Source organism: Acomys minous, assembly GCF_964271855.1.
Source record: "Acomys minous genome assembly, chromosome: 7".
Lineage (NCBI taxonomy): Eukaryota > Metazoa > Chordata > Mammalia > Rodentia > Muridae > Acomys > Acomys minous.
Genome location: NC_140488.1, coordinates 25,247,586 through 25,319,674, shown reverse-complemented (window position 1 = coordinate 25,319,674; position 72,089 = coordinate 25,247,586). Strand labels below are relative to the sequence as shown.

The 72,089-nt window shown below is 40.1% G+C and overlaps 2 protein-coding genes across 4 annotated transcripts in view; one reads left to right on the top strand and one right to left on the bottom strand.

The window, feature by feature from the left end:
- RAB33A (RAB33A, member RAS oncogene family) overlaps positions 1-6,857 on the top strand; it is a 14,895-nt gene extending 8,038 nt beyond the window's left edge. The window contains exon 2 of one of the 2 annotated variants that reach the window (XM_084790895.1): positions 6,266-6,857. In XM_084790895.1, coding sequence (XP_084647021.1) covers positions 6,266-6,721 — 456 coding nt within the window. In that variant the 3' untranslated portion in view covers positions 6,722-6,857. The remainder of the gene's footprint in view (positions 1-6,265) is intronic. The other variant, XM_084790896.1, reaches the window with a different exon arrangement.
- A 9,831-nt stretch (positions 6,858-16,688) lies between these two features.
- Positions 16,689-69,885, bottom strand: ZNF280C (zinc finger protein 280C). Of its 2 annotated transcripts, XM_084790127.1 has the most exons (20): positions 69,641-69,885; positions 68,007-68,070; positions 65,874-65,920; positions 58,692-58,841; positions 55,986-56,051; positions 55,505-55,638; positions 51,682-51,787; positions 47,841-48,008; positions 47,607-47,710; positions 42,626-42,846; positions 38,232-38,389; positions 37,381-37,481; positions 36,414-36,560; positions 34,035-34,166; positions 30,976-31,283; positions 29,604-29,741; positions 27,113-27,175; positions 19,370-19,488; positions 19,185-19,226; positions 16,689-19,062 (listed from the first exon to the last, which is right to left on the bottom strand). In XM_084790127.1, exons 3-19 carry the CDS (start codon positions 65,902-65,904, stop codon positions 19,186-19,188), a joined length of 2,187 nt encoding a protein of 728 aa, XP_084646253.1. In that variant the 5' UTR covers positions 65,905-65,920; positions 68,007-68,070; positions 69,641-69,885; the 3' UTR covers positions 16,689-19,062; position 19,185. The 2 variants fall into 2 exon arrangements, with proteins under 2 accessions (XP_084646253.1, XP_084646254.1); XM_084790128.1 differs by lacking the exon at positions 47,841-48,008.
- Between the last annotated feature and the right edge of the window lie 2,204 nt (positions 69,886-72,089).

The following is a 72,089-nucleotide window of genomic DNA, read 5'->3' as shown; positions in this document are numbered from 1 at the left end:
TGGGCAGAGATTTGCATTCCAGTTGATTTGACTCCATTGTACCCTACTGGTTTTCCGAGAGTGATGAGGACCTTGGGCATGTAGCTAAGGGGCAGGCCTCTACCATGTCCCCTGGGAAGGAAGAAAAGAGGAGAGGAAGCATCTACTTTCACTCCCTAGCAAGGATGAAAGGGCTGTGAGGATATTGAGGACAGGAAAACTGAATTCTCTGACACAGAGACCCCATTCCGTGTGCCCATTGAGCCTAACTGATATACTTTCCTTTCAGAGGCATTGAAGCCATACAAGCTAATTCTTCCATTTTTTTTCTGCTGGGTGTAGCCTGCTTCCAGGCTCATGTCTCATCACAGGCAGGGACAGAAAAACTTTGGCTGTGGTTTACAGAGAGCGGGGATGGGAGCAGTAACTACCCCTGAATGGCCAATGCTTTGTGTGAAAGCTTCAAAGATTTCTTTGTAGCTTCAGGAAGGCAGAGGAGGGCAGCGGCAGAGGGGTTCTCCCTACAGCTCTGGCAGCTTGGGTGCTGTACACAATTAGGAAGCCAAGGAGAAGCCAAACAGCCAACCTACCTCAGCCTCAAACGCCTCACACATTCCCACCCGTGTTCCTTGCAGGTATTTTTAGAATCCTGAGCTCATGGTGTTAAAGCATCTGCCACATGCCCGAGGGCCGATAGGGATTCGGCTTCACACAGAGGCAAGAGTTAAGACTACTGGAGAGTGGGGGTGGGACATGGAGATCAGGAACCAAGTGGAAGCGATATTCTTGGACTAGGCCTGTTCGCTTCTGCCTGACCTCCATCCCTCTCCCCATCTGCCTCTCTTTCTTTCTGTTCAGAGCACCAGAGAGGCAGAAGGAATTTTAAAAAATCTTTTTTTTTTTTTTGGTCTCTCCTTACAGAAACAAATAAGTCTTTGAGGATTTTTGGTTTTGTGTGCAACCAATGGATGCTTTCTCTGAAATGGCTTTGGCAGATACCTGAACTGCACGACTGCTGGTAGTCCTGGCGCCTCAGGTCCATACTGTTTTTGATCACCACTACCTCAATGATGTGCAATCCAGCGCAGAAAAAGACTGCCTCCACTTTAGTCAGCAAGGGACTAGCAGCACTGATGGAACAGAGAGCACACGCATACATTCTAAGTGGTCTGACGTAGACCCAAAGTGCAATTGAAATTCCTAAGAGAATTGCAGAGAAGTAAGACCAGATTTGCCGATGGGGTGGGGCTGAAGAGCTAGACGGGGTAGTGGTTAAGAGCGCTGGCTGCTTTAGCAGAGGACCTAGGCTTTCATTCCCATCATCCACATGGTGGCTGATAAGCATCTGTAACTCCAGCTCCCGGAAACCCACCATTCTCAGTTTTTTTTGGCCTCTGCAGGCGCTGCATGCACATGGTGCACAGACAACACACTCGTACACAGAAAATATACATAAATCAATAAACACGGTGAATATTTTAGAAATCAAGATTTGAACAAGTTATGGCGGTGCACGCCTTTAATGGCAACACTCAGGAGGTAGAGGCAGGTGAATCTTGGAGTTCAAGGCCAGCCTGGTCTATAGGGTGAGTTTCAGGATAGTCAAAGCTTCACAGAGAAACTCTGGCTACAAAAAAAAAAAAAAAAGAAAAAAGAAAAGAAAAGAAAAAAAAGTCAAACCAGCCAAACAAACAAACACAAACAAAAACAAACAACAACAACAAAAAAAACAATGCCCTTTCTCTAGAAAATTTGAGGTGAAAGTGGAGGCACAAGCTGAGTCTTCAAGAACTGGTGAGATTGAGCTGGGTGCGGTGGCGCACACTTTTAATCCCAGCACTCGGGAAGAGGCAGAGGCTGGTGCATCTCTGAGTGAGTTCGAGGCCAGCCTGGTCTACAAACTGACTCCAGGATGGGTGGGGTTGAGGTCAGGAAGAGGAGACAGACAGATCTACCGTAGAAGAGGCCCAAAGTCACAGAGAAAGATGCAGCCACATAGCTTGAACATAGGTTGGAATGGGTCAAATTAACACTGACTGAAATATTTTCACTTGACACCACACGCAGTAAAGGGCTACATACTTTCCTGAAGAGGAAAACACAAGCAGGGATTTAGGTGACTAGTGTGACAGCAGCATTCAGGGGGCAATGGAATAGAGACATCCAGAAACCAAATGACTGCTGTAGTCCAGAAATAGGGAGACCAGGGTTCTTGAAAATCCAAATGGGAGCTGAGGGTGGTGACAAATGTCAGCAATCCAACACTTAGCCGGCTGAGACAGAAGGACTGAGGCCAGGCCAGGCTATCAGAGAGCTTCTGTCAAAGAGAAATCCAAATAGAAGGTGTAATTCCAAAAGCATCACTAAAAGATGCTAGGGGATGATGAAGGAGAGCCAGGACCATGAAACTGATGTTCAGAATGATGGTCTTTTAAAAATCTTCATTCAGCAATGAGATTCAGTTATATTCCAAAAATTATACTCACTGACTGCTAATTCCAAATAAACACTATATACTTCATTTGAAAAGTCACAGTAATCAAATCAGTAGCCACAACAAAATTTTGTTTTTATAACTGAGAATTTTATAGGGTCTTGAGATCATCATTCTGGGCATGAATATCTGTTGGTCCAGACCCTGAATATATAACAGAAAATAAAATTGGGCTTGAATATATGTTGACTCCCTGGGAATTATGCCTCTGCATATGCTACTGATACCAGATTTTTCTCTTCATAAGTTGGCCTTTATCCCAAAAGCCAAGATGCAGAAGAAAAATAGAGCGAGCGAGTTAAATTATCTTTTACATAACAAAGAAGTGAATTTAAAAATAAATTGAAAAACAAGCATGGTGCCTCAAGCATGTAATTCCAGCACTAGGGTGGCTGAGACAGGAGGATTATGCATTTGAAGTCAGCCTGGCCTACATAATGAGATCTCATATAAATAAACAGATAAATAAAGCTAAATGTTAAGAATGTTAGCACTAGTTTTGCTTTCGTCATGGGAGTAAGGCAGGCTCTATATAGCCCAGGCTGGCCTCCAATTTGCTATGTAGCTTAAACTGACTGGATTCATCTTTTCTAATCTTGTAATGCAAAGTTAGAAAAGAAGATGCATGTCTATAATCCAAGAGCTCAGGAGGGTGAGGCAGGAGAATCACTAGTTTGAGGCTATCTTGGGCTATGTAGCAAGCTTGAAGCCAGCTTGAGCTATATGTATATACATTAAGACCCTGTCTCAAAACAACAATGAGGACAAAGAAAACCTTACAAACTAACACATTGTAAACCAGAAAATTTGGGAAAGGAAAAAAAAAAAAACAAGGAGAATAAATATTTCTTGTATTCAAATAGCCATTATTGTTCTGAGACATGCAATTCTAGACTTTCCTACAAATATGTTTATGTTTAATATTTTTGAAAATTGCAACTATATCATATGAAGCATTATTTGGTTAGAAAGTGAGCACACCAGCCCTGAATTTTTTTTTTTTTATATGTTTTCTCTCTTTCTCATTTCTTCTCTTTTGTCTTTTTTTTTTTCTTTCTGTTTTCTGGGGATTTTTTTCTTTTTGTTTTCTGGGGTTTTTTTTTCTTTTTGTTTTCTGGGTTTTTTTTTTAATCTTTTTGTTTTCTCTATTTAGCTCTGGCTGTCTTGGACTCACTTTGTAGACCAGGCTGGCTTCGAACTCACAGAGATCCTACTACCTCTCTGCCTCTCAAGTGTTGGGATTAAAGGTGTGTGCCACCATGCCCTGCTCTCTTCTGTCTTTTAAGACAGGTTTGGTCATGTATCCCAGGCTGATCTTGAACTCTCAACAATCCTTTTGTCTTACTCTTGGGTGCTGGAATTGCAGGTGTGAATTGGTACAAATGTTACTTTGTGTGTGTGTGTATGTTTGTGTATGTGTGTCTGTGCTATTTCTCTCATATTGAACATTTTCCCCCTCAGGAAAAATAACACTGTGATCAAGATATTTTCACAGAGGGCTGGAGAGATGGCTCAGAGGTTAAGAGCACGGCTTGCTCTTCTAAAGGTCATGAGTTCAATTCCCAGCAACTACATGATGGCTCACAACCATCTATAATGAGATCTGGTGCTCTCTTCTGTTGTGCAGGTGTTACATGCAGGCAGAACACTTTATACATAATAAATAAATAAATCTTTTTTTAAAAAAGATATTTTCAGCCGGGTGTGGTGGCACCCGTCTTTAATCCCAGCACTCGGGAGGCAGAGGCAAATGGATCCCTGTGAGTGTGAGGCCAGCCTGGTATACAATGCGAGTCTAGGACAGCCAAGGCTACACAGAGAAACCCTGTCTCGAAAAACAAAAACAAAACAAAACAAAACAAAACCAAAAAGCTATTTTCACAGAATTTGAGAGCATCTTTGCAATGTGTTTTATATAGATTCCTGTAAGTACAATTATAGTTTTAAGCATTGTGAACATTGCATGCCTTTGATTCCAGCACCTGGGAGGCAGAGTCAGGTGGATCTCTGTGAGTTCAAAGCTAGCCTGGTGTACAAAGTGAGTCCAGGACAGTCAGGGCTGAACAGAGAAACTCTGTCTCAAAAAACCAAACAAACAAACAAAAAGGAGTTGTGAACATTTTAAGGTTATTGATAAACTTGTCACATTGCCCTCCAGAAAATTTGACTGATCTGTGCACTATTCTTTTTAGTTTTTAAGATTTATTGTTTTATGTGTGTGTGTGTGTGTATGAATGTTTTGTTTGCATGTATGTAAAGCACACTATGTGCACGTCTGGTGCTAGCCAAAGTCAGAAGAGGGCATCTAATCCCCTGGGACTGTAGTTACAGAAAGTTGTGAGTTACCTTATGGGTGCTGAGAATCAAACCTTGGGTCCTCTGCAACACTGAGCCAACTCTCCAACCCTCTTGTACTTTTTTTTTCTGTTCTGGAGCTCACGCTGTAGACCACGCTGGCCTTGAACTCACAGAGATCCACCTGCCTCTACCTCCCTAGAGCTGGGATTAAAGGTGTGTGCCACCATCACCTGGCTCCTCCTTGTGTACTTTTTCTTATTATTATTATTATTGGTTTTTCGAGACAGGGTCTCTCTGTGTAGCCTTGGCTGTCCTGGACTCACTTTGTAAACCAAGCTGACCTCAACCTAACAGAGATCTGCCTGACTCTGCTTCCCGGAGTGTGGGGATTAAAGGTGGGCACCACCATGCCCCGCTCTTGTGTACTGTTTTAAAATTACAATCCTTTAAACATTTTACCTCAGTATTTTCATCCAACAGCTAAAAAAATACTTAGTAAACTCTAAAACTCTGAGTTTCATTAGGTCCATTCTGCAAGTCTGTCAGGAGCAACTTGTTAGTTCAAGACTTGTAACTCATTTTTTTTCTTTTTCTTTTCTTTTCCTTTTTTTGGGGTGGTTTCGAGACAGGGTTTGTCTGTGTATCAGCCCTGGCTGTTCTGGACTCATTTTGTAGACCAGGCTGGCCTCAAACTCACAGAGATCTGAGATCCAACAGCCTCTGTCTCCCTGAGGGCTGGGATTACAGGTGTATGTCACCACACCCAGCACAAAAGCACAGTCTTAAAGCATTAGGAAATTTGGTTATAGCCAGGCATGGTGGCGCACACCTGTAATCCCAGCCCTCGGACAGACAGAAGCAGGTGGATCAATGTGAGTTCGAATACAGCCTGGTCTACAAAGCAAGTCCAGGACAGTCAAGCCTATACAGAGAAACCCTGTGTCAGGGAAAAAGAAAGAAAGAAAGAAAGAGAAAGAGAGAGAGAGAGAGAGAAAGAGAGACAGAGAAAAAGAAAGAGAGAGAGAGAGAGAGAGAGAGAGAGAGAGAGAGAGAGAGAAAGGGAGAGAGAAAGAAAAGAAAGAAAGAAAGAGGCTATGCTTTGGAGCTGGGCATGGTGGTGCACGCCTGTAATCCCAGCACTGGGTGAGCACAGGCAGAGACAGGTGGATCCCTGTGAGTTTGGGGCCAGCCTGGTCTACAGAGTGAGTCCAGAACAGCCAGGACTGATACACAGAGGAACCCTGCCTCGACAAAACAAACAAACAAAACAAAAGACTATGCTTTTGTTTTGTGAGACAGGGCTTCTCCATGTAACAGCTCTGGTTATCCTGCAATTTACTCTGTAGACCAGGCTGGCCTTGAACTCACAGAGATCCGCCTGTCTCTGCCTCCTAGGTTGCTGGTGAAAGCCACTGCTGCCTGCCTAAGACTATGCTTTTTTCCCCTCTGCTCTTGTTTCCCTTTCTGACTTTACATGTGGGCCTTTTGTTGCAGGTTCAGGTGTGGGACACAGCAGGACAAGAACGCTTCCGAAAAAGCATGGTCGAGCATTACTACCGCAATGTGCATGCGGTGGTCTTTGTCTATGACGTCACCAAGATGACCTCCTTCACCAACTTAAAAATGTGGATCCAAGAATGCAATGGGCATGCTGTGCCCCCCCTCGTCCCAAAGGTGCTTGTGGGTAACAAGTGTGACTTGAGGGAACAGATCCAGGTACCCTCCAACTTGGCCCTAAAATTTGCTGATGCCCACAACATGCTCTTGTTTGAGACATCAGCCAAGGACCCCAAAGAAAGCCAGAATGTGGAGTCAATTTTCATGTGCCTGGCCTGCCGATTGAAGGCCCAGAAGTCCCTGTTGTATCGTGATGTTGAGAGGCAGCAAGGCAAGGTGCAGAAACTGGAGTTCCCACAGGAAGCTAACAGTAAAGCTTCCTGTCCTTGTTGAAACCAAATGATGTAAATACATGAGAATTAGCACTGGAAGTTTTTTTTTTCCTCCTTTTTTCCCCCTGTGCCTGCATAATGCTGACACCTGCTTGTTTCCACATAAACTGAGATCAAAATAAAATTTGTATAGATTATTGCATGGCTTTATGTCTTGCTTTCTTCCAGGAAGACCTTTTGTTGGTTTGGAGTGCTGGGGCTAGAAGCCAGGGCCTTGCAGCTGATAATAAAGAGTTCTATCACTGAGCTACATCCCCAGCCATGAGAAGGTTTTTTTCTTTTCTTTTTTTTTAAGTCATAAGTCTTTTGTTTGTTTGTCTGTTTGCTGCTTGTGTGTGTGTGTGTGTGTGTGTGTGTGTGTGTGTGTGTGTGTGTGTTTGTGGTTTTTTTTCTCAAGACAGGGCTTCTCTGTCTAATAGCCCTGGCTGTCCTGGAATTCGCTCTGTAGACCTCGAACTCAGAGATCTGATGTTTGTTCCCTGCCAATCCAATAAATACATATTATACAAAGAATGCCATGCAATGTGTTTCAGGAAGACACATTCCCAGGTTCAAAGACCTCAGGACCCAGTTACACAATAATGCAATTACTTAGAAGCAAGAATTCAACAACCAGGGTTGGAGAGATGGCTCAGTGATTAAGAGCACTTGCTGTTTTTGCAGAGGCCCCAGGTTCAATTGCCAGCATCCCAGGTGCCCGTATCTCCAGATTTAGGGGACTCAACATGCTATACTGAGCTCCTCAGGCATGTGGTGTGCATGCATACATACATTCAGGCAAAACACTAACACACATAGATCTTTAAAAAAATAAAAGAATTAGGATAGAGGCCAGCCCGGTTTACAGAGTGAGTTCTAGGACAGCTAGAGTTAAAACAGAAACCCTGTCTAGAAAACAACTACAATGACAGCAAGAAAATAAAAGAATTAATCCAGGCAGCAGTGGTGCACACCTTTAATCCCAGCACTCAGGAGGCAGAGGCAGGCACATTTCTGTGAGTTCGAGGCCAACCTGGTCTACAAAGAGAGTCCAGGATAGCCTGGACTACAGAGAGAAACCCCGTCTCAGAAAAAAAACAAACAAACCTATTTTCTTTGTGTGTGAGGAGTGCAAAAGCATGCTCGTGTATGTGTGGAAGTCACAAGACAGCCTGCAGGAACTGGTTCTTTCCTTCCACCATGTGGATTCCAGGAATTGAACTCAAGTCATCAGACTTGGCAGCCTAGGAATTTATGTTTATGTTAAATAAAGTGGAATGTAACAAGGAGGGGGATGGATAAGGGTAGAGAATGAGGCAGGACCTTGGGAGTTGACCAAGAAGACAACTGAGAGTCTGTCCTAAGCAGTGTTGATGTGGAGGATGGATTTACTGTCAGGCACAATACTTTGCATTTGGTTTTGGGGGATTTCTCCAGCAAGAGAGTCCGATAGTTGTTTCCTATACATCTGGCGTTTTGTCTAACTATAAACTAAAAGTGTCTGCTGCAGGTATTATATTCCCAGACAGATGTCCTTGTTTGTTTGAGGATGCTCTCTTAATGGTCTTACTGGAATTCTGCTATGAGGGTGTCCTAAGTTCTTTCCTCTGTTAGGTCTATGTATCTGTACCCCCAGACAGCAAAACATAACACATTTCAGAGGGCTTCTCATCCAAAGAAAGGTCCAGCTCACCTATTCAGTCCTTTGCCAGGACCACCCACTGAGCCTCATCACAGCCACCAGTATGCTTCTTCTTTGTTGGCCTGGATCCCAGTCTAGATGCGGTTAGAGCTGATTTTCTTGTGAGTTGTCCCTACCCAATGTCTTGCTCCTGTACCTTACCAAAAGAGCTTGGGCTCTGATGTCTGTTGGTTTGCTGACTAATGAAACCCTTGTTGGTATGCTTTTCCATGATGGACTAGCTTACAACCCTGTCTCCAAGTATACTTGTTAGCCCAGAAGCCTGTGTTGTTAGTTCCAGAAGATGTATTATGGCCAAAGTCAGTGATGCCAAAGATGGTCACCTCAATTTCTCAAAGTCAAGGACCAGATGCTGATCTGAATATCACCATTTAGTGCAGGACCAGGGAAGATCCTTAGTCTAGAACAGCTGGATAAGCCCAGGAAAGAAACTTAAGTCCACTTGAATGTATAATTGGGGTAGGGTGGGCATAGCCAAGTACAGACAGCTTTCTAAAAAGCAAGGCTTAGTTTCTGCCGTGTTTACTAGCAAATGCCTATGGGGCAAAGTTTATTATCTTGAAACATCTGAGAGGATGGAGTTGCCACCTTCCTTCCTAGATACCCTCCATGTTTCATCAACCCTCATCAGATTCCTGGAAGGCACTTGCTCCTTTTCAAAATGCCAGTTTATGCTCTTTTTTTTTTTCTGAGACAGGGCTCTCTGTGTAGCCCCGGCTGTCCTAGACTCGCTTTGTAGACCAGGCTGGCCTCGAACTCACAGCAATCCCATTGCCTCTGCCTCCCAAGTGCTGGGATTAAAGGCGTGCGCCACCATGCCGGTCAGTTTATGCTCTTAAAATACCTTTCAGTTTCTTGACGATGCCAGCATGATCCACACAGTGCATAAGACACGCCTGACCATAAGACACACCTAGTTTTGGGGGCATTAAAACAAACAAACAAACAAAAAACAGTAAAAACAGCAATCAGACCATAAGGCACACCCAAGTTTCTCCCACGGTTTTGGGGGGAAAGTGCATCTTATGGTCGAGAAAAATACGGTAAGTTAAGCCTCAATACGATCCCATGGTCTTTGACTCCATGCACTAAGGGATATGCAGGGGCATTAGGATTAATAGAATATCTCCTCTGGGATTTGTCTCAAGTGCTGGTTTAAGAGAACTGCAGGATCTCAATTAGTTCTGGTACAGAGTGCCAACCCACTCTATCTAGAAGCTCCAAAGTGGGGCTCAGGAACGTGAAGTTTTTGAAATATCCGCAGATGATGTTGAAGGGTCCCCACGTCTGTGCGTGTAGCTCTCCCTAAGCTTTCTGACAAGCTCTAAAAGCAGACACTATCTCTCTTGTGCCACAACGTTGAAGCGAGCTGTGTGAACAATAGGACACTCTGGGTTTCCAGGGAACACAACCGGTGAAGTGGATCCTTTCAGGCCCTAAGCAAGAAAAATGAAAGTATTTTGGTCATACCCATTGTCCTTGGGCTGTTCGCCTGAAACCCGTAAGTAAGAGCCTCTTAACTTCAAGAGACTTGGGAAGGCTAACCCTCAGTATAAACACTTCCACAGTGAGTGCCACTCTAGATGCAAGAGACAAAATTGACACTACAAGGAAGATTGCACGTCTACCACACGCCTCCTGCTGGCGAAGTAGTGAAGGTGAAAACTGTTCCTGAGTATTTTCTGAATGTTTACTCAAGCAGCTGGGAACAAATCCTGGTCCCAACTTGGACACTTAGACACCACTAGCTAGGATACTCTTACAAAAGGAAAGGCCTGAAGGTGCCTTTGAATTACTCCCTGTCTGTTTTGCTTTGTTTGTGGGTTTTTTTTTTTTTTTTTGGTTTTTTGAGACTGGGTTTCTCCGTGTATCCAGGGGCTGTCCTGGAACTCACTCTGTAGACCAGGCTGGCCTCGAACTCACAGTGATCCGCTTGCCTCTGCCTCCCCAGTGCTAGGATCAAAGGCCTGCACCACCAATGCCCAGCTTGTTTGTGTCTTTTCTTTGCTTTTGCTTTTTCGAGAGAGAGTTTCTCTGTGTAGCCTTGGCTGTGCTGGACTTGCTTTGTAAACCAGCCTGGCCTTGAATTCGCAGAGATCCACCTACCTCTGCCTCCCAGAGTGCTGAGATTATAGGCATGTGCCATCGAGCCTGGCATTTTGGGCTTTTTGGGGGCTGGGGGGAATTACTCCCTATCAAATCACTAGGGTTTCACTCTCCCCAGGGAAGCCTGTGAACCTGCCCATGCCTGTAATCCCAGTACTAGGGAGGCAGAGGCAGGTGGACCACTATGAGTTCAAGGCCAGCCTGGTCTACAAAGTGAGTCCAGAACAGCCAGGGCTACGCAGAGAAACCCTGTCTCAACAAACAAACAAACAACAAAAACAACAAAACACCCTATGACATAGCAGCAGAGCAGAAGAGCAGGGAGACAAGGGGCACATTTCATCTGTGCAGGGGACAGATTCTGAAGCCAGGGAAAGGAACTCATCCTGCTGCTTTGGAGGCATCATTGATTGCCTTAAGCCATGATGCAGCTGAACCAGAACAAGAAATGAACTTTATGACTGCCTCTGACTCTGTGGTTGGGACTTATTTCTTCCCCAATAAGGAAGAATTGTGACTTTGCATTTAACCTTAGGTGACCAGAGGAAGCTTTAGGCAGAATCATAGGTAAGAAACCTGGTTGAGCACAGCCTACCCACAAACCCCATAAGGAACCAAAGACACTTCAAATAAAACAATGCCAGGTGGTGGTGCATGCCTTTAATGGCAGCACTAGGGAGGCAGAGATAGGCAGAGCTCTGAATTTGAAGGCAGCTTGTTCTACAGAGCAGGTTCCAAGACAGTCAAGCCTACACAGAGAAACCTTTTTCTTGAAAAAAAAACCAGAACACAAATTTAAAAATCAAATCAAATCAAAGGGAACTACCTCAGATAGTGTCCCAGGGAACCAGAACAATGTCGAACTGCAGGACAAAGATATTAGCTCAGTTCTTCCGGGTTTGTGTGTGGGTTCCTTGGCAAGATCAATGAACCCAATCAATACAAGAACTGATTGAGGCAGTCAGGCGTAGTGGCACACTCCTATAATCCCAGCACTTGGGAGGCAGAGGCAGGTGGATTGCTGTGAGTTCGAGGCCAGTCTGATCTACAAAGTGAGTCCAGGACAGCCAAGGCTACACAGAGAAACCCTGTCTCAAAAAGCAAAAACAAAACAAAACAAAACAAAACACAAAACAAAACAAAAAGCTGATTAAGGAGAATAGGCTTTGTCAAGATCATTTAATTTTTTCAATTAATTTTACACGTGCACAGAAATGTTTGCAACGTTGGATTCTGAAGAAATGATCAAAGCATGATGCATTCATACTTTTTGGATCAAGGACTATAAAGTAATAATATTACAGTTTGTTATCTGGTCTCAGGAAGTAAATTCTAAGAACGTCCTTACAGAGATACATGGTGGGGGTGTAGTTGCTAGCGGAAGATAAGGGTTCCATTGAGACTTTGTTTATTCAAGGTCACTGCAGCCTTAACGACCAGTCTTTTGTGACCAAGGCCAATTCCCAGCTTTGTTATTGAAGGCCATCCCTCCTGAAAGAATCATTAGTTAGGACTTGCTGCTTGTCATAATGCAGGCCAGATGGTCCTTCCCGAAGTTACAAGTCCTTGAGTGATTCCAGCTTGAAGTAACCAATTGACCAGTCTGACTGACTTACACGTGGCACTTCTTTAAGATTCACTCTAGTCATAGGAGAAGGGAATAGGGGGAAAGAGGGAGAGAGGGTGGAATGGGAAGACACAAAGGATGGGATAACAGTTGAGAATTAATATGAATAAATTAATACAATATATATTTAAAAAAGATTCACTCTAGTTTTCAGCCTCTTTGTTTGCCACTGAACTAATGACAGTATTAGACTATTATTTTTGGCTTTTAGAATCAGTGTCTCACTCTGTAGCTCAGGCTGTCCGGGAACTCAGTATGTAACTGCTCAGGCTTTTCAGCCTTTCAATTCCCCTGCCTCAGTCTCCTGGGCACTGGGATGACAGGCATTCATTGCCACATCTAAGTACTACATGATGGTTTTAGCATGGGCTGTCATGCTTCATCCTCACAACAGCTTCTGAGGCACAGAATGAGCCAAGTATCTTGCCTAGGGCTACATGGCTGCCAAGTGTTGGAATAGGTTAGAACTCTGCTCTAATTGCACAGCCAGAAGCACAATGCATACTTCGCCTACCCTTCTCCATCTCAATCCTGATGGGGGAAATCCTCTTGGGACTGAGGGTAGTGGTCCCATATCTGTATCATTTAGGATAAACAGATTAGTTGGGGAATGATAGAGGATGCCAGGGCTTGAGTTGGTTAAATCCTACTTAGGGCAGGCTTTAGGACTAGAACCTGGGAATTCATAGGCACATGATGATCAAAATATCCTAAAAGAAAATGACAACTGAAGCCGGGCGTGGTGGTGCACGCCTTTAATCCCAGCACTTGGGAGGCAGAGGCGGGCGGATCGCTGTGAGTTCGAGGCCAACCTGGTCTACAAAGTGAGTCTAGGACAGCCAAGGCTACACAAAGAAACCCTGTCTCGAAAAACCAAAAAAAAAAAAAAAAAAAAAAAAAAAAGAAAATAAAAGAAAATGACAACTGACAGAAAAGCTAGGAACTGGCTGCTTTGAACTCTGTGGGATTTTAGTTGTTCTTTTTTTTTCCCCGAGACAGGGTTTCTCTGTGTGTAGCCCTGTCTATTTTGGACACATTTTGTAGACCAGGCTGGCCTCCAACTCACAGAGATACACCTGCCCCTTCCTCCCAAGAAGTAGGATCAAAGACATGTGCCACCCACGCCTGGTGAACTATGAGAGCTTTTAAGGAAGAAGTATTTTAGAGACTTCTTGCACCACTTGGGAGATGGGAAGATATGATCTGTAAGATTCTTTTTAGTACACTATTCCTATGAAAACCAAAAACATTAGGAGTGTGCACTACTTTTTATGAACATGTGCATGTTAAGCTAACTATGAAGATAAAGGCCATTGGATAAGGATTACTTGCCTACGTACAGTTCAGAAGTCAGCTTTGAATTCTGAGAATTTCCTAATAAAGAAAATGCTTCAGGGGCTGGAGACACAGTTCAGTGTGCTTGCCTAGCCTTGGCTTCAATTCCTACCACAGCAGAGACCAGGAAAGATGGAACATGCTGAGCAGGTGGAGGCAGTAGGATCTGAAATTCAAGATCATCCTTTGGCTGATCATCCTTTCGTAGCTCAGGCCTTTAGTCCCAGCACTCAGGAGGCAGAGACAGGTGGAGTGGAGTCTCTGTGTATCCTTGACTGTCCTGGACTCACTTTCAAAGAAAAAAAAATCCTCTCCTAGTGGCAAGTTCGAGGCCCTCCAGCTCGGGGTGTAGCCCATCCATAGAGCACTTGCTTGGCATACATGAAGCTTCAAGTTCCACCTCCAGCACCACCACAAAAAGTCAACCCAACCCAAAAATCCTAACCTCCCTGCCCCCTCCCAATACTATTAGTAAGAAGAAAATGATCTGATTTTACTAAAATGAGGCAAGGAAAAAGGTGTATCATGCAACATCAGTACTTCCTGATAACATTTCCAGAATTCCTAGTGTCTCATCTATAAAACAGGATCAGGAATCTTTTGTTTCAGGCTTATGGGGGGAGTTGAGAATAGTCCTTCTAAACGGGGCGGTGGTGGTGCACGCCTTTAATCCCAGTACGCAGGAGACAGAGGCAGGCGGCCAGCCTGGTCTACAAAGTGAGTCCAGGACAGTCAAGGCTACACAGAGAAACCGTGTCTTGAAAATCAAAACAAAACAACAACAAAAGAATAGTCTCTTATAATTTAAGGAAAACTAAACCCAAACCCTGCATAAAAAAGACATGGGCTGGAAAGATGGCTCAGAGGTTAAGAGCGCCATCTGCTCTTCCAAAGGTCCTGAGTTCAACTCCCGGCAACCACATGGTGGCTCACAACCATCTATAATGAGATCTGGTGCCCTCTTCTGGCCAGCAGGTGTACATGCAGGCAGAACATGGTCTAATTAATAAATACATCTTTAAACACACACACACACACACACACACACACACACACACACACACACACACACACACACACACACACACGACTGGCTGGGCTGGAGAGTGGGTTCAGTGGTTAAGAGTACTTGATTCTCTTGCCTAGGATCTAGGTTCAGTTCCTAGCAGCCAGTGTGTGACTCACAATACATAGAACTCCAGTTCCAGGGGTGCTGACACTCCAAGGGCAACATGTATAAGAAAGTAATGTTTTATTCTAGCTTGCACATGAGAACATGGTTTCTTTCTCTCTTTTCTGCGCACCCCCCCATCATCCTGTCTCATTCCTCATTTTATGGTCTTTTTTTTTTACTCAAAAATACACACACCCAACACCACACCACTTTCTATATATGAAAGAACATGTAGAGCCGGGCAGTGGTGGTGCACACCTTTAGTGCTAGCACTCAGGGAGGCAGAGGCAGGTGGATCTTTGTTTGGGGCCAGCCTGGTCTACAGTATGAGTTCTAGGACAGCCAAGGCTACACAGAGAAACCCTGTCTCCCCACACACATCAAAAGAAAGAAAATGTGGTAATTGTCCAAGTCTGATTTACTTAACACAGTAAGCTCCATTCCCATCCATTTCCCTGCAAATGACACAATTATTGTCTTTATGGCTGACAAAAACTCCAGTGCATATATACCATATTTTCTTTATTCACTTTCCTCCTCATTCACCCGTTGATAAGCATCTAGGGCTTTCTTTTATTCATTCACGTTTTTGGTTTTTTGAACCAGGGTTTCCCTGTGTAGCCTTGGCTGTCCTGGACTCACTTTGTGGACCAGGCTGGCCTTGAACTCACAGAGATCTCCCTGTCCCTGCCTCCTGAGTGCTGGGATTAAAGGCCTGCGCCACCAGGCCCACTGCACCTAATTATTTCTTATGCAGACTATTGTGAATAGTGCTGCAACAGAGATAAGCTAAGTAGTTCTGTGGTTTGCTTACCCAGAGTCCTTCAGGCATCTAGGCAAAAGAGGCATAGCTGGCTTATATGGCACTTCTACTTTAGTTTTCGGAGGGACATGATTGAGTTCCATAGTGGCTTCTCGAGTTTACATTCTTATCAGTGGTGTGTGTGTGTTCTTTCCTCACAGCCTTACGGTGGCCCATTCACTGACTCTGGCAAGATAGAATCTCAGCGTAGTTTAAATGTGCATTTTCCCAATGCTTAAAGGTGTTGAATATAGTTTCTGTATTTATCCCATTTGTACATCTTTTTAAGGAAAAGATACATTATTTATTGTGTGAGTACATATGCCAAGGCACATGAGGTCAAAAAACAACTTATAGGAGCCAGATCCCTTTTTCCACCATGTGAGTCCCAAATATCCAATTCAGGTTTTCAGGCTTCATGGCATTACGCTTACTGACTGAGCAATCCTAACTGCCCTGCTTTCTTTAAAATATGTTTATTTTAGGTGTATGGTTGTTTTTCTTTCTGTGAAAGACATGCATGTTGTGTCCATAGAGGCCAGCAGAGAGTATTTAATCAGTTATAGATGACTTTAACCACCTAATTAAGTAAAATCTTCATTATTGAATTGGGACTTGAGACCTTGCCTCTTTTCACCATAATTAAAAACGAAACAAAACAAAACCAAGTCTTTTACTAGCTTAGCAATTTTTAGTCCAGATGTGTGCGGTGGCACATTCTTTTCAATTCACCAATCAGGAGGCTGAGGCAAGTGGATCTCTGTGAGTTTGAGTCCAGAAGTTCCAGGACAGCCAAAGCTACACAGAAAGACCTGTATCAAATTATTTTTTTTTAATTTATTTTTTGTTTTTTTGGAGATAGGCTTTCTCTGTGTAGCCCTGGGTGTCCTAGACTCACTTTGTAGACCACGCTGGCCTTGAATTCACAGAGATCTTCCTGCCTCTGCCTTCCAGAGTACTCGGATTACAGATATGCACCACCATGTCTGGCATTTATCTTTTAAATTTTATATGTATGGGTATTTTGCCTGCATGTACATCTGTGTATCATATATATGTCTGATGCATATGCAGGCCAGAATGGGACATCAAATTCCCTGGCACAGAAGTTGCAGATGGTTCTGTATGCTTGGAATTGAACCTGGGTCTTCTGGGAGAGCAGCTAGTTAGTGTTCTCTTACCAGTTGAGCCCATCTTTGGTTAGCTTGTAAAATAGTTCAAATTAGTAAAGCTTTTAAGTGTGTTTAAAGAAACAATACAAGATTTATTCATAAAGATCTCAGCTAATACAGTTGGGCATAGTGGCACACACCTTTAATCCCAGCTCTTGGGAGGCAAAGGCAGAGGCAGAGGGATCTTTGTGAGTTTGAGGCCAGCCTGGTCTACAAAGAAGAGTCCAGGACAACCAAGGCTGTTACACAGATAAACACTGTTTTGAAAAACAAAAACAAAAGATCTTGGCCAATAGACTAAACAAGCAGGCTTCCATGTGAGAAGGGAAAGAATTCTTCTTGTTATATGATACAATATATAGGTTTTTATATTAACTCATTTATTTTAAAATAATTCTCAAGAGTGTTTAACAATACAAACTTTATTCAAAAAATAAGTAACATCAAAACTGTTCAGAAAACCTATATTCAATGTAATGAAAATAAACAAACACCAAAATAAAAAAATATACATCTCTCTCTATATCTGTGGGCAAGGAACAAGTGTGGTTTTTTGGTCCCAATATTTTTGAATATATTATCTTTATCTAATAAGACAACTACTAAGTGAATAACAATTTAACTTAAAACTTGTTTTAAGATCTGTAAGAGAGTTTTTGTTCTTTGTCTTTGATTTCCTGACCACCAAGATGTTAATGATAGTTCCAAGATAGAGTGTACAGTAATCAAGTCCCACGCATACTTGTGAATCCAGCAGTTGAGAGGCAGAGGCAGAAGCAGGCAGAAGCAGGCAGAAGCCCCGTCAGCCTGACTGGTTTACATAGTGACTATCCAGATAGCAAGAGTTGCATAACAGAAACCCTGCCTCAAAAAACAAAACAAAACAAAACAACAACAACAACAACAACAAAACAAAGAAACTACTAATAGGTAGCTGCGTGAAATATGTAGAGAATTTTAAAGAAATTTCTTGGCATTTTTAGCACACACAAAAGGCTTAATCAGAAATTATAAAAGTAAACATACAAAGTGGACATCACTAAATTTGGTGAATGACAAAAAGCAAACTATCAAAATTTAATTTTGTAAAATTTTTTTTTTGGTTGTTCAAGACAGAGTTTCTCTGTGTAACAGCTCTGGCTATCCTGGAACTTGCTCTGTAGACCAGGCCAGCCTCGAACTCACAGAGATCCACCTGCCTCTGCCTCCCAAGTGCTGGGATTAAAGGCGTGAGCCACCACCGCCCGGCTTCAAAATTTAATTTTTAAAAGACAATTAGGAACTTAAATACTAGAACTGCTGATAACTTATGCAATACTGGCTAAACCTTTAAATGATAACATAAAGACCAGCTACAAAGTGTGGTTTTCCAAGAGCATGAACGTACTCGTGTCCTTCCACAATCTGGCTTTTCCTCTATCTTAGCCTGCACTTAGGACAGAGGAAGACTAAAGCACAGTAGCCAGAGTGATTAAACTTGGTGCATGTTAAAGCACACACTTGATGGCCTTTCATGATTAGAACCAAGTTACAAGCTGAAACTTAAGAACCAAAGTCCCAGTAGGAAGTCTTCTGTGGCCAAATCAACATCAGCCTTATGGAAGGCCAGTAGCATAGGATGGCACTCTGCCTAAAAACTGATAAATTCTAAGGCCATGAATGAAAACAATTCCCATCCTTGGAAAGAGAGTACAGGCATCAGTGTGTCCATCTAAGTGGACACTGTCCAAGAGTACACTGGACATTTTTGATATTTCTGTGTTGCTTCTGCATCTGAAAACTACGACAAATAAAACAATGACAAAGAATGAAGAAGCAGTTGTCTTGAGCAGCAAGAATTGTAAGTAATTCAGACACAGACAAAACAGATAAAGAGAAATAGGAACAGCAACAGCGTTTGTACTTAATATTCTGGAAGCCAGTACCGCAGAGAAAACAAGGCAAGAAAGACAACACAACCAAAGTTCTTATTCCGGAGCCAACTGGAGAAGGAAAGCACATGCTAAAATATGTTAACCTGACACAGAGATAAGGTGGAAAAAGAATCCACTGCCAGCCTGGCGTGGTGGCGCACGCCTTTAATCCCAGCACTTGGGAGGCAGAAGCAGGTCCATCGCTGTGAGTTAAAGGCCACAAAGGTCTACAAATTGAGTCCAGGATAGCCAAGGCTAACATAGAATAATCCTGTCTTGAAAACCCCAAAAAAAAAACAAAAGAAGAAGAAGAAAAAAGAAGAATCCACTGCCACCTGAAAGATGACAGCTGACTAATGAGAGCTAGTGTCGTGGATCTTAACTGCCGTCATGAAAATACTGCAGAACTTTGAATTTGGGAAACTGGATTTATGAAAGCAAATACTACAGAACTTTGAACTTAGGAAATTCCAACTTGTCTTGCACCAGGTTGCACGAGTTCCATAGAGCAGAGATCTATTTCAACGAGCCGCTTTAAAAACAAAAACAAAAAGAAAATAGTTTAATATTTTTCATTTCTATTAATACATTTAAAAATTTCAACAGTACTGAAATCTATCAAAGTAAACTGGGCTGAATGAAAATTAGACTTACTCTACTCAGAAGTGGATTCAGAAGTTGAGGTTCTCTCAGTAACTGAAATCAGAGACGGCCTTACGTTTACAAATATAATACATGAAGACTGAGGATCAATTTAACTTTTAAGAGCTCACACTGTGATAGATCAAAGCTACTGGCCCATATAACATGAATTCAAAGTAACAGACACTTGTACGTACCATTCTCTATTACAACTTGGCAAGTATGAGTTTTACGTTGATTTAAGTGTTTAGCCATACGGTCTAAACCAGAAGTATCAGCCAGGAAGTCACATTTAAGGCACACTAGAGTGATGCCCCTATGAAAAGAGATAAGACTAGTAAGACAGAGGATCGATCATATGTGGAAATCCATATATAAATTCAGCAACTATTCCGCGTAATAACTCTTACTTTTTGTTTTATGTGCCATTACTATCATTTCCCAATTTTGTTATAAATATATCTTCTATTATTATTATTATTATTATTATTATTATTATTATTATTATTATTATTATTATTTTGGTTTTTCGAGACAGGATTTCTCTGTGTAGTCTTGGCTGTCCTGCACTTGCTTTGTAGACCAGGCTGGCCTCGAACTCACAGTGATCCACCTGCCTCTGCCTCCCAAGTGCTGAGATTAAAGGTGTGCGCCACCACCACCTGGCTCTAATATGTTTTTCAAAGGCTGAGGTTGTAGGCAGTATTTACCTTGCACACGCAAGGCCCTAGATCTGATCACTGGCCCTGAAAAAAAAGATCTCAAGAAAACGGCCTAGCCACAGCTAAATTACACTTTCATTTAGTGCTTTATAAATTGTATACTCTCAATCTATTGCTAAAAGATTCGCATTCAGAGACCTAAAGCAGTCTTGGCTCAACTAGCAACTTGTATAACTTTTTTTTCAAGACAAGGTTTCTCTGTGTATTCCCGGATGTCCTGGACTCCCTTTGTAGACCAGGCTGGCCTCGAACTCAAAATTCTACCTGCCCAAGTGCTGGGATAACAAGCGTGCACCACCACGCCCAGCTGCAACTTGTATAACTTGTAGAAATCACAGCAACTCCATGTCTTAGCTTATTTGCCAAGCAGTAAGGTAACATTTATTCATTCAAATATATTTTGGCTAAAGACCTTGTTTGTTTATCTTTTCTTTTTCAAGACAGGGTCTCTCTGTGTAGCCCTGGCTGTCCTGGACTCATTTTGTAGTTCAGGCTGGCCTCGAACTCACAGAGTTCCGCCTGCCTCTGCCTCCCAAGTGCTGGGATTAAAGGTGTGCGCCACTACGCCTGGCCCTTGTTTGTTTCTTGTATGTCTTCATATTATTACAGCATACCTGAATAATATGTAGAACTGTTTTTCAAACAAACTGAGCAAAAGATCTCTAAATACAAAGTATAGGGCTAGAGAGATGGCTCAAAGGTTAAGAGCACTGGCTGTTCTTCCTAAGGCCCTGAGTTCAGTTTCCAGCAACCATATGATGTGTGATCTGATGCCCTCTTCTGGCCTGCAGGTGTACATGCAGGCAGAGCAACATATACATAGTAATAAATAAATCTTTAAAAAAATATATAAATAGCCAAAAAGTCTGAAAAATATTTCAAAATCTCTTTAAGCAACTAAATATAAACCATAGGATGTTTTCTATATTCTAAATTACTAGATATTTTGGATAGAAAAGCAAACAAAAAGGTACAGCTTATAAAGCATATAATCTAGTGTATTTAAGTCAGAATAAAGTTAGTTTATTAACAAAAGATACACATACTTGATATTTTACTTGTGTTTTGATTGCTTTGAGATAGGGCCTTATTTATTAGCCCAGTGGGGCTTTAAACTCAGGATGCTCCTGCCTTCCTTCCCCAGTGCTGGAATTATAGGCCTGAGCCACCACACCCATCATCACTTCATCATATAAAACACCTTACTTATATAAGTCTAAAACCCAGTAGTATGCTGGGTGTGGTGGTGCACGTCTTTAATCCCAGCACTCGGGAGGTAGAGGCAGGTGGATCTTTGTGAGTTCGAGGCCAGCCTGGTCTACAAAGGGAGTCCAGGACAGCCAGAGTTAATACACAGAGAAACCCTGTCTCTAAAACACAAAACCAGCCAAGCATGGTGGCACATGACTATAATCCCAGCATTCAGGAGGCAGAGGCAGGTGGATCTCTGTGAGTTCGAGGCCAGCCTGGTCTACAAATCGAGTCCAGGACAGTCAAGGCTACACAGAGAAAACCTGTCTGTAAAAACCAAAAAACAAACAAACAAAACCAAAAACCAAACCAAACCAACCCAGTATTATACCTTATGCTGATCTGGTCTTACCATCCTGTTTTATATTAAGACTAGGGGCTATACACATAAGAATGTGTTCTTCAATAACCAAAATTGTGTTTTCTCTCCCAAATCACCCTTTATTCCAGGTTTCTCTTATGATGACACTTGTTACTGAGATTCAAATAAAAACAATATTTCAATAGCTATAATATTTAATAATTTAAAATATCATTTACCTGATTTCTCCTAAACAAATGACCTAAATGACCCCTAAAAGACATGTGTTCTTATCATTTTTCTAAAGAGGATAGGGTTAGGTTTAGTAACTTGTCTAAGGCCAGCCCCATGTTTGAAACATAGCCCTTCGATTCCAGAGCCCACTTCTATGCTTTCACTTTCTTTCTTTCCCAGCCCATAGCTTTCTTTTAAGATCCTAATTTTAATTTTTTATTTTTATTAATTCTTTTACATATACATTATATTATCACACATATATACAATAAACTACCTACAGCAGGAAGAACCACATGAGCAAGAATAGTGCCTGTCATGGCACTATTCTTGAAAATATAAGAAATATTACAAACATGTAAAAAGTGGCTGAATGGTCAAACAAATGTACTCCGAGCATAAAATTCTTTCTACACGGGTGTGTTTGTTAACTGCATATGGAACAAGTTGATGACTTTGGTATGAGCGTAGGGCTAGCATGCATGGAAGAAATAAAGAGGAGATGATCACTTAATAGCAAAAGTTGCAAAAATACTCAGTCTCTCCATGGCTACCTCAAATTACACTGTAAGTTTCAACTTAAACATTTCCTCTTCATAGATGCATCTCCCAGTCCTGTAGACTACTTTCTAGTTTTTTTTTTTCATTCTTTCTTCCTCTTTTTTTTTTCAAGACAGGCTAGACTACTTTCTCACTGTTGCTTGTACCTTTGATGCCCTGCTTGCCTTCATTCATGTTTCTCTCATCATATCTAAAATTACTGGTAACAAACACACTTACAATCTGTATTATTCTCCATGCAAAAAGAGGCTTAGAGGATTTATTAAATTTTTAAATTTTTACATACATATATTTATATCATTACACATATATACAATAAACTACCTACAGCAAGAAGGACCATGAAACAATCAGGAATTATATAAATGTTACATTCTTAGTGTTTTGGCTATTTGTATTTGGCAAGCTTGAAGAAAACATCTTTCCTTTCTTGGTGACATCTTTCTTGGTGAGTCTAAAATTCTGAATGTAAATCAAATCTATCATATCTCTATCAACTTAAAACATCTATCTAGACCTAAAAACATATAATTTGTTTTTCAAGACAGGGTTTCTCTGTGTAGCCCTGACTATCTTGGGCTCGCTTTGTAGACCAGGCTGGCCTCGAACTCACAGTGATCTGCCTGCCTCTGCCTCCCAAGTGCTGGGATTAAAGGCATGTGCCACCACCACCTGTCTAAAACATCTTTTTATATTCAATTAGTTTATTCAGATTACATCTCAATTGTTGTCCCCTCACTTGTATCCTCCCGTTCCTCCCTCCCTCCCTGTGGAGGTCTGTGACAGAAGGGGACCTCCTCCCTCACCATATGGTCATAGGGTATCAAGTCTCATCTTGGTAGCCTGTTTATCCTTTCTCTGAGTGCCACCAGGCCTCCTGACTGAGGGGAAATGGTCAAATATGAGGCACCAGAGTTCATGTCAGAGGCAGTTCCTGCTCTCTACACAACTGTGGAGAATGTGCTGTCTACTGGGAAGATCTGAATAGGGGGTCTAGGTTTACTGCATGCATTGTCCTTGGTACAGTAGTTTGAGCAGAACCCCTGGGTCCAGATCCACCAGTCTTGATGGCCTTCTTGTAGGTTTCTAAGACGCTCTGGATCCTTCTATTTCCCCATGCTCCCATACTTATTCTACCAAGACTAAAAACATCTTAATCCCTAAACAACTAAGCTTCATTGTATAAATAAGCTACCTGGTCTTCAACTCCATCAGAGACTTGAGAAGGAATAAACTTGATAACCTGAGTATGCCGGGAGTGCAGGTTAGTAGCTTTCCAAATGAGAAGATGAAAGAGACAGTTTGCTACCTGAACAGTCACCCAAAACTCTCTATAACGTTGGAGCATCTTCTTCAGCCTTCTGACCCAATATATCTGACAGACATATTTGTGAGGCAGGAACCATTGAGGACTTGCTTACCCTGTCTTGGCAGAGTTTGGCCGTCGACTCTGCCTGCATCCAAGCTTGCCCATTTTTAGGCAGAATTCTGTTTGTGGCAGAAACGACATTTTGCCCAGTGGCTTGTTTGCCACATTTGAAGCCATCTCCATAAGGAGGTTCTTTGATGCTCATCATCCTCTTTGAGGTAGGCTGGGTGTTGCCAGGAGTTAACCTGTCTCATTGTAAATGTATCTTTGAAATAATAAAAACATCTTTAAATGCCATATTCTGTATGTCTCTGAGGTTTTTGAGGACCTTCCTAATTTTAATTTTTAACAATGAGTTTAAAAAATTTTTATTTTTATTTCATGGGCATTGGTGTTCTGCCAGCATGTCATCTGTGTGAGGGTGTTGAATTGCCTGGAACTGGAGTTACAGCTAAGTGTGAACTGCTATGTGGGTACTGGGAATTAAACCCAGGTCTTCTGGAAGAGCAGCCAGTGCTTTTAACTGCTGAGCCACTTCTCCTGCCCCTCTGTTCTTTCTTTTTGGCTTTAAAACTGATTTATTATTTTATTTCCTGTGTATGAGTGTTTTTGCCTACATGTATGTATGTGTACTACATACATGCTGGTGCCCATGGAAGTTGGAACACTGGGTTCCCCTGAAACTGGCATTTTGGATGATTATGTGCCATCATGTGGGTTGTGGGAACTGAACCTAGATCCTCTGCAAGAGCAAACAAGCACTCTTAACCACTTCACCATCTCTCTATCTCTCTAGGCCATGTCTACTCCACTAACTACTATGTGGCTTATGAAGCTACAACTCACCATGTATACTCCTCGAAACTGATCTTCCTTCCATACCCTTGATTCCACCCAAAGCATCTGTGGTTTTCTCAATGTCTTTCAACGTAAAATTAATTCTTAATTCCTTATAACTGTCTTTTGGATTTAAAAAAATTTATCTAATTTAGAAATTAGCTCTCGGTATTTCAATTCGTGCATTCTTCTTCTTCTTCTTCATTTTTTTATTTTTTGGTTTTTCGAGACAGGGTTTCTCTGTGTAGTCTTGGGCTGTGCTGGACTTACTTTGTAGACCAGGCTGGCCTTGAACTCACAGCAATCCACTTGCCTCTGCCTCCCAAATGCTTGGACTAAAGGCATGTGCCATCACACCTGAATTTATGCATCTTTTAAGTAGAAACCTCTATCCTATCCAAAATAACTCACTGTACCTATGATAAATTTTGTGATATTATTGTATTTAATTATGCTCATCTCTTTATACCCTCCCAATAAATAGTACATTTTTTTGAGTCAGTGTCTCCCAAGTGCTGGGACTGAAGGTGTGTGCCACCACGCCCATCTTAAATTATACCTTCTTGAAATTGTTACCAAACCTTCTTCAGCACTGTGTACAGGACCTGATACTTTTTTTTTCTTTTTTTCTTTTGGTTTTTCAACATAGGGTCTCTCTGTGTTCTGGAGTAGCTTTGTTTTTTTTTTTTTTGTTTTTTTTTTTTGGTTTTTTGAGACAGGGTTTCTCTGTGTAGCCTTGGCTGTCCTGGACTCGCTTTGTAGAACAGGCTGGCCTTGAACTCACAGCGATCCACCTGCTTCTGCCTCTGCCTCCCGAGTGCTGGGATTAAAAGCATGTACCACCACACCCAGCTTTTAGGACCTGATACTTTTGTGTTACACATGGTAGATGAACAATAAATAGGTAAAGAATAAACAAGTCAACATAAAAGAGAAAACATCCATTTCCTATTACTTATAAGTGCTTCCAGTAAAGGCACTACCTAACATACTTTTTTTCCTAATTCTTGACTCAGTCATGTTTTAATAATTGTATTTATTATTATTATTGTTAATGTTATTTTGAGGCAGGTAACAGGCTGTCTTGGAACTTGTTATGTAGATCAGGCATGCCTCGAGCTCACTATCTTCTGTCTTAGTCTCCCTAGTGCTTGGGTCATATATATTTTAATATTTTATTTTGATTATGTTTATGAGCAGAATATATACACACATGTATGCATTGCCTGAAGAGTCCAGAGGATCCCTGGAGCTGGAGTTACAGGCTTTTGTTATGATATGCCTGACAGGTGGAGAGTAAATTCTCCTCATCTGCAAGTACTCTTTTTTTGTTTTCTTTTCTTTTTTGAGACAGGGTTTCTCTGTGTAGCCTTGGCTGTCCTGGACTCGCTTTGTAGACCAGGCTGGCCTTGAACTCACAGCGATCCGCCTGCCTCTGCCTCCCCAGTGCTGGGATTAAAGGCGTGCGCCACCATGCCCAGCCTCCGCAAGTACTCTTATGTCATGACCCTCTCCAGTTCTGATGCGCGCGCGCGTGCGCGCGCGCGCGCACACACACACACACACACACACACACACACACACACACTTTTTTGAGACAAGGTTTTTCTCTGTACTCTTGGCTGTCCTGGACTCATTTTGTAGACCAGGCTGGCCTCTAACTCACAGAGATCTGCCTACCTCTGCATCCCCGAGTGCTGGGATAACAGGCATGGGCCACCACATTCAGCTTGAAAATATATGTATATGTATGTTATATTAATATATATTAAATGTCGTCAAACTTTCTTTTATGAGGCATTGACTTAATACCACTGATCTATCTATCTACCTCTCTCTGTATAGTTTTAATACATATTAATACTTAACTAAGTGCCTATTATGTGCCAGGCACAATTCAACAACTGTCTAAATGAGTGAGATAATTACAAAAAGAAAATGGAGTTAAAAAAATCAGAAGAATATGAAAAACTGCACAATATGTAGTTGAGTAGTTGATTCGGAACAAAATATGTGTAACATAACAAAAGCCAATGCCTTTAGAAACAGTGACCAAAACCTCTTCCTGTATAGTAAGAAAGTTGTATATCTTTTTTCTCCATAAAGAGCACAAGTGGCTAGAGAGATGGCTTGGTTAAGAGCACTAGCTGCTCTTCCAGAGAATCCAACTTGGATTCCCAGAACCCACATGGCTTTAAACTCTCTGTAACTCCTGTTTCAGGGGGATCCAATGCCCTCTTTTGGCTTCCATGGGCACCACGCATGCATGTGGTGCTCAGACATCTATCTATCCAAGCAAAACACACATATGCACATAATAAAATAAAGTAATTTTAAAATGAAAGCTGAGATTTATAAACAGTACATATTAATTTAAAATATTACAGCATTTTAATAAACTTACTCCACATTAAATATTGCTAGAGGCTTTTAAAAAAATTTACCATGTAAATGCATGAAAATTTCAACTCAATATCTGGCACCACTGAAACAGAAGCTAGTCATATGATAGGCTGTGCCTTCATTTGTTCTAAGAATGTAACAAACATAACTCTATAATGCCCAGTGGCAATCATTTAGATTTCAAATTAGGTATACCAACACCTGGTTAAGAGTGTAATTACAACTTTTAAACACAAAGAACAGAAAAAGATCAAGTAATTACCTGAGAGCTCGTGAATGCTTCTTAAAAATATGAAACCGTTTATGTGGGTAGTCATTATGAGAGCTGATAAATAAAAAGTCAAACAAGATTTTATTACTTTAGTATCCAGTAAGTCAGATTAATTTTATGAGCATGTTTTCAAGTCTGTGCTTGATTTCTTAATTTTGAATAGACATAACCAATGAGATTACACTGATCATTGGTATGGTCTGTGCAAGTACCCACCCAGTAATATGTTAAAATCATAACCTCCCTCTCTCCTCAATCAATGTATGGCATTAAGAGAAAGCTTCTGGGAAATAACTAGGTCACAAAAGCAGAATCCTTACACATAGGATATGTATCCCTTATATAAAGAGACCCAAGAGAGCTGCTTGCCCCCTCTACTGTGTGCAACATAGTGAGAAGGAGCCGCGAGGGATGGGCTCTTGCCAAAACCCTTGTTCTTGCTGGCACTTCTTTTGCTTTGTTTTGTTTTTCATTCCATTTCTTTCCTTTTCTTTCTCTTTCCTCTTATCAGGTTTTGGCTGCATGTGTGTGTCTATGCACCACCTGCATGCCTAGTTAGTGACCGTAGAGGCCAGAAGAGAATATCAGTTATAGACAGCTGTGGGCCTCCATGTGGGTGCTGGGTCTCTAACTCTAGTTTTCAGAAAGATCAAGTACCAAGTGCTCTTAACCACTGAGCCATCTCTCCAGCTAAAACATGTATTTCTTACAAATATAAGCTGAAATTAAAGATCATAAATTAGAGCTGATTGAATAAATCGTGGGTTAGTAGTCTAAAAATAGAATAGAAAACAAAATGGATAAAAGAGCTAACTATGACTGAAAATGCAAAGTGTTTAAGACAAAATAAAGTAGCACTCAAAACAGATAACATTGACTAAAAAAAAAAAGAAAAAGAAAAAGAAAAGAAAGCAGGAAGGAAGGACTGCAGAAAAGGCTCAGAGGTTAAGAGCACCAGCTGCTCTTCCAAAGTCCTGAGTTCAATTCCCAGCAACCACATGGTGGCTCACAACCATCTGTAATGAGATCCAATGCCCTCCTCTGGCATGCAGGTGTACATGCAGACAGAACACTGCACACTTAATAAATAAATATCTTTAAAAAAAGAAAGGAGCCAGGCATGGTGGTGCACGCCTTTAATCCCAGCACTTGGGAGGCAGAGGCAGGTGGATCTCTGTGAGTTTGAGGCCAGCCTGGTCTACAAAGTGAGTCCAGGACAGCCAAGCCTACACAGAGAAACCCTGTCTCAGGAAAAAAAAAGAAGGAAACAATGAAGGGTCAAGGGCCCCAAAGCTACATTAGTAAGTAACTGAAACAAATATCTTTTTTTATACAGTGCTCTGCCTGCATGTACACTTGCACATCAGAACTCATAGATGGTTGTGAGCCATCATGTTGTTGCCGGAAATTGAATTCAGGACCTTTGGAAGAGCAGCCAGTGCTTTTAACCTCTGAGCCAGTACTCTTTTTTTTTTTCCAGACAAGGTTTCTCTGTGTAGCCTTGGCTGGCCTAGACTTGCTTTGTAGAACAGGCTGGCCTCAAACTCACAGTGATCTACCTGCCTCTGCCTCCCGAGTGCTGGGATTAAAGGCATGTGCTACCATGCCTGGCTGAGTCAGCACTCTTAACCTCTGAGCCATCTTTCCAGCTCTGAAATAAATTTCTTATAGAATGAGGTAAGATGTCAAAAGTGTGTTTGACATGTTAGCACTAAAGTTTAAGTACCATGAGGCCAGGCTGATAACCAAGGGAAGAAAAAAGCCAAATTCATCAAAATATATGGCTAAGTCCTTCAAAGAGTTTGTTTGTTTTGCTTTTTGTTTATTTGTTTTTGAGATTATTATGTTATTATGGAAGATCTGTTATTTTCAGTATACAGCAGGCAAAATATTAATATACATAAAAGTCTTTAAAGATGCATTTAGTTAATAAAGCCATTCCAATTTTTAAATTTTAACTGTTTTATAATTTGTGTCCCATTGGTTTTATAAATTATTACATTTGAAAACATACAAAGAACATCCTACATAGTCTCTATTTCTAGATGCATACTTTCACAATGAGACATACTTCCTTGTAATAGGATGATTTTGTTTTTAAAACAAACAAACAAACAAACAAACAAACACTCTGTGAGTTCAGGGCCAGCCTGGTCTACAAAGTGAGTCCAGGACATTACAGACAGACAAACAAACAACAAATAAACTCCTTGAAGAATAGTAATTTTTCATTCAGGGTCTCACAAAGTCCAGGTTAGCTTTAAACTTAATATATAGCTGGATATAAGCCTGAACTCTGATCCTTTTTCCTCCACCTCTCATGCACTGGAATTACAGGCATAAGTCATCAAGTCTGGATGGCACTTTTTAGTGCTGGAGATTGAACCTAGTACTTTACACACACTAGGGAATGGTATACCAGAAAGCTAGACCCACAGCCCCAAAAGGTAATTTTGAGTGGCACCTTACATGTTCAACTTACCTCATATGATTTGTAAAGGCTTTGTTACAGTTAGTGGTGTACTTGCAAAAATCACAATTTATAAACGTAGCGAAGTGGCTTGAAAAATCTTTTACTTTGCAATGGCACTCAATGCATGTGTGAATTCCCTGGTGACATCTTATGGAGAAAGAAAAAAATAACAAGAATGTCATATAATAAAAAAAATAAGGAAACTCTTATTAACAATTGAAATGAAGATGCTTAAGATTATGAAACAGATACTTAAAATTTTAAAATTTGCTTTAAAGCAATAAGCTAAAATTAGCGCAAAAAGTCTAACACATGTAAATATTTTGAGTGGCCAACCAATGAGTGGTCCAGTTTTAGGCCCAAGCAATGAAAAGGAGGCCATGCCCAACAGCTGCCTGGGTGGCCGAGAACCAGACGTTGGATGGCTCAGAGATCTAGGGAAGAATCAAACTTCACTAAAACAAAACTTAATGAAACAATTCCTAATGATTTTCTGCTATACTTTTAGATGGGTGTCTAGTACAACCATCATCAGAGAAGCTTCCTCCTGCAGCTGATGAGAGCAGATGCAGAGACCCACACCGAAACATTAGGTGGAACTCAGGACAACCCTTCGGAAGAGGGGAAGGAAGGGTTGTAGGAGCCAGAGGGATACAGGACACCAGAACACAACTAAGCAGAGCTCATACGCGCTTACAGAGATTGACATGACAATCACGGAGCTTGCCTGGATCTGCACCAGGTCCTCTGCATAAATGCTGTGGTTGTTTAGCTTGGAGTGTTTGTGGGTCTACTAACTGTGGGAGTGGGGGCTGTCTCTGGAACTTGTGCTTGCTCTTGGGATCCTTTTCCTCCTACTGGGTTGCCTTGTCCAGCCTTGATATGAGGGTTTGTGCCTAGTCTTACTGCATTCTGTTATGCTATGTTCGGTTGCTATCACTGGGAAGCCTCCTTTTTTTTCTGAAGATGGGGGTAGGGGGAGGGAACTGGGAAACTGTATGAGAGAATAAAAAAGGATTATCAAATAGATATTTAAAAACTGAAAATTTGCTTTGAAGCAATAAGCTAAACCGAGTGCAAAAAGTCTAACACATGTAAATATTTTCCTAAAATAAAAATACTTAAATTAAGCAATTTATTTTCATATGGTAAAAATACAATGTTTAAAATTAGTGTAAAAGATTAAAATCACAGAATAAACACAGCAGTTCCAACTCTGCTCACAGCTGTAAAAAGTACCATTTTATTATCCACTTAGTCTTCATAATAGAAGAATAATTGTCCTGTAAGTGTGTAAGAAGGGTTTGTGACACGGTAAGTCATTAAAATGAACATTTAACTATTGAGATTTAGTATCACATATAATGAATAAAGACAGTACCTTAAGTTCTTCAAATCTATACTGAATTTGTTTTTCCTGGTGCGCTGTCTCCTTTGCTTGTAGGAGGACTTGGCTTTGGATTTAGTTGTACGTGCACTTGGCTTACTTGAATTGGGTTTACCAGCTGTGGTTAAATTTGTCTGAGGCTTACTTATCTTAACTTTATTTGTAAGTACTTTTGAGCTATTCTTAGTAGTTGTACTTTTAGGCTTTGGAGCTGAGACCTCAAGAGAAGTGCTTGGAATAGAACCAGAAGGTGGGCTTGACGACCTTGATTGCACAGATCCAAGTGAAGCTTGAATAGTAACCTATGCAAACAAAAGCAGTATATATTTTTAAAAGATTATTATAGTGGGTATTAAAAACAATGCCTATGCCGGGCATGGTGGCGCACGCCTATAATCCCAGGACGCGGGAGGCAGAGGCAGGTGGATCTCTGTGAGTTCGAGGCCAGCATGGTCTACAAAGTGAGTCCAGGACAGCCAAGGCTACACAGAGAAACCCTGCCTCAAAAAACCAAAACCAACCAACCAACCAACCCCACAAAACCATTGCCCGTAAGGCCTTACATTCAGTTCTGTATTATGTGTGTGGGAGCACACATGTGTGCATGTGGGAGCCTGGAGTTTGACATCAGGCTGTCTTTCTCAATCACTCTCCAGCTTAGTCCTGAAGCAAGGTCTCTCACTTGACACAGAGCCTGCTGATTTGGCTCATCAAGCTAACTAGCTTGCACCAGCAATCTATTGGCTCTGCCTCTCACATTCTGGGGCTGCAGTTGGGCTACCATGCTTATCCAATTTTTAATGGGGATGCTAGGTATCTAAAACTTCAACCTTCCCATTTGTACAAGTATTTTACCCACTGAGCCATCTCTCCAGCCCCACACTCTTATATTCATGATCAAAGGTTTTGTTTTACAGAAGTGCCAAAACAAGTCAAGGCAGGAACAACAGTTCTATCAACATTTAAACAGTGCTGTAAAAATTGACATCCACAGATAGAAGGGTAATTAGAAACCCCACTTCATATGAACATAAACAATTGATTCAACATGTATCAAGGACAAAATCACAAGTGTTAAAATTATAAAAAAAAACTCAGCTGGGTGGTGGTGGCGCATGCCTTTAATCCCAGCACTCAGGAGGCAGAGGATGCAGATCAGTATGAGTTCAAGGCCAGCCTGGTCTACAAAGTGAGTCCAGGATAGCCATGGCTACACAGAGAAACCCTGTCTCAAAAAACAGAACAAAACAAAAAATTATAAAAAAAAACTCTCAGAAAAAAATAAATTCTCATACCTACTTTTTTTTGAGAGAGAGAGAAAGAGAGAGGGGGCGGGGGAGGGAGCGCGCGTGCACAAGAGAGAGAGGCTGACTTTCTTTCTTTTTTCATTTTTTGAGACAGGGTTTCTCTGTGCAGTCTTGGCTGTCCTAGACTCGCTTTGTAGACTAGGCTGGCCTTGAACTCACAGAGACCCGCCTGCTTCTGCCTCCCGAGTGCTGGGATTAAAGGCATGTGCCACCATGCCCGGCCGAGACTGACTTTCTATATAGTCTTGGCTATGCTCAAATTCACTATATAGACCAGGCTGGCCTCAAACTCACAGATATCCACCTCGGCCTCCCAAGTGCTCAGGTTAAAGGGACCACCATACCTTAAGGCAATGACCTCTTAACTATGTCATCCAAAGCAGTCCACAATCTACTCCTAGGTATGTCCCCAAGAAAAGTTAAAACATATGCTTGCATAAAAACATTTTTACAGCCAGCCAGTGGTGGTGCACGCCTTTGATCCCAGCACTCGGAGGCAGAGGCAGGCAGATTGCTGTGAGTTCGAGGCCAGCCTAGTCTACAAAGCAAGTCCAGGATAGTCTAGGCTACACAGAGAAACCCTGTCTCAAAAAACCAAAACAACAACAAAAAACCCACACAAAACTAAAAACATTCTTACAAAAATATTTACAGCATCATCACAACAGCCTAAAAACATCAAATGCCACCAACTGATGAATGAAAATATATACACAATGGAATAGTATTCAGCCATGAAATAAATGAAACACTGAAACATGCTACAAGATAGATGAACCTATGAAACATTACAGGAAATAAAATAAATCCTCAAAGACTATATGTTATATGATTTCATATGAAATATTCAAAATGGGAAAATTCATAAAGAGATTAAAGCTTGCATCAAGTGGTGCTGGAATACAGTCACTTGTTAAAGGATATAAAGTTCCTTTTACTGGTAATATAAATCATCTCAAATTGTATAAGATGATGTTTTCAAAACTCTGTGAGTACGTAAATGAAACTACTGAACCAAACACTTTGAATGGAAAAAAATGTTTGGTACATGAATTGTATTCTAAATAAGCTGTTATAAAAATCAGGATAATTCAAAAGGTCAAATATCATTACATTTGGCACATCTGGTACATTTGGCAAGTACCTTCATCCACTGGCCCAGTTCCCCATTTATTTTAAATGATCCTGTGCCTATTTGTTGCAAACACACACACACACACACAGTAATAAAACTTTAACTTCTTTTTTCTTTTTCTCTTTTTGGTTTTTCAAGACAGGGTTTCTCTGTGTAGCTCTGGCTGTCACAGAACTCACTCTGTAGACCAGGCTGGCCTCAAACTCACAGAGATCCGCCTGCCTCTGCCTGCCTCAATTGTGGGATTAAAGGTGTGCGCCACCACCGCCTGGCAACATTAACTTAACACACAGCACACACGTATTAGAACTAATAAAATCTTACCTTTAGTTCTTACTAAAAATAAGGACAGATCTTATATTATATTCAATAGATAAGACCAGGCAGGGGTTTCTCCTCCCTCTCTTCTTACTTCTCGTTCTTTCTTTTCTGAGTCTGAATCACGTGGTTCTGGCTGTTCTGGAACTCACTATGTAGATCAAGCTGTCTTCAAACTCAGAGATCCACCTGCCCTTGCCCCTGTGTGCTAGGATTAAAGGTGTACCCCACCATACCTAGCCCAGGAGAGTAAATCAGACAAAATGCTAAACTACAACATATTTAATACTCACTTTTGTTCCAGGAGACAATCCTTCGAGGTCTTTAGGCTTTATAAATGTACGATGTTCTATCTTATGTTCTGTTTTCTCCTTGCAGGTCAAAAACTGTAGTCTGCATTTTGGGCAACGATGAATTCCTTTTTTCTGTTTATAAAAAATTAGAAATAATGTTAAAATATGTTTTCTTTTCGGAGAAAAAGTTCTCACTATGTGGCCCCAGCTGCCTAGAACACTATGCCTATGGTACACTTGGTTGGTATCTTGAAATCCTCCTGTTTCAGCCTCCTAAGTGCTAGGATTATAGGTGGGCACCATCATGTTCTTGAGACACTAACAACTACCTACACCACAGACCCTGAGACCTGAAACTACTCTTTGACTAAAATCTCTATAATTTTTAAAAAGCCACTATTTTACCATCTCTCATCATACATAATGCCATAATATTCTTTCTTTTTCTTTTGGTGCTAGGAACCATACTCAGGCCCTTATGCTACCACTGGGATATACTACCCGTTGGTTTGTTTGTTTTTGAAGTACTAGAGATGAATTTCAGGTTTTCATGTAAATTAGGCAAGTGCTTTATTTCATCTGCTTTGATACAAAGTACCCAGCATGGAATTATATCAACTAGAATCTACACCTATTATGGTGCAAAAACTCATTTGATTATCAATTTGATGTATAAACTATTCAAACAGGCGAGATTTTAAAAATGAATTATAAGCCAGGTAGGCATCTGTGAAATCGAGGCCAGACTGGTCTACAAAGCAAGTCCAGGTCAGCCAAGGCTACACAGAGAGACAAAACCCTCATAAATGGGATAGTGGCCTTATAAAAGGGGTCTTGTGCCCCTTCTGCCATGTAAGATCATGGTGACAACATGGGCATTTGTGAATGAGGAACCAGGCCCTTGCCAGACCCAATTCTGTTGGTGCTGTGATTTCAGAATTTTCAGCCTCTAGAACTGTGAGAAATAAATATTTAGTATTATTTGAGCCATCCAACTTATGAGTGTGTTATAAATGCCTGTATAGGCTAAGAGAGTACTCATGGTGTATCAATGTCCTCCGTGACTACTCTCAGGTTTGCTGATTCAGTAGAATTATTTCTGAGACTCAGAACGTTCTATACTCACAGTTTTATTACTGTGAAAAGATAAAGAAAAAAGATTAAAGATAAGGAACACTGGGTAGATTCTGGAGGATACCAGGCACCTTCTAAAGTACTCTCTTAAACAGAGTTGATGAAACTATCTAGGGGAACAAAGGGACTAAGAGTAGGGATACAGATGACAAAGAGGAAGATAGTGGAGATATGTTCAAAGTATACTTGTAGACTTGCATGAAAATAACTCGATGTAGCTGGACCGTGGTGGTGCACGCCTTTAATCCCAGCACTGGGGAGGCAGAGGCAGGCAGATCGCTGTGAGTTCAAGGCCAGCCAAGGCTAACACAGAGTGAGACCCTGTCTCGAAAAACCAAAAAACAAAACAAAACAAAAATCAACAAAAACAAAAAACAAACCAAAATCAAACCAAACAAACAAAAAAACCAGTAAGTTAATTCCATGACTATTTAATGACTGAAATAGTCAAAGCCATGTAGTCAATAAAGCTTAGTCAATCAGTGAGGAGGCAAACTTTTAGTACATGTTCAATAGATCATACTCGATGCTCTTTCAAGCAAATAATAGGTTCACAGTTTCATCAAAGTTTTCAGCCAAAGGCCAGGCTAATGGTTTCAGAAAAAGACTAGGAGAACACAAAATCAGAACTCAAGAAAAATGTGTAAGCACACATACTAGTATCTTAGAAATTATGTAGTACAACTAGCAAATTTCACATAGGAAGCAAGTTACTATTTACAATTCCCTGATGGAGTTTACAGATCTGGTAATAAGAGTCACAGCTGTTTCCTCTTTCAGCAGCTACTACTAGAAACCTGGACAATGATGACAAGTACGTGTCTTCTAAAAACAACAAACTAGGCAGTGGTAAGGATCATTGAAGAGAAAGAAAAGCAAAAAGGTTATGTCTTTAATCAGTTCAAATGCCTTCCTCTGCTCTTCAAAATTACAGAGGATCAAAATTTCTACCAATCATGGATGCCAAAATATGCAGCTTATACATTCCACTCATTTAACCCTTTCCCTCTATTCTGTGACTTCTATTTCTAATGATACCTTTTAGAAAGTTCACTGGTTATGGACCTCAGTATTATCTGAATGTAGGGAGCAGGAGGAAGTAAGATGTTTCATAAGTCAGTAATTGTTAATTACGCATGTTATTTTGAACAACTTTGCTTTCTGTTTGGAATAAATTTAATTAATGTTCTAAGTAGGTATATCTTTTCAATAAAACCATATGATGAAATAAAGTGTAAATCTCACCTGATGTCTCATGTAATGATTCATATAAGGTGTGGCCATTCTACTGACTTTGAGGCAAAATGGACATAGCAAGTTCTTAGTGTTTTCATGAGATGATCTAAAGTGACTTTCGACATCAGAAAATATTGATGATCTAAACTGGCAAACCTAGAAATACAAACAAAGTTAAGTTCAACCTGAAATTGTATAACATGCATACAATCTCTGTAAAATTAGTCATGCTATATCACTGGTTTAGAAAAACATCCTGCACTAAGGATAATTCAAACCATAGCCACACTTGATTCTTCTTTTTAGATCTATCATCCCTTACATTTTTAAATACTTGTTCTATGCTTTTTTTCTTCTATATAAAACAGTATTTTCTTCTTCAGATTTTAAGGACTAAGCCAGAGACAGTTTATCTTTGTTTTCTTAACATTGGGACTCATTTCAAACTCTGGAAAAACACTAGTCAAGCAGCAGCTGTGCAGTAATGCACATCTTTAATCCCATACTCAGGAGGTAGAAGCAGGTGAGTTTTAGGCTAGCCTGGTCTACAGAGTCAGTTCCAGCACAGGCAGAGCTCTGTTAGAGAATTTCTGTCTCAAAAAAACCCAAAACAATAATATATAATTAATATATATAGTATTTATATAGATATTTAATTAGGTTCTCCAGCATTTCTTATTTCCTTGACAAGTCTATACTCTTCTCTACATGATAAGCCATGTTGGTCTTTCTCCAGTAGGACAACTGTCTATTACAGAAGTCAGAAAACTATGGCCAGGACAGCCAAATCCAGAGCACTAGCCCCACATACAATGCATGAGTTCAACCAAGAGGAAAGTCACTAACACAAAGGCTCTTCAATTTTAGTATACTAACTAATTTTGTTTAAACACTTCAGCAATCAAAAGAAAGAATACTATTTCATGGAATGCAGATACTGAACAGACATTGAAATATATAATAAATGAGTGTTTACCTGGCAAATATAGGGCATTTCACCAGGTTTATGAGTGTCCTTCATATGTTGCAGAAACAGATGCTCTGTTTCAAATGACAATTCACAGATTTTGCAAATATCTGAAAGGGAAAAGACAGCGCATCACTTTTCACATGCCTATGAAAACAGGCTTCATTTCACAGGCTATCATTTAATAATACAGTGGCAGTACTAGAATAGGTGGTTCCAGCAATCTTATTGCTCATCTGATCACTAACACTGTTCTGAGGAACTGCGGATGTAGCTCGGTTGTAGAGGATTTGACCAACATTTCTTAGCCCTTTGGTTAATCTCTAGTACTGCAAAACAAACAAAGAAAACAAAACAAAAAATCCAACAAAACCAAACAAAGACCTAAGGACATTATTTTCACAACACTGTGGGAAGAACTACTGTTTTTAATTCACATTTTCAGTTAAGAAACCAGGAGCATAGAAAGATTAACTATCAAAGGTCCTACAGCTGTATTAAGAAGCAATGCTGAAGCCCAGTGTGGCGGCACTTAATCCCAGCTCTCAGGAGGCAGAGGCAGGCGGATCGCTGTGAGTTCAAGCCCAGCCTGGTCTACAAAGCGAGTCCAGGACAACCAAGGCTACACAGAGAAACCCTGTCACGAAAACCTTAAAAAAAATAAAAAGAAAAAGCAATGCTGGGATTTAAACCTAAGCTACACAGTTCCTAGACTGTGCTAATTGCAATAGTTAGTTTTTATATTAAGTATATATTAAGACCATTGGTTTTAAAATTGAAAGTCCTCAATAAACTTTCCAACCAGATCCTTAAGGTTCCCTCACAATCACATAATCAAATTCTGGAAAAGTGTCACTTACTAGAAAAATCATGAGGAGTATGCGTACTCTCAATGTGGCACTGTAGCTGGAAGGGGTTGGGATACTGCCGGTAGCAATGCTGGCATGTAGTATGGCTTTCCCAGGTTTCATTGTTCTGTTTTTCATGTTCCAAGTGGTGTTTCATGTGGTTCATGAACCTATAAAGGACAGTCAAACAGGTGCAAAAATGCAAATTTATAACAACAAAAGATCTGCAAATAATTATCTGATCCTAAAATTTCAAAATGTAGTTGCATGACTACAATTTAAAATATTATCTCCAAAGCTTTAATGCCCTCTATAAAGGTATATACTTGTGGTTTGACTGGAATCAGATTGGCCCCCATGGGCTAATATATTAGCATACTTGTTCCCTGGCTGGTGGGACTGTTTGGGAAGAATTAGGTGTGACTTTGTGTTGAAGGTGTGTTACTGAGGGTGGGCTTTGAGGTTTTAAAAGCCCTTGCTATTCTCAGCTTCCTGCCTCTCTCCCTTCTCTCTACATTGTGATGTGTCAACAGGTACGCTGTCTGCTACTCTTCCATGCCTGACTGTCCACTGACATGCTTTCTTGTATTGATTGCCTTGGTCATGGTATCATGTGTCTGTAGAACTACCTTCCAGAAGGTTTAGAAAGCAGGATTCATTGAGTTCTGAGAGACAGCTACTCTGGGAAACAATAGATTCTATCACCAAACAACAGTTGTGTACTCAATCCTAACACAGGAAGATTAGAATGCCAAGGTTATTCTCCATTACTTAGCCAGTTTGAGGCTCATCTAAGTCCTGTCTAAAACTAAGGTTAACTTCATTAAAGGGCTCTTTGAACAGTTTTTCATTTCTGCTTTAAAAATAACCCAGTAATATATTCAATATGAAATACCACTAATTTGCTATAACTATCATCATTTCAGATCTATACCTATTGTTGATAAAAATAGAATAGCAAACTTCATTTCTCTATATAAACCATTATTTATATTTCAAAACAAAACATGTAGAGGCAATCTACCATCAAAGGCAGCATAACTTATAGAAGAGAGATTTTTCTTTTTGTTTTTTTTCCTGGTGTTTCCAGGCAAGGTTTCTCTGTGTAGCCTTGGTAGTCCTAGACTCACTTTGTAGACCAGGCTGGCCTTTAACTCACAGAGATCTACCTGCCTCTGCCTCCCAAGTGCTGGGATTAAAGGCATGCACCATCATGCCCTGCTTGAAGATAGTTTTTTCAGTATCTTAAATGCACTGCTTTCAAAACATATGAAAGAAAAATGTTATTGGATTAGACATAATTAAAGTAAGTTTTGTTCTATTTAATGATACTGGGTTACTGTTATTATAACTACCTGTTAAGAGTCTGAATCTGAGATATTCCTTGAAGGCTAATATATTGAGGGCCTAGATATCAGCTGACAGGCTTTTGGGGGAAGGAATTGGATCTGGAAGGCTCTGATCTAAGCAATGGATTAATGAGGGCATTATGGGGCCTAAATGAGGGAAGAGGTCATTGGAGGCAAGTCCTAAAAAGATGTACCTTGCCCCTTCTTTGCTTCAATTTTTCTTTACTAAGCCCTTCCTCCATATTTCTGACTCCTTACAAGTATCAGGTAACCATGGACTGCAATCTCTGATACTATGAGCCAAAACAATTTTTTTTCGAGACAGGGTTTCTCTGGACTCACTTTGTAGACCAGACTGGCCTTGAACTCACAGCAATCCAACTGCCTCTGCCTTCCAAGTGCAGGGATTACAGGCATGTGCCACCACGCCCAGACAAAACAATTCTCTCTTCCTTAAATTGTTTCTCTTAGATATTTGCCACAATGTAAAAAATTGTAATACAGAAAATATTATTTTCCTCGCAGAGTGTTAACCTTTGGAACACCATCCATTGGCTCAGTTTAGATCCTGTTATCACTGCTTCCCTAAAAAAAAATACTTCCTACAAGAAGAAACTGAGCCAGGCAGTGGTGGTGCATCCTGTAATCCCAGGACTCGGGGAAGTAGGAGAAGAAGGAAAAGGAGTAGAGGAAGGAGGAGGAGGAGAAGGAAAAGAAGAAAGAGAAGGGGAAGGAGAACAAGAAGAAAGAGGAGAGGAAGAGAACAAAGAAGAAAGGAGAAAGAGGAGGAAGAGGAGGAGAAGGAGGAGGAGAAGAAGAAGAAAAAGAAGAAGAAACTTTGACATTTTGTGGCAGAGCTTATGATAAATGGGCATTCTTGTTTTGAAGCCTTTACCAGACTGAATTTAAAGGTAAAATAACTTAATCAAAACACTTTGGCTGGGTTTGGTATCTCATACCTACCATATCAGAACTAGGGAGGAAGGTAGGAATCAAGAGAAACAACAGCAAAAAAAAAAAAATTAATATTAGCACTCTGAAACTGTCTCAAAAAACTAAAAAAAAAAGTTCTCCATCTTCTGAGTGCTGCGGTTACAGGCTTTAAAATATTGTTCTTTATAAAGAACTGTTAATTACATTGTACAATGTCTACTTTTTTGGAGATAGGGTCTCTAGGTATCCCAGGATGGCTTTGCAATTGTGTTGTCTCAGCATCCCAAGTACTGGGATTACTGACATTCACCACCATGCTTGGAGCCCATTGTCTTCTTCACTCCTTTGGTTTTGGTAGAAGTCTATAATTTACTTTGAAAAGTATGCAAAATATCACATGGTTCTGTGCATGAAGACAGATGTGATAAATCAAGTACCAGTTAACCTCTGATCCAAAGTTTTTGAGCATCTCATTACTCCAGCAGAGCGCACTTAACATGTGACATGTTGTACTGGCTAGCTTTATGTCAACTTGACACAAGCTAGAGTTATCAAAAAGGAGGGTACCTCAATTAGGAAAATGTCTCCATAAGATTGGACTGGGGGGCAAGCCTGTTGGGCATTTTCTTAATTAGTGATTCATGAAGGATACCCCAGTCCATTGTAGGTGGAGCCTGGGCTGGTACTAAGTTCTGTAACAAAGTGGCTAAGCAGACCACAGGGAACAAGCCACTAAGCAGCACCCCTTCATGGCCTCTGCATCAGTTCCTGACTCCAGGGTTCCTGCCCTATTTGAGTTCCTTTGATGATAAACTGCTATGGAACTGTGAGAAAAATAAACCCTTTCCTCCGAAACTTGCTTCTTTTTTTTTTTTTTTAGACAGGCTTTCTCTGTGTAGCCTTGATTGTCTTGGACTCACTCTGTAGACCAGGTTGTCTTCAAACTCAGAGATCTGCCTGCCTCTGCCTCCCAAGTGTTGGGATTAAAGGTGTGCACCACCACTGCCTGGCTCCCAACTTGCTTTTTGGTCAAGGTGTTTTGTCACAGCCATAAAAACCAAAACCAAGAGACATGTGAATATAAAATGCAGGCAAATCAAAACTATTGTGCAAAATTACCTTTAGGCTATATATAATAAAGTATAAGGGACACATAAATTAACTTACTTGATTTATACAGTATAATGTGAATGGTAAAGTCAAATTGGTAAACAGATGTTCATGGTAAAACTTTTTAAAAATCATTGTTGAATATTTAACAATTTTATTATAAAATGTTGGGAAAATAGCACTGTTACATACATGAAATCACAGTAGTTGTAACCATATGTACCAGGCTGTGCAAAATGAAGCCACTCAAAACCCTAGCATGGGCCGGGCGGTGGTGGCGCACGCCTTTAATCCCAGCACTTGGGAGGCAGAGGCAGGTGGATCGCTGTGAGTTCGAGGACAGCCTGGTCTACAAAGTGAGTCTAGGACAACCAAGGCTAACAGAGAAACCCTGTCTCGAAAACAAAACAAAACAAAACAAAACAAAACAAAACAAAAAACCCCAAAACCCTAGCATGCTTAGGAAAGGGGTTCATGAAGTCCCATTCTTTTGTTTTTGTTTTCAAGACAGGATTCGGGTTCCCCTCCCCCCCCCAAGGCTTTGAGGTTTCAAATGACTGGTCATTCCCAGTGTATTGCCTACTTGTGGGTCAAGATATGACCTCTCAGTTGTTCCTGCTACTATGTCTCTGCTTCACCATCATAGATTCTGTTCCTTTGAAATACTAAGCTCAAATGTAACACCGTCTTTTATAAGTTACCTTGGTCATGGTGTTTCCTCACAGCAATAGGAAGTATGTCATTTTCCCTAAGTTATAGTAAATATTCTTGATTTTTCTTAAGCTAGCAAATACATATATACATACATATATACATATATATATATAACTGGGGATCCAGGCTTCAAACTATGAAAATACAAGAGAAAATTAAAGAATTTAGCATAACAAATAACCTTTCATAGTAGAAGTATTACAACGATTTGCCTAGAATAGAAAAAAACAATATTTCTATTAAAATATCAAGATGCAAATTAGTTTATTTTCAAGCAAATAAAAATAAATATTTACATACCTAATATTATTTTTAAGAATTTTCTTGCAACTGAAGCACTTAAAAGTTGTGTTAGTCTTCGGGTCTTCATCAATAGCTCCTTCATGTCTTCCATAATAAAAATCACTAACTTGAATGATCAAGTTGTCTTTATCTGAGCCAATGTTAGTTTTGTTTTCAGCCTTTGAATGGTCTGACATAAGAGTTCCTAGAAAGTCATTTCTCACGTCTGGGCAACAACGCTGAAAGAGGAGAAATAGTATGTTTTATTTGTATCTTGTATACATTTTAGTAAAGCATAGTTGGGAACTAGACTTTGAGCACAGTTAATCTGTCCTTCTCCTAACACAAAGCACTAGATAATGTGTGACCCACAAAGAAAGAGTTATCGGTCATATTTCAAAATCTCAATGTATTCTATATATAACACTTAAATAATTTATGGGGGATCGTTACCTCAAGTAAAATCAGGACCTCATTTAAGCTGATTCTAATGTAGAATACTTTTCTCACATAAGTCTTTTTTTCAATGGCAAAACAAACCTCTTATTGTATATAATTTTCAATGGTAGAATTTTGTTAGGTAGAATAAATGGAGCCGACTGGGGAGGTGGTGTAACAGTTAAGAGCATTGACTATTTTTCTAGAGAAGCCAGGGTTCAATTCTGAGCACACACATCATCACAATTATTTGCAACTGTAGTCCCAGGGGAGCCAAATGCCTCTTCTAATTTCCAGAAACACCAGGCATGCAAGTGGTGCACAGACATAAATGCAAAGAAAGCACCCAAATACATAACATAAAAATAAATAAATCTTTAAAATAGTAATAGTGAAACAAAATAAAATGAGAGAAAATATTTGCAAATCATAGAATTCTTTTAATTGTTGAATATTTAAACTTTATTTAAAGTGTTAGAAACCATCTGTCAGGGCTGGAGAGACTGCTCAGAGGTTAAGAGCAATGACTGCTCTTCCAAAGGTCCTGAGTTCAATTCCCAGCAACCACATGGTGGCTCACAGCCATCTATAATGTGATCTGATGCCCTCCTTCTGGCCTGCAGGAGTTACATGCAAATAGAACACTGTATATATAATAAATAAATAAATAAATAAATAAACAAATCTTTAAAAAAAAAGAAACCATCTGTGAGAATTCTTAGAATTCAGTACCACAACAATAGCAAATAACATTAAAATATCCTCAAATAACTTCAAAATAGACACAGATAGTAGAAAAATAAAAAAGGGGCTTATAAATAAAAGGGGGAAATTATTTTCAGAAGAAAATTACCATATGATTAAATCTCAGTAAATGTTTGCTGTGTTTAAAACCTGAACACCTGGCCACTTATAACAGAATTTTACAGTACTATGGTCGTTGATCTTGGTTGTTAACCTGACTACATCTGAAATGAACTAAAACCCAAGCAGTTAGGCACATCCATAAGAGATTTTTCTTGTTTGAATTACTTGAGGTGGGAAACCCACCCTAGATCTCAGTCACATCTGGTGGCAGCCCACATAAAAGAACGTAGAAGAAACTTTTGGCTTTTTGACCGCTTGCCCTAACTCTCCCTGGCAAGTTCATTTATCTTATTCCCAAGCCATTCCTTCCGCAGGGAGGCAGGGTTAGAAGCCAGTTCTTTGTGATTCCAATTTGTTGACTGCAAACTGGAGGCTCTCTATCTCTAGATTGGGGACTCCAGCACCAGATTGGGACTGTGGAGACCTTCAGTGTAGCATATTGAACAGCTACTGGATCCTTGCCCTTGCCCTCAGGAGACAGCTACTCAGACCACAGCCTGAAAGCCACTTTAACAAATCTCTTTTTAGTGTGTGTGTGTGTATCATATATATTAAATACAGATTTATCTCATATGCCAGTTCTGTTCTTTAGAGAACTCTGACTAATAAACTGGTATGTTCTATCAGTTCTACCTTTTTTTCTACATCTATTTCCTCTGCTAATTTTTACTGCTATAGAAAATGTTGTGGTCGTCTCTTGCTCCACATTTCCACACATTCAGTTATTTCTGAGTTTCACTTTCATTTTTATTGTGACACATTTGTTTTCATTAGTTCTCATTATTTAAATTTTCTAAAAAAAATTTGGAACATAAAGGAACTGAGAAGACATTTCTTTTGTTATTTAATTAATTTATTCAGATTACATCTCAATTGTTATCCCCTCACTTGTAGCCTCCTGTTCCTCCCTCCCTCCCTCTTTTTCCCTATTCCCCTCCCCTAGGCCTGTGACAGAAGGGGACCTCCTCCCCCACCATATGGTCACAGGCTATCAGGTCTCATCCTGGGAGCCTGCTTATCCTTTCTCTAAGTGCCACCAGGTCTCCCCACCAAGGGGAAGACATTTCTTTTAAAAAGCTATACAAAACTGCAATGAGGTTTCATTTCATTGGGATGCCTCTATCTAAAACAAGAAAGTGGAGAAATCCAATTTTCTTATATTGTTGGTAGAAATATAAATCAGTAAAACAAGTATGAAAAAAATATAGAAGTTCCTAAAAACAATATAAATATATGATCCAGCAATGTCACACTAGGTATATCCAAAACAAGTGAATTTTGGATTTCAAAGACAAATCTACAAGCTCAAGCTTACTGTATAATTATTCATAGCCAAGACATCAAAGTAATCTAAGTCTACTAACACAGAAATGAAAAGAAAATGTGGCGTGTAGACAGTTTGGAATATTATTCAGCCTTAAGAAAGCAGGAAATTCTACCCATTGAAATCACATGGATAGACTTGGAAAATATTATATTAAGTGAAATAGGTCAGTAACAGGACAAATAAATATTTCACAATTACATTTACATGAAAAGTCCACTCTAAATAATAATGCAGAGAGTGGAACGCTGAGTGCCACCATCTGGCAAAGTGGCAAATGGGGTAGCATTAGTCAACGGATATATAGGTTTAGTTATTCAAGAGAAATGGGCTCTAACGATCCACTGTACAGCATTAGAATGCACAGATGACTGGAGTGTTTCTTTAAAAAACAGAAGTATTTATTAGCTGGGCATGGTGATGCACACCTTTAATCCCAGCACTGGGGAGGCAGAGGCAGGCAGATCGATGTGAGTTTGAGGCCAGCCTGGTCTATAAAGAAGAGTCCAGGGCAGCCAAGGCTACACAGAGAAACCCTGTCTCAAAAAAAAAAGAAAGAAAGAAAAGAAAAAAGACAAAACAAAACCCAGCAATATTTATCATAAGAATAGGTCTTATTTTAATCCCAGGTGTGGGGATATGGGACTGCTTTGCAGCAGCTGACTATGGTTTGCTTCGTGCTCTAGCAGGTGCATGGGCTTGCCAGTTGCAGATAGATTCTGAGACTGTGTGTGACATTTTGAATTCTGAGGACTTTTCAGAGGGTATATAAATACGAGGGCCCCCAAGAAACGAGTTGTTTGTTGTGTGGATTATTGGTTGGTTGACTGCTGGTTGCTGTTGGTTGCAGTTTGTAAAAAAGAAACAAGAAGAAAGAAATTAGATATCCTGATGGTGAAGATGAAACTTGCCCCCAAGAAGGTCGATGCTCAGAATCAGCAGGAAGTAATGTAATGATGACAGCACCCCCCGCCTTGCTCCTCCCTTTTCTCTCATATCTGGTGTTAGGGGTTTGAGAGGGTAGAGAAAGTGGAAGAAAAAGGAACCCACCAAGCAGTGAAAAGTCTAGTTACAGCTGACAACACTGAATTGCATGTTTAAAATTTTGTTAAGACAATAAGATTTTATGTTGTGTTATCTTAGAAAGCGCAAAATGGACAAGTGGAAGTTTCTGCAAGTGGTATATGCTTGTTTCACAGAGGTACACGTTTGTCCACATACCTTATTACCAGTTAAATGTTTTACATCAAGAACTGCAAATAGGTTTAACTAAACTCCTGAAAGAAAACATGTAGATATAGAGCTAGAAAAGAAAAAGGATCTGGGTATGATGGTATACACCTTTAATCCCAGTACTCTGCAGATCTCCATGAGTTTAAGGCCAACCTAGTCTACACAGAGAAACCCTGTCTCGAAAAAATAATCCTGTGAGCAGAATCTTTTGCTAAGGTGCTTTTTTGTATTCCCCCTTCTTTTCCACAAATCATCTATCTTACTTATCCCACCATTTTCTGGCCTTCTTCCTCGCTGCAATTTACGTGGGGCAGGCAGACAGAAGAAGGGGTATTTTATAAAACTGAAGCAGGATACTAAGTCATCTGCTAACATATTTTAATTAGAAACCCCTCTAAACCCAGACATTTTTAGTAGCTTCAAATTTAAAACTTAAGTTCAGGAGCTTGAACTATCAATATAAAACTAGAAATTCATTTATAACTCTATATTCTGGATTGAGTTAAAACTATCATTTCATAAGAAATGCTCCATTAGGAAATTGTGGAAATAAAGGCATAAAACTAAGATGTCCACTGAGAAATATGAAATGAGTATGATACCATGGAAAAAAGTAAAACAGGAAAATTTAAGTTATATGGAAGATTAATCAATAAAATTCCTGCTTTATGAGAAGTATGACATGATTTAGTCAATAAAATATTATAGTTTATTCATTTTCAATGAAAATTAATGTAAATAAAAAACACATACTATAGAATATATATTATAAACTTAACTTACATAATTTCACCATTGGGAAGAATTTAAATTTTGTATAACCATGATTTTTTTTTTTTTTTGGTATTTTCAAGACAGGGTTTCTCTGTATACTCCTGGCTGTCCTGGACTTTCTTTGTAGACCAGGCTGGCCTCGAACTCACCGAGATCCTCCTGCCTCTGTCTCCCTGTGAGCTGGGATTACAGGCATGACCCACTACACTGGCTGAAAATTAATTTTTATACGACAACATAAAAATGCCAATAAAAGAAGCCTTATTATTTAAATAACTAGACAAACAAATATTTACTCTATTGTTCTTAATATTTCATGAATCTGTAAACATTTCCAAAACTCAAAATTTGTAACCATTTTACCTTCATGTGGCATCTCAAAGGATCCAAAAAACCGAATTTAACATTGCACTTTGGACAAGATCTTACTGAAGGTGCTCCAGACTGAATTGATGAGGTATTTATATCTAAAATAAATTAAGGACTTTTATGAGTAAATATTGATCTTTTAAAAAACTTAAAGATCCTAGAAACCCATCACAATTAATAGAATTTTTTAAACTAACACATTTTTCCTATGTGAAATTTCATACTTACTTGATACTGCAGTCTGGAAAGAAGCCTCTGAAGGGGCTGTATGTAAAGTTGATGAAGAGGAAGGACTTATTTCAGAAACACTTGTTTCAATCTTTGGCTTTTTTGGATTAACACTGTTTATTTGGGAAGTGGGAGGGTGTTTTAATCCTAATGAAGTTTGATCGATACCTACAAAGATTTGAGCAACAGGAAAGATATTTATAAATGCTTTAGCATAAAATATTACTTATGTAAAATTGATATGGAAATGCCTTAGATTTAAAATTTAGTGAAAATGCTTTGGAGCTAATCTAAGTAAAAAAAAAAAATTATAGAACCAAAAACCAGAAACTATACAAGGAAGCATTTTCATATTCACAAAATAAACTTTGTGCAAGAAAATTACAAAGATATTTTCAAATAAAGCTATCCATTAAAGGAGTCAGCGTGAGGTTAAAAAGGCATAAATCCTGAGCCCAGCATGGTGGTGCATACCTTTAATCCCAGCACTGGGGAGGCAGAGGCAGGTGGATCCCTGTAAGTTCGAAGCCAGCCTGGTCTACAAAGTGAGTCTAGGACAGCCAAGGCTACACAGGGAAACCCTGTCTCGAAAAACAAAAACAAACAAAGAAAAAAAACAAAAACAAACAAACAAACAAAAAACCTAACGAACCAAACAAAAAAAGCATAAGCCCTAGCTGGGTGTGAAGGCAGAGGCAGGTGGATCTCAATGAGTTCAAGGCCAGCCTGGTCTACAAAGCCCAGGACAGCCAAGGCTACACAGAGAAACCCTGTCTTGGAAAAACAAAACAAAAGCATAAAACCCACAACACACAAAGCAACAATAACAACAATAATATAACACAAAGAAAAAAAAAGTCAGATTAACTTTCTCTGAGCTACGTTCTTATTTTTTATCTCAATAAAATTCTAAAATGAGTATTATTATCTTCAAATGCCTAATATTGGGTCCAGAGAATGGATGTATTATGTGATAAACATGAAATGATGTGAGAAAAGTTAGGTGACTTGATAAAGCATACAGAAATCTAGAGTAGAGGCTTACACATGTATCATGTATCATCATCATCTTTTTTTTGGTTTGGTTTTCTAGAAAGGGCTTTTCTGTGTGTGGTCTTGGCTGTCTTGGAACCTTGTAGATCAGGCTGGCCTCGAACTCACAGAGATCTGCCTGCCTCTGCCTCCTGAGTGTTAGAAGCAAAGGTGTGCGCCACTGAGTGCTCTTTCCAGAGGTCCTGAATTCAATTCCCAGAAACCACATGGTGGCTCAAAACCATCTATAATGAGATGTGGAGCCCTCTTCTGGCCTGCAGGTGTACATGCAGGCAGAGCACTGTATACATAATATAATAAATAAATCTTAAAAAAAAAACAAAACCAAAACTTTTGTTGTCGTATGTAGCCCAGGCTGACCATGAATTTACCATGCACTGAAGACTGGCTCTCACACTCCTGGTTCTCCTACCTCCACTTCCCAAGTGTTGAAATTTCATGCAAGTGCCATCACATTCAGTGGAAAAAATTTAAATAATGAGCAAGAGTTACTGTCTTTAACTCCTAGAAACTTCACAAACTGAAACTTGTTCTGGGAATGAGACCTTGTGTTTCGTAAAATACATTAAGACAATTATTTCATCTTCCTATCCAATTGGTTCTTAGTTATTTTGCTAACTAAACATAGGTGACTTTCAAATGAAGTATTAGCATAGTGAGAAAATATTTTTGACACTGAAATCACTATAAAACTTTTCCTTTGGTTTAATAAATGTAATATACTATTTATTAGTAAATAAAAATTCAAGGCTGGGCGGTGGTGGTGCACTCCTTTAATCCCAGCACTTGGGAGGCAAAGGCAGGTGGATTGCTGTGAGTTCAAGGCCAGCCTGGTCTACAAAGTAAGTCCAAGACAGCCAAGGCTACACAGAAAAACCCTGTCTTAAAAAATTTTGAAAGATAAATTATACTCCTCTCTAGTGAAATCCATCAAATTACCTAATAGAAAAACTACTTTATTCTATTATAGCAAATATCTCTTTTAAATCTAGGTAACATCTTTTTTCTTTTATAGAGTTATTTATTATTATATACAGTGTTCTGCCTGCATGTACACCTGTAGTCCAAAAGAGGGCATCAGATCATACGTTATAAATGTGGTTGCTAGAAACTGAACTCAGGGCATCTGGAGGAACAGCCAGTGCTTTTATTCTTTGAGTTATCCCTCCAGCCTATTTTTTTGGTTTTTCAAGACAGGGTTTCTCTGTGTAGCCTTGGGTGTCCTGGACTTGCTTTGTAGACCAGGCTGGCCTCAAACTCAGAGATCCTCTTGTCTCTGCCTCCCTGAGTTCTGGGATTAAAGGCGTGCACCAATGCACCTGGCTAAGGTTACATTCTTACACTATCACATTAATTTACTTTACATTCATGAAGAATTTTGTCATAGTAGAAAAAAATATTTTACTTCAATTGTCCAATTTCTGTTTCTTCAATGGATATGTACTATGTATTGATTGTGTGCAAAACATCTCTTCAGTCCTGCCATTTTATAATACCACTGTGTTATCACATTTAACTAACATGTCATTGATTATATAGACAGTTAACAAAGAAGTAAACTAAAGCTATGTGATTTTAATAAATTAATGATCTCCAAATAATACATTTTTACAGAGTATTTAAAACTTAAGTAACTTCTCTGACTCACAGAAATTATATTAAGATTTCATAGCTTACAGATAAACTCAGGCAGGTGTGGTAGTACAGTGTTTATTTTTATTCATTTATTTATTTTTGAGACATGGTCTCTCTGTGTAGCCTTGGCTATCCCAAACTCACTTTGCAGACCAGGCTGGACTCCAACTCAGTGATCCACCTGCCTCTACCTACCACTGCTGGGATTAAAGGCTTGTGCCACCACGCCCAGCATGGTAGTACAGTCGTTAATCTCAGCACTTGGGAGGCATGGGCAGGTAAATCTCTGAACTCAAGGCCAGCCTGGTCTACAGAGTTTCAAGACAGCCAGAGTTACACAGGGAAATCTTGTCTCTGAAAAAAGAGGAGGAGGAGGAAACAGAATAAACTCAAGTAGTACACACTAACTTAACAAAAAGAATATAGTCTATTATTAAATATAAGATTGCACATAAAAAGCATTCAGGGATGATTAGCTCTATTGCCATCTTTTTTTTTTTTTTGAGACAGGATCTCTCTGTGTAGCCTTGGCTGTCCTGGACTCGCTTTTATTTCTATCTTACAGTATGTGTAAAATATAACATGAAAGCACTGATTTCAGAAGAGAATTTAAGAACTATGTCTATGTATGCATGTGAGTGCATGTATACCATGGTGGACCTGTGGAGATTAGAGGACAACCTGCCAGAGTCAGTTTGCTCCTACCACGTGGGTTCAAAGATCATACTCAGATCATCAAGCGTGGTGATAGGCACCTTTGCTTGTTGAGCCACCTTGCTGGCTTTTAAAATCTTTTGTTGTTGTTTTTCAAGACAGGGCTTCTCTGTGTAGCCCTGGCTGTCCTACACTCACTTTGTAGACCAGGCTGGCCTTGAACTCACAGAGATCCACCTGCCTCTGTCTCCCTGCATGCTGGGATTAAAGGAGTGCACCACCACACCCAGCTTAAAATCTTTATTAGCTTACTTATTTAATGTGCTTCTCTATATGGCATGGAGTCAATTCTCTACTTTGACTATGTACGTTCCAGGGATCAGTTTGTCTGTAAGCACCTTTACTGGATGAGCCATCTTCAGGGCCCCATACTGAAATTTTATATGTACATTAATGAAATCTCTTTTTCTAGATTTTAAGAAGAAATTCTAAATCAAACCTGTACTCTTTTTCAGTATGCTGGAGGATGGTGTGTTGCTGGGTGAGTCCAACCGTAACACAGAAGCAGCACCTGAATCAGCTTGTGATGAAGTCATTGAAACATTCTGTAAAGTGTTAAAAGTTATTTTGTCAATTATTATAAAAGTAAACCAAACTGTATGCTAACACTAAAAAGATAAGTTAGAAAACACACAAATACAATTACTCTTCTCTTCTATAATGAGTATATGCTGGGTGCGAAGCATATTGGCATTCTTCAAAGTTATTTTTGTAATTTCCTGGAAAACTAAAATTAGTTGTAAATAAAACATTAAAAAATTTAAAAAGCAGTGATTATATTATCAAGGCAGGGGTTTCCTTTCTGGTATAACTTCTCTGTAAGAACTTTTTATATAATTTAAAAAATATTTTTAAAAAGATTTATTTATTTATTTTATGTATGAGTGCTCTATTTTCATGTATACCTGCAGGTCAGAAAAGGGCACCAGATCACATTATAGATGGTTGTGAGCCACTATGTGTCTGCTGGGAATTGAACTCAGGACCTCTGGGAAGAGTAGGGTAGGGTCTTAACCCCTGAGCCATCTCTCCAGTCCCACTACAAGAATATTTTTTGTTTACAAGAATATTTTTAGCAGTACCTACTAAAGACTTTTTTTTTCTTTCCAGACAGGGTTTCTCTGTGTAGCTTTGACTCACTTTGTAGACCAGGCTGGCCTTGAACTCACAGAGATCCACCTGTCTCTACCTCCTGAGTGCTAGGATTAAAGGTGTGTGCTACCACACCTGGCCTTACTAAAAACTTTCAAAAGTCCCTATCCTTTGATATAATCATTCCACTTCCCAAGTATGTGTTAAGAAAATGAAAATGTTTAACAGGATAGTCATACTAACAGAATATAAAAACCTGTATGTTCAACAACAGAGGAATAGCTAAATAAGTTTAATAAATTATTATGGCTCATCATACTTTTGAGGAATATACAATGAATGACAAAGAAATATATCCTCAGTACAATATTCAGTGAAAATGAGGAATAGGTGTGAAATCTGTATAATATGGTCCTGGCTGATAGACTACACTGTCTACAGAAAACAAAAATCAAAAATCAAAAATGTTTTCCTAGTTTTTAATCCTTTTCAAGTACATAGCTTTCACAATGAGAATACAAAGATTTTGTTTGCTTGTCTTAAGCTTTCAAGCTGAGAGATGATTAGGTTGTAAAATTTTCACTTTCTTACTAAATTTTCTTTTCACATTGAGAGAAAGGGAATGAAACAGGGTTTCCCAAGATCTTGCAGAGCCTGGGCCTATTCAAACAGACTGGCCTCTTCATCTTCCTGCCTCAGTCTCCTCAGTGGCAGTCTCAGCCATTATGCTACCATGCCTGGCTTTGTCACTAGGTATTTTTGATCAGTTTACTAGGAAATTAAAGAGACAGAGGCTGGAGAAACGATGTCTCAGTGGTGGTTAAGTGTATTTGCTGCTCTTGCCGGGGACCTGGGTTCACTTCTGAGAAACCACACAGGGGCTTACACTTGAATATAACTCTAGTTCCAGGGGATCCAACACCCTTTTCTGGGTTTTGTGGGTACACAGCACATATATGATGTACACACATACACATAAGCACTCGCACTTATGTATAATATATTATTTTTTACAAAACAAGAATAGAGACAGCTATTGAAGTTACCTAAAACAGCGGGTCATAGTGGCGCACGCCTTTAACCCCAGCATTCAGGAGGCAGAGGCAGGCAGATCTCTAAGTTAGAGGCAGCCTGGTCTACAAAGAGAGTTCCAGACCAGCCAGGGTAGAGAAAGAAACCCTGTCTTGAAAACCAGAAACAAAAACAATTACCGCAAACATTCCATTCCTAGAATTAGAGACATAAGCAGAATTATTCATTGCATGAAATCCTACATACAGATATGCCTTAACACACACTAAGAGTGGATTAGCTCCTTCTTTATCAGAAAATCCTCTAAAAAACTTAATACGTTGGGGATGGAGAAATGGGTCAGCAGATATCAAAGTTGGTTGCTTTTCCAGAGGACCCAGGTTTGATTGCCAGCACCCACATAGCAGCTAACCAGAGAATTCTCAACAGAGGAACACCAAATGACAGAGAAACATCTGAAAGAAACGCTCAGTGTCCTTAGTCATCAGGGAAATGCAAATCAAAATGATTCTGAGATTCCATCTTACACCCATCAGAATGCCTAAGATCAAAACTTCAAGTGACAGCACATGCTGTTGAGGATGTGGAGAAAGGGGAACACTCCTCCATTGCTGGTGGGAGTGCAAACCTGTACAACCACTTTGGAAATCTATCTGGTACTTTCTCAGGAAATTGGGACTAGATCTACCTCAAGATCCAGCCATACCACTCCTGGGAATATACCTGAAAGATGCTCCACCATACAACAAGGACATTTGCCTAACTACGTTCATAGCAGCCTTATTCGTAATAGCCAGAACCTGGAAACAACCTAGATGTCTGTCAATTGAAACTGTAATACATTTACACAATGGAAAACTACTCAGCCATTAAAAACAAGGAGATTTTGAACTTTGCAGTCAAATGGATGGAACTAGAAAAGATCATCCTGGGTGAGGTAAACCAGACTCAGGAATATATGTGTAGTATATGCTCACTTATAAGTGGATATTACCCCAACACAGATGTCCTCTGAGAGACTTCACCCAGCAAGGAAATGGGACAGATGCTAAGACTCGCAGCCAGACTCTGGGCTGAGTGCTGAGAGTGGTATGGAAGAGTAGGGGGATGGAAGGACCTGAAGGTTCAGGAACCCCACAAGGAGACCATCAAGATCGATGAATATGGACCAGGGGGCCCTGCATAAACTGTTGTACCAAGCAGTACAACGCATGCAGTAAACCTAGACCCCCTGTTCAATTCAGATGTGGACAGCTCATTCTTCACGGTTGTGGGGAAGGCGGGAACTGCCTCTAACATGAGCTCTGGTGTTCCCCAATCTGATCACTTCCCCTAGTGGGGAGACCCTGTGGAAACACAGAGGAAGGGGATGTAGGCTATCCAGATGAGACCTGATAGACTGTGGTCACATGGTAGGAAAGGAGGCCCCCTTCTGTCAGTGGTCTAGGGAAGGGGAATAGGGCAGAAGAGGGAGGAAGGGTAGGAATGGGAAGATATGAGCAAAGGGATAACAACTGAGATGCAATCTGAATAAATTATACTAAATTTAAAAAAAGAGCCAGGTGTGGTGTCATCGCCTTTATATATATATTATATATTATATATATAATATATATAAATCACACAGCATATTGACTTTATTGCTATATAATTGTGTCAGTAAAATAATGTTCTTTAACACAGTGAAAATAATTTAGTTTAAAAATGAAGCTGGTTTTGGTAGTGTATGCCTGTAATCCCAGCACTCGGGAAGCAGAGGCAGGTGGATCGCTGTGAGTTCAAGGCTGGTTACACAGAAAAACCCTGTCTTAAAAAAAAAGAAAGAAAAGAAAAAGCAAAAACAACAACAAAAAATTGAAGGTGAATGTGGTGGCTCATGCTTTTGAATTCCAGCACTCTGGAGGCAGAGGCAGGTGGATCTTTGACTTTGAGGCCAGCCTGGTCTACAGAGTGAGTTCCAAGACAGCCAGTACTACATAGTGAGACCCTTTCTTGAACAACAACAAAAAGAACCCTAAAGATATTAACATTTTGTCCGAGTAACGGTAGTTAGCAATGACCGTTCTCATCTCTAGCTGGATATATAGTGTCCAATGTGTTCTTGAACAAACTGCTAAGTTAAAAAAACCCAAACTTACCGATTTAGACAAGGCCTGAACATCAGAACTCTCTGAAGATTTTGGTTCCATACGAAAGCTTGGCAAAGCAGTTGCTGGATTAGATGATGGATTTCTGTAGTGTTGATTTGTAGTCTTTGATATATTAGAAATAGCTATATTTTAAAAAACACATTAAAATGAACAAATTGGCATACAATTGTGCCAAATAGTTGAACATAAAATTAAAACAGTATGAGCTAGAGAGATGGCGCAGCCATTAAGTACATGTGCTGCTCTTGTAGAGGACCCAGGTTCAGTTCCTAGCACTTATATGGAGTGGTTAACAACTACTTATTAATTCCAGTTGCAGGGGACCCAATGCCTTCTTCTGCCCTTCATGGGCACCTGTACACATATGGTAGATACACACACAAACCTCATAAAGGCACATATATATATACACACACACAAATAAAACAAATCTTCACTACTAATACAGTACAGTACAGTAATATGGTACCTGAATTGAGTGAGTCATTCTTTAGTCCCTTTGAAGACGAGCCAGGGATACATCTGTTCAAAATATCTACAAGAATATTTTAAAACTCATTAGTGAAATGGAATGTATTAAGAGATTAGAAAAAAGTCTAAAAATAGACATATACCACACCAATAATAGTATATTTATTTCCTTTAATGGTGACAAGATTTTATGACTCAAGTTCTTGTTAGTTAAAAAAAAATCAAACCCATAACCAATTCTCATGCCAGATTTCACACCCCTAGATTTCTGGAAGTTTCATTATGGACCAGCTGATTGGATTGCTCTTCTTAAGATTCTCAGTATCATTACTTGAGTTTTGAAAGGAAAATTATCAGAGAACAGATCAAACCTAATTATTAGTATTTGACTAGTTTCAAGGAGTTAAATATACCACTCTAGAAGTCAATTTGCGCCCAACAGGATACTCTAGATCAATTTCAGAATGTTATCTCTTGTCCTTGTGTGAACATAATTTCCTGATTACTGAGAAGCCATATTTAAATTAAGAAAGTCAAAATTTGATTAAAATGTCTCATCCCAAGAAGGTAGTATCTTAGTTATGGTCTCTATTGCTGTTGATAAAACACCATGACCAGGGGCAGGAGAGATGGCTCAGTGGTTTAGATCACTGCCTGCTCTTCCAGAAGTCCTGAGTTCAATTCCTGGCAACCACATGGTGGCTTACAACCATCTATACTAGGATCTGATGCCCTCCTCTGGCATGTAGGTGTACATGCCGCTAGAACATTCATATACATAAAATAAATAAATCTTAAAAAAAAAACCAACACCATAACCAGATGCAGCTTAGAGAGGAAAAAGTTTATTTTATCTTACAACTTGTACTACACCATTGAGGGAAATCAAGGCAGAAACTCAAGTAGGGCAGGAACCTGGAGGCAAGGATTGACAGAGACCTTGGAGCAATGCTGCTTTCTGGCTTGCTCATGGTTTACTTAGCCTGCTTTCTAATATCATCCAGGTTCACCCACCCAGGGGTGTGACCACACTCTATGGGAAAGGCCCATCCATCTCAATCATCAATCAAGAAAACACACCACAGGCTGGCCTATAGGCCAATCTGGTAATGAGCACTTTCTCAATTGAGGTTCCCCCTCCAAAAATGGCTCTAGCCTGTGTCAAGTTGTCATGAAAACTAGCCAGCATAGGTAAAAAGAACAAAAATATTCCATAAAACTACAAAAATTGTTTTAATCTCCTTATAGAAAGAATTAGTAGCCAGGCATGGTGGCGCACGCCTGTAATCCCAGCACTCGGGAGGCAGAGGCAGGTGGATCGCTGTGAGTTCGAGGCCAGCCTGGTCTACAAAGTGAGTCCAGGACAGCCAAGGCTGTCTCAAAAAACCAAAAAGGAAAGAAAGAATTAGTAGAGAGTACTATAAATGTAGAGTTGTTATATGATCACGGAAATGGAATATCTTATAATAGTGGTTCTCAACCTGTTGGTCACAACTCTTTGAGAATCATGTATCAGATATCCTGCATATCAGATGTTTACATTACAACTCATAAGAGTATCAAAATGACAGAAGTAGCAACAAAGTAATTTATGGTTGGTGGTCACTACAACATGAGGAATTGGATTAAACGGTCACAGCACTAGGAATGTTGAGAACCACTGGTCTACAAAAACATGACATAAATCTAGAAAATAAAAACCTTTTTTTCCTCACATTATTTAAATATCATGATTTTTTTTCTGCTACTTTATGTTGTTGCTGTTGCTGTTGAGACAGGGTTTTATTGTTTAATATCCCTGGCTGTCCTGGAACTCTCTCTGTAGACCAGGCTGGCTTCAAAGTCACAGTGACCTACCTGCCTCTGCCTCCTGAGTGCTGGGATTACGGGCATGTACCACCATACCCAGCCCCGCTACTTAACATTTGAGACAGGGTCTCAAGTATATAGCCCAGACTGTCCTTGAACTTTCAGTATTTCTGGAATTATAACTATGGACTATCAATGCAGTCTTTGATCTTATTTTCAGTTTAAATATTTAACCGTAACATTGTTCCTACTTTGTGGTGGTTGCAGTTCACTAAACACACTTTTATTTTTGAAGGAAAGCACTTTGGTTGTATTTTCTTTATCAAAGTTATTTCTTATATTTTGGGGATTATAATTACATCATTCCCCCCTTCCTTTTTCTTCTTCTAACCCCTTCCATATACTTCTTTCCTTGCTTTCTTTCAAATTCATGGCCTTTTTTTCATCAACTGTCACACATGTACGTATCTGTGTTTGTGCGTGTGTACAGGCATGTTCAGATCTGTGTGGGTATATATGTACATCGGAGTCTCAAGGCTGGTGCTGGGGCACCTCTCTACTTTATTCACTGAGGCAGTGAACTGAACCCAGAACTTGTCAATAAGACTAGAGTCTAGCCCATCACTTCCCTCCAAGGCCTCCCCTTCTAAGAATGGAAATTGCAGAAAGGCTACCATTCCCACCTGGTGTTCACATGGCTTCTGAGGATCCAAATTCCAGGACCTGTGCCTGCAGCTTCCACAGCAAAGTGCTTCAACTGCTAAAACATTCCCTTAGCCCTACCTTGCTTTTCATCTAAGCTCTACACAACAATACATCAGGTACTAAAACTAAAATAGTCACAGGTTTTTCTTAAAGGAAAAAAAAAAACAACTTCAATGAAATAAATGCTCACTTGAAATGGCAGGTTTGGAACTTGATATCTCTCCAACAAAGATCAACTCATCATCTTCATCTTTATTTTGATTTTCTTCTGTTTTCTGCTGCCAGGGTTCCAACTCTTCTTCTTCACATTCCATGAAAAGTTCTGCCATTTTTGAATTATCTAATATTCAAAAGGAGAGAAACAACCTTTATTTTCTTTTTTTAAAAGATTTATTTATTAATATGTATATAGTGCTCTGCCTGCATGTACACCTGCAGGCCAGAAGAGGGCATCAGATCACATTACAGATGGTTGTGAGCCACCATGTGGTTGCTGGGAAATGAACTTAGGACCGCTGGAGGAGCAGTCAGTGTCCTTAACCTCTGAGCCATCTCTCCAGCCCCAACCTTTATTTTCAAAAGGAAAAATTTTGTAATAGTAAGTATGCTAATTAAAGATAAACTTTAAGAATCCTAAAGGAAACTACTGAGTAACTATATAACTATGAATTAAACACTACCTACCACTCATTCAGGAGGTTGAAGTAGCAGGATGGAATTTTTGACGCCCTGTCTCAAAACAAAACTAATAAAAATTGGCTAGATAGCAAGAAGATCAGAGACTGTAATTTACAGTAGCCAAATACTCCTTTTCAGATTTTTGCTTTATATGTACAGATTTTTATTTGCATGTATGTCTGTGTACCACATGCATGCAATGCCTGCAGAGGCCAGAATAGGGTGTGGGATCACCTTCAACTGGAGTTACAGACAGTTGTTGGCAGCCATGTGGGTTGTGGGAACTAAACCCAGGTTCTCTGAATGAACAACCAGTGCTCTTAAGTGTTGAGCCATCTTTTTAGCCCCAGGTGGCCAAAAAATTAAGATCAAATCTAATCATATTAAGTTTATGCTATATGACTAGGATATGATGATACTTATAAAAAGGATAGTGTATATCAAGTATATAATCATTACTTGAAACAAAAACTCACCACTTGTATTTTAAAAAGGAAATAAAGCAGGAAGAAGAGGCAATTGGAAGGAGGAAAAAGCTGCACCAGAGATATTAAGGTACAGAACGAAGGAAAACGAGATACCAGGATGGAAATAGGGAAAATGAGACACCTATCCCATTCAAGGGTACACTAGACATTTCTCATCAAGAAATTAAAAAGAGAATGTGCTGCAAATACTACAAGTTCTGAATAATTACACAGCTCATAACACTTTAGTGCTTGACTCCTTTTGTTTTTGTGATAGAGATTTTCCTATGTGATTTGGGCTGAGCTGATCTGGAACTCATGCAGGCTCAGGCTGGCTCAAAACTCACAATTGTCCTGCCTCAGCCTAAGTTCCAGGATGGCAAGTGTGTGCTATCATGCCAGCTTAGTGCCACAGTCCTAAATTATGGATATAAGCTAGGTACGGTGGTCCACACCTTGAGTCCTAGCACTCAGGAGGCAAGTGGATGGATCTCTTTGAGTTCAAGGTACACCTGGTCTACATAGTGAGTTCCAGGCTAGCAAAGGACCTGTCCCAAAACAACAGCAACTTGCTGGAGAGACAGCTCAGTAGTTAAAAGCACTTGCTGCTCTAGCAAGAAGACCTGGGCTCATAGCCATCATTAACATTGAGGCTTACAACTACTAGTAACTCCAATTTCAGGAGATTTGACCACCTTTTTTTATCTATGAGGGCACAAGGCAAGAATATGGTGCCCAAATATACATGCAGGCAAAACACTCATAAAGTAAAATAATATTTTAAAGATCTAAGAATAAAAAAAAAAGCCAATAGCAAACATGGATACGGGGGCTGGAGAGAAGATTCAGAGGCTAAGAGCACTGGCTGCTCTTCCAGAGGTCCTGAGTTCAATTCCCATCAAGCTCATGACCTGGTGCCCTCTTCTGGCAGGCAGGCACATATGCAGACACAACACTGTACATAAATAAATCCTTTTAAAAATGCATAGGGTAACTAATGAGCAGCAAAACTTGAAGAGAGGCTCTAAAGCAAAAGACCAAAGCAATAAAACAGACTAAGACCTTAAACAAAACAGATAATAAAAAGGTCAAGAGAAATTAAAGACAATATAATGCGACCCTCCCCACCCCACCGAAACAGAGTCTCCCTGCGTAGCCCTGGCTGTCCTGAACTTACTTTGTAGACCAGGCTGGCTTCAAACTTACTAATGAGGATCTTTTAGAGAGATTCGACAAAATGTAATGAACAGGCACTGGAAAGTTGGTCCAGTGGGTGAAGGTCCCTGTTGCCCAGCCTGATGACCCGAGATTCCATCCCTTGATCCTACATAAAAGGTGAAAAGACTCACAAAAAGTGTCTTTCAACCTCCACATGTGTGATGTGGCATGTGCGCACACACTCAGTATAAACACTGATAACAATAAAAGATAATGTAAAAGTAGAAACAAGAACAGTCGAACAATGAATAAAAATGAGTCAGGTAGGTCGGGTGTGGTGGCACATGTCTTTAATCCCAGCATTCAGGAGACAGAGGCCGGTAGATCACTGTGAGTTCAAGACCAGCCTGGTCTACAAAGTGAGTGGAGGACAGTCATGGCTACATAGAGAAACTCTGTCTCTAGAAAAGAAAAACAAAAGAAACAAAAAAATGAAATCAGGTGACAGTAACGAAAATGTATCATAAAAGCAAAAGTTGAATACACGTGGAACTGAAACACATACACACAAAAGCACACACATAATACATTTTTTAAAAATCACTTCTTTTTCCTCCTTCTCCTCCCCCTCTGCCCCCCCCATCCCCCCCCCCCCCCCCCCGAGACAGGGTCTCTCTGTACAGCTTTGGCTGTCCTGGACTCACTTTGTAGACCAGGCTGGCCTCAAACTCACAGAGATCCACCTGCCTCTGCCTCCCTGAGTGCTGGGATTACAGGCCTGCAGCACCAATGCCTGGCTAAAAATCAGTTTTCTTGAGACAAGGTCTTTCTATATAGTTCTAGCTTACTTGGTATTTGCTTTGCATTTGCATTTGTAGCAAAAAGAGGAGCGGAGGGGGAGGTATGGAGGATGCTTGCAGAGAGGGCTACAGTGTTGAAATTTAAAAATTTTCATTTTCTATAAGAATAAGTTAGCTAATGGCAATTGATGATTTAAGAGAAAGTTATAATTATATGGGTATTTCTTTTCATTTTAGTTTATATTTTATGTGTATGAATATATTGTCTGCATGCATGTGCCATATCCATGCCTGGTGCTCACAGAGGTTAGAAGAAGGCATTGGATTGACTAGCAGTGGAATTACAGATGGTTAAAAGCCTCCATGCTGGTTCTATAAACTGAACCAAGGTCCTCTGCAAGACACAAGTGCTCTTAACTGAACCATCTGTCCAGCACCATTATATGGGCATTTTAAAAAGAGAATAGGGAAATAATTATTAGAAAACCATCTAAGTAATTGCAGGCAAACACCTTGGGGGCAAAGGGAGTACATAATTATGTGCTTATGTACATGCACACACCTATGACTACCCCTCCTTCTTTCAAAAAGTGGTAGATATTGCCAGGTATGGTGGAGTATGCCTTTGATACAGAGACAGGTTGATCTCTGTGAGTTCCAGGCCAATCTGTTCCAAGACAGCCAGGACTCCATAGTGAAAACTTGTCAAAAAGAAAAAACAAAAACCTAACAGCAACAAAAATAAAACAAACCAAACACAATGTATATAAAATAAATGAAATTGTTTTAAAAAAACAAAACAAGCAACAACAACAAAAAAAAAAACAAGAAAGAAACAAAGGAAGGAAGAAATGGTAGTTATGAGGGCTGGAGAGATGGCTCAGTGATTAAAAGCATTTGGCATTCATCCAGAAGACCAAAGATTGGCTGCTCACACCAGCTGATGTTTATAAACAGAGAATGTGACACCCTATTCTGGCCTCTACAGGTAATGTACAGACATGCATATATAAACAAATAAAAATACATTTGAAAAAAAACCCTTACAGCCTTTCTAGATTGCTTGACTTTAAATAATTGCATATTGTTTCAGTTAAATAAACTGGAAGCCTAAACTAAAATAATAGCAATGCAGGTGTACATGTGATGGAGTAAGATTTGGCTTGAGATGGGGGTTAACTAAGTAAAATAATCTTGGGGTTTAGCCTTAGACAATGATATTTTTACACTTAAAACAGTTAGCTGGATGTGGTGGCACACGCCTTTAATCTCAGCACTTGGGAGGCAGTGGTAGGCAGACCACTGTGAGTTCAAGGCCAGCCTGGTCTACAAAGCCAGTCCAGGACAGCCAAGGCTAAACAGAGAAACTTTGTCTCAAAACAAAAAACAAAAAACAGTTACACGGGTTGGAGAGATGGCTCAGAGTTTAAGAGCACTGGTTGCCCTTCCAAAGGTCCTGAGTTCAATTCCCAGGAACCACATGGTGGCTCACAACCACCTGTAATGAGATCTGGTGCCCTCTCCTGTTGTACAAGTGTATATGCAGGCAGAGCACTGCGTACATAATGAATAAAGAAAAAAAAAAAGCAAACAAACAAAAAAACAGTTATGCACCACCAAAATGGCTCAGCAGGGCTAGTGCTTGCTTTATAAGCCTCATGCTATGAGTTTATTGCCCAGAACCAACCTGACAGGTGGAAGAACACAAATTCCTCTGACTTCCACATGTGCACAATGGCAGTCACCACTACCCCACCATCATACGCTCATGTTCTCGTGTTCTCTCTCTCCCTCTTTCTCTCTCTCTCTCTCTCTCTCTCTCTCTCTCTCTCTCCACACACACTGATGATGCAGTCATTTTTAAGGGAATCATATTAAATAAAATAATACCATATCCACTTTTGACCCAAAATTAGCACACTAGAATAGCGTTAAGTGGCAATACATGAAAACAGTAAGTTGGGAATAGCATGCAAAAAAACCCCAAAACAAAACAACAACAACAACAACAACAAAAAAACAAAAACAAAAAACCCTAACAAATTGGTGCCATTTTCCAAAAATTTTTAATTTAATTTCTCCTCTTAAACATGTATGACAAAATTTTTCACATGGGCTCAGAGGTTAAGAGTACCATCTGCTCTATCAAAAGTCCCAAGTTCAATTCCCAGCCACCATACGGTGGCTCACAACAACCTGTAACAAGATCTGGTGCCTTCTTGTGGTGGGCAGGCACACATGTGGGCAGAATACTGTATAAACAAGAAAATAAATCTTTTTTAAAAATTAAAAAAATTTTTTCACAGTGCATGTTAGGTATCTACTGAGTAACACTTTTTGTTTTGTTTTGTTTTTTGAGACAGAATCTCTCTGTGTTGGCCTTGGCTGTCCTGGATTCGCTTTGTAGACCAGGCTAGCCTTGAATTCACAGTGATCCTCCTGCCTCTGCCTCCCCAAGTGCTGGGATTAAAGGTGTGTGCCACCACGCCCGGCCTGAGTAACACTTTGAACTAGAAAATTATTTCTTTGTTTTTGATCAACAAGTCGCAGTTTAAATAGTGCCCGGGGGCTGTGTGAGGCCTGTAGACATTGTTTTAAAGCAGTGCATCATCTACTCACAGTGGCCTCTCGTTCCCTGATAAGCCAGGAACCTTCTGAGCTTGGAGCTAACAAAAATAATTTCTTATCATAACAGTTTCTAGTTGTCTTGTGCCTTCTCATCTTTCCAAATGTAACCAAGATTATGAACTGACTCCCTCCATTTTTAATCAATGCTCCAAAGTGTTATGCAGGATTTTTCTAAGTTAAACAAAGCATAATACAGTTTCACATTTTTATATTCAACATGTTTCCTTCTACCTCCTATTGCATTCAATCTTTTATCAGAAATTCAAGACTTAACACGACAGATCAGACTTTTCAGTATTTTTTTTCCAAGACAGGGTTTCTCTGTGTAACAGCCCTGGGTGTCCTGACTCACTCTGTAGACCAGGCGCACCTCGAGTGCTGGGATTACAGGCCTGCACCTCCATGCCTGGCCACTTTTCACTATTTTTAATGCATCTAACTTGTACATGCTAAACATCAGAGGGATGCTGAGGGAAGAACACATTATTCATCTTTGCTTACTAGATATAAACCAGGCAGTAATCTACAGGCTAAGAAACCTGACAAACAAAGGAATACTAAATTTAAAGAACCAGAGACTCATGAATGCTGAGAATTTCAAAAAGTCTTACTTTTTCACACTTATTCATACCACAGATTGATATACCTTACAAACATATAGGTTTCCTTAATTTATTTTCCATCTCTGTGTGTGTGTGTGTGTTGTTGTTGTTCAGATGGATGGATGGGGTTTTAGAGGACAGAGGGCAATGTCTCACTGAACCTGAAGCTCACCAATTTGGGTTGGTTATCTTAGCCTTAGCCATTCCTTCAGTGCTCGCCAACTCTTTTTTAAGATTTAAGATTGCACAGCCCTTTAATCCCAGCACTCAGAAAGCAGAGGCAGGCAGATCTCTGAGTTTGAGGCCAGCCTGGTTTACATATAGAGTTCTAGAATGGCCAGGGCTACACAGAGAAATCTTGTCTTGAAAAACAAAAACAAAACAAAAAACAAAGTTGTTTTTTTTTTTTTCGAGACAGGGCTTCTTCTCTGTGTAGCGGTGGCTGTCCTGGACTCACTTTGTAAACCAGGCTGGCCTCAAAACTCACAGAGATTCACCTGCCTCTGCCTCTCGAGTGCTGGGATTAAAGGCGTGCACCACCACACCCGACTTAAAGATTTATTTATTTTTGTCAGTTCTTGTCTCTTAGTTTTGAAAAACTATTTTTTGAGATTATAATTACATTATTTCCCTCTTCCATTTCCTTCCTCCAAACCATCCTATATATCTTTCCTTGCTCTCTTTCAAATTTGTGGCCTCTTTTTCATTAATTATTGTTATATATGCATATATGTATATATGTGTATGTATTATATTCCTAAATATAGAAGTACAACCTGCTTAGCCTTTATAATATATGTGTAATGTATATGTATGTTTTCAGGACTAATCACTTGTCATTGGATAATCAAATTGTACCATATGACCAAACTCTACCACTACTTGACATCCTTTTCCCAGGACCCAAGTAGTAGAAGGAAAGAACCTCCCCTCAAACTGTCCTCTGACCACCATATGTGTGCGTGCACACACAGATAGATAGATAGATAACTTTTAAAAAGCCATATATGCTAGTATCAATTGCAGAAACAATACTTACTTTTTTCTTGAAAACAGTTATCTTTATCCATCAAATTGAAGTATCAACTAAAAATAAACACATGATGCCAATCAATTTCATGAGTTCCAAATAATAATAAAAAAAAATACTGAAACATGAAACTTGATTTTGAAATCTTTGAGTCTAATTTCAACCTTGAGCAAAATTACAACTCCTTACCAGGTAACAAGTTAGGACTTATTTTTCTACCTTATAAAATAAATGTATCAGTCTGATAAGACATCTCACCAATAAAGGCATGCCAAGTCTGAAAATCTCAGTTTGAGATAGAACTAATTTCTCCAAGTTGTCCTCTGATCTCTTCAAGTACACTGTGGCAGACACACACGTTAATTTTTTAAAAAAGATATCAGACTGGGGAGATAGCGCAATCAGCCAAGCTCTTCCCTTCAAGCATGGGACCCCAGTCTGATTGCCAATCAGCTAAGTTCTTCCCTTCAAGCATGGGACCCCAGTCTGATTGCCAGAACCCAATATTATGATACTTGGCATAAAAGCACACACTTGTCATTTCAGAACTGAGGTGGCAGAGATGGGGGATCTCTAGGGCTTGTAACCAAGCAGTCTGTCCTAGTTGGTGACTTTCAGGCCAATCAGGAAACCCTGTCTCAAGGAGGTAGACGGAATTCCTGAGGAAGACACCTAAGGTTGTCTTGTGGTATCCACATACAAACACTCACAGGTACACAATGCATAATAAAAATTAAAATAAAAAATTGTAGCACTGGGTGCTGGAGAGATGGCTTAGTTGTTAAGAGGACTAGCTGCTCTTCCAGAGGTCCTGAGTCCAATTCCCAGCCACCATCACGGTAGCTCACGACCATGTATAATGTGATCTGATGCCCTCTTCTGGCATGGAAGCATACATGCAGTTAGATCACTCATATACATAAATGAATAAATCTAAAAAGCAAACAAACAAAACCTGGGCATGGATGCTCACAGCTATAACCCTACCCCCAAATAGGACTATTAAATTATATACACCATCTAATCCTTTTTCTGTTCAAAAACATTACCTGTTAAGCATGGTATGTGCAATATACAGTTATAACTCACTTTTTTACTATTGGTTTTTTACAGAATGAATGCAAATTTAGCAAACAAAATAATGAATGTTTTAAGCATTTACTACTTAAAAAAATAGGATGAATTATAGAATTAGAAATAAAAATTAAAAGGCATGCTATCTAGAAATAGGTGATTATCCAGCCCTATTTTAGTAAATTATATTTTCAGCATAAGTGACATCTTTATGAAATGCTGAGATTTGGAACTCCTCTTATAACAATTTTTTCAAAACTATTCTTCACCTTTTCAATATACTTGGATGTAGTATTAGTCAAATGCTAAAATGTACAAAAGACAAAATCTTAAAAATGTAGAGCGAGGAATTGATTAGTAGTTAAAAATTTTAGGCGCGCCTCCTTGCTCATCTTTCTGTGGCACTTCAAGACTCCCATTAAAAAGTTGGACATTGGGCCGGGCGTGGTGGCGCATGCCTTTAATCTCAGCACTCGGGAGGCAGAGGCGGGCGGGAAAAAAAATCCCCAAAACAAAACCTTAGGTGAAAGTCAGAAGACATTGGTTCAAGACCTGGTTCTAAGGGAGCCGGCATGGTGGCTCTTACCTATAATACCTATTTTAGAGGCTGAGCCACAGGATCAGAGTTCATTGATAGCCTCAGTTATCTAATTCAAGGCCCGCCTGGGCCATATGAGACACGGCTTTTCGAGACAGGGTTTCTCTGTGTAGCCTTGGCTGTCCTAGACTCGCTTTGTAGAGCAGGCTATCCTGGAGCCTGGACCTCACAGCGATCCGCCTGCCTCTGCCTCCCACGCACCCCCCAGTGCTAGGATAACAGGCACTCTCAAAAAATAAAACAAACTAAAATACAAAAGACAGTGGGGGGTCAGAGAAACTGACTCAACAGACCAGGGGGTCTGCGGCCAAAACAAAGGATTAGACATTCACCCTTGGAACCTACACTGAGAATTGACTACTACCAAGTTAATCTGACCTTCAAATTGTGGCATACGCTCACCTACAAACCTACACACACAAACGTAATCCTTTAAAAAACGAAGAAAAAACACAACTGGTTCTACTTACTGGCCACATAACCTCTCGAGGTGATTTCTTCACCTTCAAAACAGTTTTCTAATACTTCACAACCCTGTAAAGGAGTGACGTAAATAAAACATTCAAATGTTATCATAATTGCAATTACACAGATATTAAAGCAAAGGCACATAGATCTAACTGAATTTTATAAGCAAATTAGCGCCTTTATAGATTCAGTATTTTAACTTAAGGCTTGAAGGAAGTCCGAATAGCTCAGCAAGTAAGGCATCTGACCTTTAAATTTAAAGGTGCAAGGTTCAAATCTATTCTTTGCAGGAGGCCCATGGCGCAAGCCTGTAATTTTAGCATTCTGGGAGGCAGAGGCAGGTGGATCTCAGTGAATTCAAGGCTCGCCTAAGGGAATCCAAAACAGCCCAAGGCTACACAGAGAATTCACCAGAAAAAACAATACCCCTAAAAGGCTTGAATATTCACTGTTACTCCCAAACATAACACCTCAACAAATTTTCCTATTAGACTTTTGTAGTTTAAAACTGGTTTTAGGTATAAAAATTTTTAGTTTTCTGGGGTTTGTAGGTTTGGTTTTTTTCGGGAAAGGGTTTCTCTGTGTAGCCTTGGCTGTTCGGGACTTGCTTTGCAGACCAGGCTGGACTCGAACTTACATAAATTCGCCTGCCTCTGCCTCCCGAGTGCTGGGATTAAAGGCGCGCCACCACCCCTCGGCTCATCAAACATAGTTTTAGAGAAGCTAAAAGACGCTATAACTCATAATCCAACCCCCAAACATCAGCACCAAAAATTTAAGCTCACACTTAAAAAAAAATTAGAGAATCTTCCCAGACAAAGAGAGGTCCTTGGATAAAGGTCTCCCACATTTGGAAGAAACGGATTCATTTCACACTGAGACTTCTTCCTGAAAAGAATTCAAACTTGAAGCGCATTGAGAGGGACTCCCATGTCTACAAGCAGGTTTTCCGCCTCCAAATGAGATGCTTTCCCATGGCTAAAAAAGGATCCCTGCACATCTTACTGAAGGAAAATCGTGCGTCTAAGTCCATGTTTCTCTCCTCAGCGCTTTTATCCTCTGGAGTCCGCACAATAACCGAAGAGAGCAAGATTTCTGAGATACAGGAGGGGTGTCCCTTTGGGAAGAATTAAGGGTACCAACACGGAAAAACTGCTGGCCGACCTGGGGAAGGGGTTGGGCAGAACCGAAGGGGCCGCCTGAGCCGAGCTTGGATGGAGTTCGGCTAGCTCCATCAGCCTTCCCCAAGACTGAAAGAGACCCGCCGCCGCCGCCAAGAGGGTCTTATCGCTATCCAATGTACAAAAAAACAGATGGAGCTGTCTCCCAAAAGGTACCGAGGACGGACAGCCTCCTAGGATTCCGGAGCCCGGACTACATCGAGAGCTGCCCACGAGGCTGCCACCGACCGACAGACAGTCCAGGCCACGGAGGTGGGTGGCCGCTGGCGGTCAACAAGATGAGCCCGAGCTCCGTGTTTCCTAGGCGACCTTTTTGAAAACCCTCCCGTCGCCAGGGCCGAAACAAGATGGTGGGCCACGCGCCTTCTTGCCTGGTCCGTACTCTCCTTAGACACGGAAGCCCAGGTTAGGGCCGCTTCCCTCGCCTCGCAGGCAGGGAGGTGCGGGAGACTCACCCAGAACGCTGCTGGACGTCCGGAGCTCCGAGGAGCAGGAGGAGGAGGAAGAGAAGGGGGGCAAGTGGGGAGATAAGAGGAGGAGGTGGAGGCTAAGGAGGAGCGGAAAGGGAGGAGCACGAAAATCCTGGGAGGCCACTCAGAGACGAGGGGGCGGCCTCGACCACTGATACAGCCTCCTCCCACCACCCAACCCCCCGCGCAGATTTCCAGCTCCAATTGAGCTACTCCGAGAGCGCCCAGAATAGAACAATGCGCACTGCCTGATGGGTAAACCACGATTCCAAACGTGTACATCCGGGTACATCTCTGGTGGGCCACCAGGCCACTGATGGGTGCTAACATGTGCACCACCACAAGCAACCTTGAAGGCCCTGGCGTTTGACTGTGACATAGCCGGCATTGGGAAAGCAGAAAAGCGCATCAGGGACACAGATACTATTATCAGCCATCCTGCTCAGCAATCTTAGTTGGAAGCCCCAAATTAGAGCTACATGCAAATAGAAATTCTGAGATCTCCCTGTGAATAAACATTAAAGCTTTATTCTTTAAAAACACGGCACCTGATATACCTTTCAAGTTTTAACAGAAAAGAGGAATTAAATCAACTTAAGTCATTGGCTAATGGCACCCATGTTTGTTTTAAACACAACTTTGTGCTCATTTGTCACTCGTGTCATATAGAGTCTTATAGTTATATAAAGTTATTTTTTTAATTTACAAGAAAAACACCGAAATACTGTTTATATATATATTTTTGTTTTTCTAGACAGGGTTCCTCTGTGTAGCCTTGGCTGTCCTTGACTCCCCGTTATAGACCAGACAGACCTCAAACTCAGCAATCTGCTTGCCTCTGCCCTCCCTGAGTGCTAGGATTACAGGCGTGGGCCACCATGCCTGGCTCTGCTGCCACTTTTTAATTCAATGTTTGCAAATCCAGCAAGAGACTTGGCCTGTAAAAGAAAATAGGGGGCATCATTCCACAGCTGGAGTCATTCTACAGAGGACACCTAGTATGCATTTCTGTATGCTGCTGGAACATACTTAAGTCTCAGTTTGATGAAACCAACCACATGAAAAATGTTTTTGATACAGTTGGAAGAATGTTTGAACATTAGTTATTCATACTTTTATAGTTATAAAAATATTAGTACATTGGGAGGCAGAAGCAGGTGGATCTCTGTGAGTTGAAGGGCAGCCTGGTCTACAAAGTGAGTCCAGGGCAGCTAGGGCTACACAGATGAACCCTGTCTCAAAAAAAAAAATAGTATAACACTATTATTCTGTTTAGAGGTCTTTGGGAGCCTTTCATAGCTGAACAATAACACATAATTTGTAAATATTTTCTTCTGTTCTGTAGTGTCTTTTATTGCTTCCTAGTAAGTCTTCTTTGACTTTGATGAAACATAATTCACCCACTATTTTCACTGTTATTTTTATATTATAAAAAAGAAACTACAGCCTAATTAAAATTCATAAAGAGTAAAACCTATGTTGACTACTTAATATTTTACACTTTTAGACTTCTGATTAATTTCCCCCCTTTCTTCAGTTTTTAAGTTTATATTAAACATTGGGCATATTCCTCTCATATTCTCCTAAGCCTCCTTTTTTTTCACTCTTCCTATCTTGTGAGTCTTTCCTGTTCCCACTAAGACTTTTACTTATATATATATATGCATTTTAATTAACTGAGGCTGACCTTGAATTTCTGATCATTTTCAGGAATATGGTCATTTTAACATTATTCTTTACGCTGATCCATTAATATATGTAGTCATTTATCACCTTATAGGGTGTTCTTCAATTTTTTTGTGTTTGTTTGTTTGAGACAGGATCTCACTCTATGTCCCCGGCTGGCCCAAAGTTTGCTCTACATGTAGATCAGTCTGACCTCAACTTCACAGAATACTGCCTGCCTCTGCCTCTCTAGTGCCGGGATTAAAGGCATGTGCGACCACCTAACATGTTCTTCAATTTTTATCTTCAGTGCTTCCTTTATAGTTTTTTGTTTTGTTTTGTTTTGTTTTGTTTTGTTTTTTGGTTTTGGTTTTTCGAGACAGGGTCTCTCTGTGTAACAGCCAGCCCTGGCTGTCCTGGACTCGCTTTGTAGACCAGGCTGGCCTCGAACTCACAGCAATCTGCCTGCCTCTGCCTCCCAAGCGCTGGGATTAAAGGCGTGTGCCACCACCGCTCAGCTTTATAGTTCTCTTTATCAAAGTCTCTCTCTTGCTTGGTTAGATTTACTCCTGTGTACTTTGTAGTTTTGAAGAGTGTTGTGAATAATGTTAGGAGACAGTTGCCTGAGTCCAGTCATTTCAGGGACAACCTCCATCTTGCTTGCAGGGTGAAAACTGAGTTCATGTTCCCAGGCCCCGGAACCAATGCCTATCATGTTCCACGTTTTGTCTGTTAACCAGTAAAGAATGTAAAGACGGAAGTTGCTGAC

Excerpts from the sequence above, each read along its gene's own strand:
- ZNF280C (XM_084790127.1), bottom strand. The coding sequence starts at position 65,904 with ATGGATAAAGATAACTGTTTTCAAGAAAAAA. Across the intron at positions 48,009-51,681 it reads CATACTGAAAAAGAGTACAG|GTATCGATCAAACTTCATTA; the intron begins GTTTGATTTAGA and ends AAATCTTTGTAG. Across the intron at positions 36,561-37,380 it reads AAATGCCCTATATTTGCCAG|GTTTGCCAGTTTAGATCATC; the intron begins GTAAACACTCAT and ends TTGTATTTCTAG.